Below are 72089 nucleotides of genomic sequence, written 5' to 3' on the forward strand. Positions count from 1 at the left end.
TGGAGGTCAGCAGTGTGCGTGCAGGCGTACCCAGTTCTTCCTGTCCCATGCCCGCCTGTCCTTTGCTTTTATGTCTCACAGCCTCACCCAAATCTGCTGTGTCCTGGGTTTGAGCCAATATGTATCTGTCTCCTGTGCATATCAATAAGTGCCTTGTTTTGTGCTTGGATAGCTCCGTCGGTAGAGCATCAGACTTTTAATCTGAGGGTCCAGGGTACAAGTCCCTGTTCGGATGCAGTTATTTACACTGGTTGGCACGTGTTGAATGTTGCTCTGTTTCAAGTCTTGATACATTTGTTTCACGTGTGAAAAGTATCACATACTTGTGAAATGGAAAGAGATGGTGGAATATGTGTGATTTAAAGCCTGTGTGTGCAAACCTGTTGTATTCATGCATAGCGTGCTTTCTGAGGTTGCTGCAAGCGCCTACATAAAAAGAGACTACACTGACCTCAACGTGATTTGAACACGCAACCTTCTGATCTGGAGTCAGACGTCCTGCCGTTGCACCACAAAGCCAAGCTGGTTATGAGAAATGGCTTACTCATGCCAGGTTAGCAACTGTGCTGTGGAAAATATCACTGATACTAATGCTTTTTAAAAAATCTGTCCAAATATGGATCTGAATCCTGACCCTCTGAATCATTGCCACGTTCCGGTGCATCAGTTGGTCGACCATCGGACTTTTAATCTGTGTGTCCAGTCCCTTTCAAGTCCCTGTTCAAGTGTGATGATTTGCATTGTTTGACCGACACTAAATGTTGTGAACTGGCTGTGTTTTAAATTTTGAAGCTCTAGTTTCACGTGAGAAAAGTCACGGAATAATTGCAGGGCTGCTGACCCCTGTTCCCAGAGATCTACAGGTTTTCACTCCAACCCAAACAAAGCACACCTCATTCAATGAATTAGCAGCTCAATGGGATTTTTTCGCTGTTGAATGAAATGTGCTTTGTTAGGGTTGGAGTGAAAACAGCGCTAGATCTCCAGGAAGCCCTGGATTACGGATTTCTTATCTATCTATGGAAATCACTCCTCAACGTTTCACATATTTGTCGAACAGCATATTACTATTAGTAACTGCACAGTGCCAAATACCACAGACTATGAATGTTTCATACGTTTCCTTATATGGATCCTTCTTCAGATGCACTATATCGAGCTGTTCCTTAGAGCCCGGATAGCTCAGTCGGTAGAGCATCAGACTTTTAATCTGAGGGTCCAGGGTTCAAGTCCCTGTTCGGGCGTGTGCCTTTTCATGGTTTGAATGTTGTGAAGCTGCTGTCCTTTACATATCGAAGCTTTAGTTTCATGTGTGAAAAGTCACAGATGTGACCATGGCTCCCCAACCCTCTTCCTGTCGATGCAATAATGACGATAACAGGCCATTCAGCCCAGCAATGCTTGCCTCTTTCCGAACTAAATTGTACCAAGTGCTCTGATTACCAACGGACTAGATTGTATCAAACACTGTATCAAGCCTGGTCTTGAAAATCCTCAGAGTTTCTGCCTGTACTGCATGACCTGACAGGTTATTCTACACTTTGACGACTCTCTGCCTGAAACATTGCTTCATAATGTCTGTGCAGAATTTTTCTTTTACTGATTTCCATATATGTCCCCTTGTTCCACTAACCGAACTCAACCTGAAGAATCTCTTGTATTTCACTTTGTTAATCCCTTCATGAATTTTAAAGAATCAGTCAAATTGCCCTGAAGTCTCCTTTTACCAAGCTTGAAGAGGTTAAACATGTTTACTCACAGCTTTTGTCTTTCATACCAGGAATCAGTTTGGTTGCCCTTCTTTTGTCTTATCCTGTAGCCTGTTATAAACTCACTCTGACATACATTCTGTAATACAGTCTTCATTTTGTTAATTGTGGTGCCTTATCAAATGCTTTTTGGTAATCTAAGTGTATAATATCAAAAGTCTTGTTATAGTCAGAACACTTAAGGCAGTCTGAGTACTGAATTTGCCTTCCTGTCTATTCGTAACCTCCTCTTTAGTAAAACTCCCGACAAAGTAACTATTTAAGGTATCAGCAATATCATTATTCTTATAAAGCAATGCTCCTTCTATATTCCTCTACTTGACATCTTCCATAACTTTCCTTTTCCTGCTACAGTATTTTGCATCTTGAGTAATTTGTCTTTCAAAAAACCTCCTAGTTACCCTTAATCAGCATAAGCAGCCTTTTTGATGCACAAGTTTTCAAGATACTCTTTGGCTGGATTCACACCAGATCAGATTGCCACAGGGTTGTGCGGCAAAAACGGCAGTCTTCCCATTCATTTGAATGAGGGGAGTGCGTTTAGGCTGCGGCAGTGGTTGACCGCATGGGGTGCCGAAAAAAAACGCAGCGGCCTGCGGCAAGAAAGTTGAACCAGAATCAACTTTTGCCGGAACGCAACCCGACGTCACGCTACAGTGGCCAATCACGTAAGTTGTTTAAATGACCATGTAGCAGTCCGCTGTTTACCGAGGCACTGTCAGATGAATTACTGATGCGATTCATTTCCTAAGATTTGATTTTATCATTGTCATCGTGATTTGACAGTACCGGGTAATGGGACGAGTACCGAAACAACAATTAAGCTACTAGCTAAATATCAATTCCGAACGTCGAAATTAAGCTGTATAAAAGATTAGCTATTTAGCAGTTCTTGCATGTTAGTTTATTGTACCTAGCACTATGGAGTTCATGGACCAAATGATGATACTCTCCCAGTTGTGTCCTCGCTTGGTTTAGTTTGTGTACCCGGCTTCGACGTCTGCGTCTGACTGGCAGTCTACGCTGCAAAATAACGATAGCAAAAAGCTTCCTTCGGTTTGCGTTTTTGTCCATTTTTTTTTTTTTTGAGTTAGAGGACAGGAAATGGAGGGGGGGGGCTGTTAAAGTTCACAACACGACGTCACACGAATAGGCCACGTAGTGACACGCCCACACCGCCACGGCAAGGTGCTGCATTGCCTGATTTGGTGTGAATGCAGCCTTAATCGCAGAAATTCGTTTCACCAGCGCAACTGCAGCTCTGAAATTCTTTGCTGTCAAAAAACACAACCACTGACCTCAACATGATTTGAGCACGCAACCATCTGAGCTGGAGTCAGACGCGCTACCGTTGCGCCACGAGGTCTGACAGCAGATGTTGTCTGGGTGACTGACATCAGGTCTCCATATTTCTATGTAGAAGTAACTGTTTGGTGCCTGATATCACAGACTTTGAATGCTCTATTACATGTACTCTTATCGATCTAACTCCTCTCAATCGAGAACCCTTGCCGGGCCTGGATACCTCAGTCGGTAGAGAATCAGCCTGCTAATTTTAAGGGTCCAGGGTTCAAGTGTGTGTGCATGTGTGTCTACCTGTGGTGGGGTTCAGCATCTGCTGATGTCGTTTCAGTTGGGTCATGATGGTTTCTCTGTGTTCAGGATCCTCCACTCCTGCCTCCTTTAGATCCCCCTCTGTCACATACAGCAGGCCCTGTGGAGGTGGACACGCACACACAGAGTGCATTAGAGGTGTTATAGCATTGACCCGTTAACCTGCACTCTCCTCTGTACTGAACATATGCCTGGTCTGCAGCCTGTAAAACGTTCTCCTGAAGGGGGGACAGACAGGCAGACAGACAGACGGGAGAAAGATGGAGAGACAGACAGGCAAACACAGAGACACTGACAGAGTGGGAGACTGATGAATTTTCCATACTTCTCATGTGTAATGCATGTGCTGGCAGTGCTGTTTTGCTCGTCTGACCAGTAAAGAACCATTGAACTGAGCTGACTGCCAGAAATACAAAGACAGAAGGACAGGCAGACAGGCAGACAGACAGGCAGACAGACAGGCAGGCAGGTAGACATGCAAAAGGACAGGCAAACAGGCAGTCAGACAGGAAGACAGGCAGACATACAGAAGGACAGGCAGACAGACAGACAGACCTCCAGTCCATAGTACTGTCCCTCCAGGGTCTTGGTGTACTGAGGGAGGCCGATCTGCCGCAGCCACCAGGCTATGGAACGGTTGTTCATCACTGAGGGGTCCTGAGTCCGCCCTGGCACGGGTCAAACCTAGGTCAAACCCAGGCCAGACCTGGGCTAGGTTCTGGAAAGGAGCAAAAAGACAAAGATCATCCTTATAAACTGGTTTAAACACTAAACTTCCTCTGTGTGTGTGTGCGAGTGAGCATGTGCGTATTATGTGTTTGCGTGCGTGACTGTGTATGCACGTGCAGAAACGTGTGTACACACCTGTGCATGTAGTTGTGAGCGCTCATGCGTGCATTTGTATGTGCATGTCTGTGTGCATGCACAAGCATGTATCTGTGTGTTCAAATGCATGTATGTGTACGTGTGTCTGCATGCTCGTGTGTATTCATGTGTGAGAGTGTGTCACCTTGTTTCAGAGCACGCTTGTGTTTACATGCTTGAGAGTAATTTTTTTAATGAAGGATTTGTTTGTGAAAGACAAATGCTTAGAAAATTGTCAGTAACCTTTGTTTTACACACACATACTTTTGTTTAACACCCAGCTGGTTTGCTGAATGCTGAGAGAGTATGCAGACTGACAGGTAGGGTCCTGCTCTCTACATACCAACAGCGCAGACAGCTTTATGGACGTCTATAATAATTACGAACGCTCTCGTTTTCCAGCTGGTTTTGTGTTAACAGTAGAGTGCACACATATTCTCTGCTGCTGTCTCTCTCTCTATCTCTCTCTCTCTCTCTCTCTCCCTCTCTCTCATTCACACACACACACACACACACACACACGCCCTGGCCCCATGCACCCGTATGCACACATACGTATGCAAACACACACGCACACACACACACACACACACACACACACATCCCACTTGTGTTGAGTGGTGAAAGAGGTATGTGGCACCTACCTGTGTGTGTGAGGAGTGGGGGGGAGGCCTATGCCCCAACTCCCTGTAAGTCTCACTCTCGCTCAGCTTCTCTCTGTCTTTGAGTCTTTGCTTTTCTCTCTTCTCTCTGTTTCTTTAATAACCCGGGTCAACTCCTGTCTTTCTTTCTCTTTCTATCTCTCTCTCTTTCTCTGTCTCTCTTTCTCTCTTTCTCTCTCTCGCTCTCTCTCTCTCTCTCTCTCTCTCTATCTTGAATTTCCAGTGTGTGAGTTCCAGAAGCCCGCGGTTGCTCAAACATGCACATTTGCTCTCCTGGCCAATCAGCGTTCAGGGAATGCCCCTGGGGTCCCTGGTCTAGCCAATCAGAGAGTGAGGACTCTTTGGGCATACTAAAGAGGCTAAATGTTACAAGCTGGGGCAGATTCACACATACTTGAGATTCAGGATAGGAGAGGAGGGAGAGAGAGAGAGAGAGAGAGAGCGAAGGAGAGAGAGGAAAACAGAAGATGATGGAGGGAGCAATAAGGAAGAGAAAAAACAGGAAGTTTCAGTCTCTGAAGGAAACATGTTCTGACAGAGAGCGCTGTCCATCTGCGTGTCTGTCTGTCTGTTGCTGCTGAGCTGTGCATTTGCTCAGATAGACAGGAGAAAATGAAAGCATTAAACGATAGCCAGCGGAGTGTTCAGCCGTGGAAAAAGCAATGGATCTGGTGAAAACACACCTTTCTTTATAAATAAGAAGCGGGTTCATTTGCATTTGTCTGGGAAGTTGCTTTGGTGGCAGCAGACCTACTCCTATGTACCTGCGCTAGCTACATTACCATCCTCTGGGTTGCCACACCTCGTTATTGCCTAGGGTTGCCAGATTCAGAATTAGTTCAATCTGGACAACATGCACAAGCTTTTTGGTGGGGGCTAAGAGAACCGATGGCAGGGGGGAATTATCAATTATTGGAATGGATGGCAGACTGGGGGTGGCTGGGGTGCACATTCATTACAAACTAACAGTAAATTATTTCAATCAATTACTCAGACCGAACTTTATATTGTCCAGTTGGGACCACAAACTGGACCTGTAAAAATCATTTGAAAGCCGAACATTCTGGCAAAAATCCAGCATCTGGCAACCCAATCGTCATCTTATGCTCTTATGCCATAATTTCTGCTGGATATATCTACCTTCCCGCTGTATCTCATTGTCATGATGACAGCATTTGGTGGTTAGAATTGTCTCTTTGGAAAAAGGATCTGTTAATATACAACACACTGTCTGTGTGTTTCCACTTTTGTGTTACTTTCAAAACATTTTGTGTCATGGTGACTACTTTTGTGTTACAAATATACAATTTACATGTTACAAAAAGGGAGACTTTTGTAACACAAACTGTGTTGAAAGTAATAGAAAATGTGTAGTCCTCATCTAGGCATAGAGTGGCCACAAATAAAACAGGATTACACGTTGTTTTCAAGGATTATATTTTATTTATTTGCACACACACACACACACACACACATTTATATATATATATATATATATATATATATATATATATATATATATACACACACACACTTCACCAGGTGAACCAACGGGGGGCACTCAAACGATCCATAAAAGGTTTATTAAGAGGTTTCTGCTTTTGGCTCCATTGTATTAATGCAGTGAATATACAGTACAAAGGAAATACTATTCAATATATAACACAATGTTTATTTTCTAAAGCATACAGTGTAGCAATCCAGGTAGGTAGCTTGGCTTGTAAATTCTATTGGTTGTAATTCTATTCACAGTTGGGACACTGCTGTTGTACCCCAGAGCAAGCTACTTAACCCTAATTGCCTCATTAAACATGCACCTGTTTAAATGGATTGCATACTTCTGCTCAGTACCTGAATGTATGAATGTAATCTCATTTGTGTGGTGAAATATTACCCTTTTTACAGGTGCTGAACAAAAGCACGAGGCCCAGGTTGCACAGCACAGGAAATTAAGATATTAATATTGATTTGGTGGACACCAAAAAACAGTGAAGAAGAGAATCATGGCTGTTGTAATTAATCGTAATAAATGTCATATCAGTTCCTGACTTGAGAAAGAACAAGATAGTAATCTCTCATTGAGAGCTGTCTCTCCAGAAAGAGACCTGATCTCCCCTGAAAGAGATCTGCTCTCCCCTGAAAGAAACCTGATTTCCCCTGAAAGAGATCTGCTCTCCCCTGAAAGAAACCTGATTTCCCCTGAAAGAGATCTGGTGTCCCCTGAAATAGACCTGATCTTGCCTAAAAGACGCCCGATCTCCTGTAAAAAAAGAGACCTGATCTCCCCTGAATCAAACCTGATCTCCCCTGAAAGAGATCTGCTCTCCCCTGAAAGAAACCTGATTTCCCCTGAAAGAGACCTGCTCTCCCCTGAAAGAAGCCTGAGTTCCCTTGAAAGAGATCTGCTCTCCCCTGAAGGAAACCTGATTTCCCCTAAAAGAGACCTGCTCTCCCCTGAAAGAAGCCTGATTTCCCCTGAAAGAGATCTGCTCTCCCCTGAAAGAAACCTGCTCTCCCCTGAAAGAGATCTGCTCTCCCCTGAAAGAGACCTGATCTCTCCTGAATCAAACCTGATCTCCCCTGAAGGGACCTGATCTCGCCTGAATCAAACCTGATCTCCCCTGAAGAGACCTGATCTCTCCTGAAAGAGACCTGATCTCCTGTAAAAAAAAAGGACCTGATCTCCCCTAAAAGACCCCCAATCTGCGCTCGCAATCCCTCTTAGCCAGACGCCCCTCCCGAACCAAGTCTACTTTAAAAGTGATTGTTGAAATTCACCACCCACATTCTTAGTGACCACATAGCAGGTCTGCTGAACCCCAAAGTAACAAAGCACACCTCCAACCTCCCTCACTCAAAAAAAACAAACTAATAAATCAGTTATAGTTCCTGTAACATGTCTGTTTCAAAACAGCCAATTTCAATTTTTGTTCTTTATAAACCCTTTCTACCATTGTTCATCTTCCAATGATATTTTTGTTGTTATCGTTGTTATTTTTTAGAGCAATAATAATAGAAATATTCATTTTGTTATTTATTTTTGGTTGTTAGCTTGCTCTCTGAGCCATTGTAAAATAACTATATGAATGATACACTATCGATGTATTTTAAATTCAATGCATCAGTATTACCATCAGCTCCTCTCTTGCCGATTTTTAATTTGAGGGGCTGCAGTACTAAAATAGTACACTAGAGAGAAACAGAACCGCACTGACAAAAGCACTTTGCCAACGTTTAAATTTGCTATAAAACTACGACCCCGACATGCTGTCTGATTTGTATACACAGACACAAAATTATGGCTTTTCCATACACACACACATACATACATGCACGCACACATGCATAGACAACACACACACGCACCCATGCACCCATGCACACACGCACACACACAAATACACATACATGCACAATGCTCTACTGATCCGACTGCAGTTTTATTTCTGGGAAAACTTAAATAGCTTTACATATATCTGTTAGTCATATATATATATATATATATATATATATATATATATATATATATATTAGTCATAGATGTACCCCTGAATCAGCAGTGTGTTAAAATAGCTTTCTCTTTCCCCTACATCTGTATCAACGAAACTACTGACTTGTGTTGGGCCATTAAAGGAGTTGAATTTGATCCAGGAGACGGTCTTCAACCACAGGCGGTGTCATAAAATTCACACAAAATTCACAGTTACAGATCTGGGCTCCATACTCACATTGTTAGTGTAACCTTTGTTATACTTTACTGACCCTTAACTTGGTGGATGGCACACCTTCAAAACCAAGCTTCCATCTCACAACACAATGATCAGTAATGAATGTCTTAATTATCTCAACAATGTAATGATGTCTTTGTAATGCTATTTGGTTTTGATTTGATAGGCTACAATTAATTTGTAGGGCTGCCATGATCCCTCCACAACTTTTTAACCAAAGATTTATGAAAATCAACGTGATTAAATTCCCATCATGGCGATGCTGGGTTTCTTGAAACTGTACACTATTTTCAGTTTCATTCTGCATAAATTGTGGTTATTAAAAAGCGTGTGCATTTCAGTTATAGAATGAGGAAGAACTGTAAGGCACACATCATCAGTCTAAGCATCATTTCCTAGAACCCCTCCCAGCACTCTCTTCCACATACACCTCTATAACATTCTAGACAGCAGTTGTCAGGGGCATTTCTAGGGATTCTGGGCCCCCTGATAGAATACTGATCTATAGAACACATTGAATTGATTCTTTCATTCTACTGGCATTTCTGCGGGTCCTCTCGAGCTGTTCCACCCCCCTCCCCAGGTTGTGGGCCCCTAGAATCTTCATGAACCTTCACCCCACTAGCGCTGAAAGTTGTAGTCACTATATGGCCGTGCCATATTGGCCAGTCTAATTTTGACCCACAGTGCCACCTTTGGTTCACAATCACCCCCACACCCCCACACCCCAACTCCCCCCCACCCTGATAAAAAGGCCTAATTATCTTCATTTATTAGTTTTATGCGATTAAAATGATCTAAGTTCATTCATTTTACAAAGGTTGTAGGCAGAAAATGTGTCTGAATTTTGATTTCCATCACTGTTTTCTGTAGTGTTATGTTTAAAAAAATTAAAGGCTGCTTCCTTTAGCAAGAGCAGAAGTGTACAGTGTTCTTATAATATCAAGGGTGTTATGTTGATTTTACTTCTCCTATTACACGGTGGATCAATCTCACCCATTTTCAGCTTTTTAATGTGCTGCCTGTAATGCATGGAAAAGTCTCATTCTCAGAACTTTTATGACTTTTACTCCTTTGGGGTCCTGGACTTATATGGAGTTGTAATGTCTACAGGAAGTGTTGTAACACCAGTGTGCCACCTGCTGGTTACTGTTATTATGCAGGAAGTCAGTAGAGTATGACCCATGCCCTGTATATGCACTGGTAAAGAACACCTCATTTGAATTGGTTGTCCGTTGGTTTCTTAGGTTATACACATCAGAAACATCACAGGACTGTTGTCATGCACAGCTGTGCGTGAAAAATATCTGTGCACATGCTGGGCCTGATTTATTGAGACCTTGAGCAATAAGATGACCAATGATTGGTCATGGTATTTGTTTGCACCAGTAATGGGTTGTGCAATTAGTTTTGTGCGTGCTGAAAAAAGTTTAGCTTATTCTAAAGCTATTAGTTAATCCAACCCTTCATGAACGAATTGGGGACCAGTTTGGGTCAATAATGATTTATCGTTAGTTTTTGTGAAATGCAAAAATGTTCTTGTATTTGTTTGTTGTGAATGGAAATATTAAACTAAAAGTTTTCACTGTTTAAGGTTATATATTAGTCATTATGACTATATTGACTAGATTTACACTGTGTGGGTCAATTTGACCTGCAACATAAGAGATGTAACTATTTTCCAAACGTAATACAATAAAATAATTAGTTGTTATCATTTTCATTGCCAATGTATTGCCAAGTGTTGCATCATCTTTATAATAAATCTTATTTTAAATATATTAAATTTCTGTAAGGAAAAGCAATTTGCACTTCCACAGATACAATCTGTATAATCCCACCATTGTCATAAATATCACATAAAATGGCATCTCTGTACCCACATATCTCTGTTACCCACATTACTGGTAACGTCTAATGTTGTAACTATGATGTAATCTCTCTGTAAGTTCACAGATGAAATGAGATTGCTTTAATCTCCCGGGCAGAAATGTCATTTGCCTTCTCACTGGTGTAGAGTAGTCTTTGTAACTGTTTCACAAAAAGAGTTACAAAGCAGCCAGAATGTTCTTATCGAGGTGACGTAAGCCATTCGATGTCTCTGCACTCTGACCAATGAAATGAAACATGCCCTTTTGATTGTAGGTCTAGTGCTTGAACGCTGACGCGCTTTACCTTGCGTGTCGTGCTAGGCAGAGTGTGAAAGTCACTGAAGTGCACTGCACTGCTGATACACCCGTGTTTACTGTGTCAGGTTTGCCACCTCCAGAGCGCTGGTATGGCTGACAGTGCCGTGTGAAATCTGCACTGTGAGATCCAGCCCCACAGCGCCCTGCAACTCCTACACTCACTGCAGACTTCCTGCTGCTGCTGTGGTAAATGCAACACACACACATGCACACACACACGCACGCACGCACCCACACACACACAGACACACGTATTCGCACACACACGGACTCACACGCATGCACACACGCACACATGCACGTGCATACACACGCACGCACGCACACACGCAGACACACACACACGCAGACACACACACACAATGCCAGACGCACACACACACAAGCGCAGACGCACACACACACAAGCGCAGATGCACACACACAATGCCAGACGCACACACACACAATGCCAGACGCACACACACACAAGCGCAGACGCACACACACGCACACGCAGACGCGCACACTCACACAGCTTTCTGAGGTAACCGCTCTGAGCAGAACTTTGTGTGGTGGCAGAAAGAGGAAGTTGAGCTTTGCAGTTAAAATATTTCACTGAGTGAGACAGAGAGAGAGAGAGAGAGAGAGAGAGAGAGAGAGAGAGAGAGTGTTCAGAGAGATAAGAAGAAAGATTGAGACAGAGAGAGACGAGATTAGCAAAAGAGCTTGTGGAGCGGAGTCAGCTAGCGGGGCACAGTGGTGTGGATCTGGTGCTGGTTCTGGTTCTGGTTCTGGTTCTGCTGAGGTATGGAGCTATGGCGCCAGTGTGCAGCCTGGCTGATCCGGTGCCGGGTGCTGCCAGAGAACCACCGCGTCACCTGGGACTCGGCACAGGTGTGCGACCTGGCTCACGCGCTGCGGGACGGTGTGCTGCTCTGCCAGCTCCTCAACAACCTGCTGCCCCAGTCCATCAACCTGAAGGACATCAACCTGCGGCCACAGATGTCTCAGGTGACTCACCTACACCTGCGCGGCTAACGGCTAACTCTGCTACAGGCACACAGGCACACGCACTCACTCACACACACACACACACACATACACATACACACTCATGCTTATACACACATACACATACCCACTCACGCACACACACACACACACACACACACACGCATTAACATGGACCCACACAGACACACTTTCACACACTCACACACACGCAGACCCACACACACATACACACACACACACGTGCCCATCTTCACACCTTCACATTCCAACATACACCTCAGTATTTAGCTATGTTATTGTGTAGCCTCTGTGTGTTATTTTGCATGGTACGGTAAAGGAAGTGAACACCAGCTACACTGCAGCTCCACTCACCCTTAACGCTGTTGACAGCTACCCCATTTCACACGGAATTTAACACTTCAAAATGCCGGCACCTCGTCATGCGCCATTTTATGTTTTCACAAACATAGCCTGTTTGTTTTGCCCGAGTCAACAGGTTGCAGTTTGTGTTGTGTAGATGGTAAAACTGTAGTGATATTAATGAGCTTTGGCAATCCTGTGTGTGTACGCGTGTGTGTGTGTGCGTGTGCGTGTGTGCGTGTGTGCGTGTGTGTCAGTGTTTCTCTCATTATGTCTCGGTGCTTTTCTCTGAGTTTCTCAGTGCTTCTCTCAGAGATTCTCAGTGTTTCTCTAAGAGTGTCTCAGTGTTTCTCTCAGAGTGTCTCAGCTTTTCTCTAAGTCTCAGTGTTTCTCTCAGAGTGTCTCAGTGCTTCTCTCAGAGTGTCTCTGTGTTTCTGTCAGTGTCTCAGTGTTCCAGAATGTCTCAGTATTTCAGAGTTTCTCAGTTTTTATCTCAGAGTGCCTCAGCTTTTTGTCTAAGTCTCAGTGTTTCTCTCAGAGTGTCTCAGTGCTTCTCTCAGACTGTCTCAGTGCTTCTCTCAGAGTGTCTCAGTGTTTCTGTCAGTGTCTCAGTGCTTCTCTCAGTGTCTCAGTGTTTCTGTCAGTGTCTCAGTGCTTCTCTCAGTGTCTCAGTGTTTCTGTTAGTGTCTCAGTGTTTCTCTCAGAGTGTCTCAGTGTTTCTGTCAGTGTCTCAGTGCTTCTCTCAGAGTGTCTCAGTGTTTCTGTCAGTGTCTCAGTGCTTCTCTCAGAGTGTCTCAGTGTTTCTGTCAGTGTCTCAGTGCTTCTCTCAGAGTGTCTCAGTGTTTCTGTCAGTGTCTCAGTGCTTCTCTCAGAGTGTCTCAGTGTTTCTGTCAGTGTCTCAGTGCTTCTCTCAGAGTGTCTCAGTGTTTCTGTCAGTGTCTCAGTGCTTCTCTCAGAGTGTCTCAGTGTTTCTGTCAGTGTCTCAGTGCTTCTCTCAGAGTGTCTCAGTGTTTCTGTCAGTGTCTCAGTGCTTCTCTCAGAGTGTCTCAGTGTTTCTGTCAGTGTCTCAGTGCTTCTCTCAGAGTGTCTCAGTGTTTCTGTCAGTGTCTCAGTGCTTCTCTCAGAGTGTCTCAGTGTTTCTGTCAGTGTCTCAGTGCTTCTCTCAGAGTGTCTCAGTGTTTCTGTCAGTGTCTCAGTGCTTCTCTCAGAGTGTCTCAGTGTTTCTGTCAGTGTCTCAGTGCTTCTCTCAGAGTGTCTCAGTGTTTCTGTTAGTGTCTCAGTGCTTCTCTCAGAGTGTCTCAGTGTTTCAGTTAGTGTCTTAGTGTTTCAGAGTGTCTGGGTGCACCTTTAGCAGCGGAGCTCCATGCCCGTCGTGTCTCTGGCCCCTTTGTCCCGGCGTGCCGGGCATCACGTACAGATGCAAAGCTTCCACAGAGATTTCCGACAAGATAGACAGATCTCAGATAAGAAAATGAAGCCATTCCCCTCATGCAACATGGTGTAGGACTGTGTTGTTTTTTTTAGATTGGCAACCCTGTCTGCATAATGGTGTGGTCTCAAATCACAATGTGTAGGAAACACATATATATTTCTACAGTATATTTTATGCATAAAAAGGCTGTAATTGTTTCATGTTTGACCTGGTATGGATGTAAATTCCTTCAAATTTAAGCTGATAGTTTACACTTCAACCTCATATTCAATATTTAATTTCAAATAATACAAAGTAAAATACAATGTGCTGAAGTAAAGGCTCATTTGACAAATGCAAAAGACTCTGATTGCATTTGACACTTGACTCTCTCAGTCTACTTTATATAGTTGACTGAGAGAGTCAAATGTCAAATGCAACCAGAGTGAGAGAAAAAGAGATACAGAGAGGGAGTGAGAGAGAGAGAGAGAGAGAGAGTATAATGGTCACGGCACTGATATTCTAATTGTGTGTGAAACAGGTTGTGTGAAGGGAGATCCTGCAGTTGAGTAAAGCCATTTTGTAAGATGCAGGAAAAACTCACTCATGGCGTCATTTCAGTTCGTCAGGCCCACGTGAATCAGCGGCTGTCCGGCAGTGACATAAGACTTCCCAGACTGCTGTCCGGTAGTCACATCAAACAACGTGAGAAATTTCGTCAAATTACCACCTTGAGAAATCGAGCTCCGGACATCCTTCATGCCTTGTGGTTCAGTGTGAACCAGCCACAAAGACCTGAGGGGTGATTTCTCTGACCATATTTTTACAGTACACATTGATACAACAATGGAAATTGATTCCGAGAAGGTGAAAACATGCTGTTTTTTTTACAAGAAGTTTTAATTCTTGCAATGCTCCTGATAGAGTGGAGTTCATTCAAAATGACGCTGCATAAAAATAAAGCAGAAGAAAAATGAGCTGACATCTCCCCTGTCCTTTTATACCCTACATTAGTGACGTGTGTCTTTTACAATCAATTTTTAAATTCTTTTACTTGTTGTACAATTATTTATCAGAATATCTTGTCCAGAGTATATTCAATAGTATACATTTAAATGCAAATAACAATTTTATTTGTATTTACATATAAATGCTAGATTTCATTATTCTTCATTAGCTAGAGGTCCACATACCTAGTTTCTATGCCATAAATTGACTGCTGATTGAAAGGAAACAACAAACACAAGCAGACCCTGTGGCCCTCCAGTACTGGAATTAAACCTGCAGACACTGCGGCCCTCCAGGACTGGAGTTAAACCTGCAGACACCGTCGTCCATCAGGCCTGGAGTTAAATCAGCCTCCCTGGTCTAGAGTTTGGGAGACGTGCGAGTTTGTCTGATTCATAGCGTGCCTTGCCTGTACATATAGAGGTGTGCACAGGTACGCACATCTGGGTACCTGGCCCACATTCAGAAGGCACCTCCGAGTGGGAGGACTGATCTGAGGTCAGTTTTGAGTTACAGTGTAAAATGTTGGTGATATAGAAGGGGGACACCTGATCTTACATCAGCGCTCCCGACTTCATGAAAATCAGCCCAGTTCTCCATCAGTCTTCCAGTCAGAGGTGCGGCCAGTTCCTGTTCAGTTCAGACTCAGGCTATAACGTAATCCCAGAGGGCAAATGATGTACAAGATCAAATGCAGTACAAAACATAAAAGAACCAACCGACAGTATGATATAAAACACTCAGAAAAAACACACAAACCCGTACTTCATGCAAATAGATTAGTGGCTACTGGGGTGTCCTTAGTCAGCTCCAGGCTGAACTGAAATTCAATGCATGAACTGAAAAACCCCCATAGAACATTGCGGACATTTTTAAAAATTGATTTCTTATGTTTCACTTTTATTTCTTGGATTGACTGAATTGACGTGGAATTGACCCCGGCTCTGGTACTAACTTCAGTAGAACTCAGATCACATTTTTTTTTGGAGTTTACTTAGCTTCAGAGCTGGAACTGAACAGGGAGCACTACCAGGATAGCACACCGTCAACTGAACACAACAGGGAAAAGTACCGTCAGGCTTGACTTCCTCTCAAAGAGGAAGTGGGGACAACAGTGCCTGCGCCGTGTTCTGCATGAACTGTTTATTTAGGCTCATGGTGTGTGCCAAAAACACAGACGACCCAATTGTGCAAGGGTGTGAGAATGTACCTTTGTGCCTGTGCGTGTGAGTGTGCTTGTGTGTGTATGTGTGTGCGTGTATGCGTGTGTGTAGTTGTGTGTGTGTGAGTGTGTCTTTGCGCATGTGTGTGTATGCCTTTTTGTGTGTTTGTGTGCGTGTATGTGTGCGTGTGTGCGTGTGTGCGTGTGTTCGTGCATGCATGTATGTGTGTGTGTGTGTGTGCCTGTGTGTGTATGTGCCTGTGTGCGTGTGTGTGTGTGGTGTGTGTGTGTGTGTGTGTGGTGTGTGTGTGTGTGTGTGTGTGTGTGTGTGTGTGTGTGTGTGTGTGTGTGGTGTGTGTGTGTATATGCCTGTGTGTGTGTGGTGTGTTTGTGTGTGTGTGTGGTGTGTGTGTGTGTGTGTGTGTGTGTGTGTGTGGTGTGTGTGTGTGTAGGGGACATGTTGTCTGGATAACAGACAGTTTAGCGCACTGACTGTTTAGCTTACTGACTCCCATAATTCTGAGATTGAGGTGCAAAGTAACATTTCCTCAGTGTAAGACTTATCCCACCCGGCTGTGCTCTGATGACCTGCTTATTCTGTGAGAGAGCACCACCGCACAGCCAAACAGCCTTTAAAGGGGTTGCCCAAACTATTTTCAGGTTTACCCTCCAAATGAGCTCAATTGAGGTTTTTTTTTTTTGCCTGGTCTCTGCAAAACATCTGTTGTGAAGTTTTGTGAGACACAGTGTTTGTAAATGGCGATGTACAACTGTATAAATTCACCCAATTGATTAATAGATGTTTGATTGATTGATGGATTGTGCCTGAGTCTGCTGTTGCAGTACTGTAAGAAATGGACCTGGCAGTACCTCAGACAGATAGAATTATCCCCATGTGCACAGTTTAGATGGAGTAGCACCAGAACATGAGGAAGTCACGGCGTGACGATGTGTCACCTGTTTCCTCTTTGACAAACCTATCTGGAAGGATTGGGGGTTCTTGCCATGGTAACATACACACGCTATATCTGCAGCATTTCAATATGCCTGGCACAAATTACATGTATTTTGGTATATATATTTAGCCGTTGGCTTTGATTCAGGGCTGTTGTAATTAGACCCGTCCTTATGGGGACACTAAACAAAATTTCATCCCCCCCCTTTGTATGGCTATCATCCCAGGAGCCTTAAGCATTGCAGACTGGCTAGTCGTTGTCATTGCGGACTCGGGGGGGGGGGGGGGGGGGGGGGGGGACAAGAAAGTCCATAAGACACTCAAGTCCTCTCTTGGACCCTATCCAATAACAGGGCCTGATTAGTCCACACACACCTTCAGCTTTTTGTTTTGCTCAGTTTGGGCATGTAACAGCCTTTGTTTCTCTGTTTCTGTGTACGGCATGCCTGGTTCGTTCAGGAGAATTTTTTTCTCCAAGTCTCAGAGCAAGCATATAGAGGAACACACTGCATGGATTTGCCTTCTAAATTTCGTTCAGTTCCATACTTGTGGAAAACTTTTTCAGAACTGGAGAATGCGCCAAAAGATCCACCTAGGCGCTCAGTTTTACAAGGTTGTCTAAGGTCGGTTGCAAATGAACCGTGGCCTGCTTTTCAGAGTACAACAGTAATCAGCACCCAAAATAAGATGGCGGCTGCATCCACAAAGGACAACTGTGATTCGGCAACTGTCCAAACTCGATGACTTGCCCTCCAAACAGGTTAGCGCACATGCACAACACTGACAACACAAAACCAGTGTTATGCAAACGCATTCACGTTCAGCAGAATTTCTTTACAAATCTAGACTAGTAAAAAAAACTGGAATGACAAGCGCACTGTTTCAGTCTCTATCGAGTGAAACAGACATGAATGAACCCTTAGGGGAGAACTCTTTGGTATTGTGTGTGATAATATTGGGTTTGACCCGTGGTGGAAGCCGTACCATTTGCCAGTGAGTGGGTCCGGGTTTCCGTTGTGAGAAATCTGTGGCCGTTTGATTGACCTACAATGGGACTGCGTTTGAGGAGCTGGAGAGAGAGAGAGGGCTAAAAGAGACAATCAAAGGTATACAATTATCCAAGTGAATTTTGGAATGGAGAGGGGTATTTAAGAAGCTCTCTACCACCAGAGCTTAATGGGCCTTGCAGGAGGAAGTGCCCCCTCCCCCAAACTCCAGGAAGGGGAATCCGTGCGGGTGGGGGGGGAGGGAGGTGGTGAGACTAGAATCAGGATCAGCCTTGCCAGAGTACACCTGAGGGAACTGCTGTGACTCACGGGTCATTTGCATACGAAATGGAGTCCAAAAAACAGGTCACGTGCTGAGAGCAATAAATAATAATAATAATAACAATAATAATAATAGAAGTAGTAGTAACATAATTGAGCTGGCATCTGTGTCATAAAGCTGGGCCCTGTTTCACAAAGCAGGATCATTTGACTTAGCTGGATAACTGAGCTGAGAAAAACCCGGAATCCGAAAAAAATCTGGAACATGGACTGAAGTAAAAAGAGCTGTTCCGGGTTTTAGTGCAGTGCAGCAGCTATCCAGCTAACTCAGTAATCCCGCTTTGAGAGTCAGGCCCCAGGCCTTGTAACTCCAGGGTTGGAGGTTTGATTCCCTGCCATTGTACCCTTCAGTAAGGTACTTAAGCAGAACTGCATCAGTAAAATATCAAAAGGAGAGTAAGATTTGTAAGTTGCTGTGGTTAACAGCATCTGTCCAATACAGAAATACAACTGTTTGTGGGATGGTTGTGTAATGGTTGTGCAGGAATCTCTGGCTCAGTAGATTAACAGCATTACGTTTTTATGTAGCCAGTAATTTATGTCTTATAAGTAACTCATGACTTGTATCAGGCCACCCCATTACAGCGATGTTCCTCTTTTAAATTTAACCTTCCCCTTTTTAATTGCTGGAATATGTCACTTTAGCAAAAAATGTTGTCTTGGGAGAGGAGAAACACGCACACACACACACGCACACACGCACACACGCACACACGCACACACGCACGCGCGCACACACACACACACACACACACACACACTTAACATTCCATCTTATCCTGCTTTCTCCTCTCTGACTGCTCAGCATAGCATGTTTGCTAGTTTGCTAGTTTGGCTTGGCATAAGTTCAGAGGTAGAACTGTGTTCTATAAATAGCTGTACGAAATGAGTATTGTACCTTACTGAACCTGTGTTTTGTAGTTGTCCAATGACAATAATATGCACTGTACGTCGCTTTTGATAAATGCGTCAGCTAGATAAATGTAATGTAATGTAAGCATGTTTGGTAGCCATTATTAATTAAATATTTCTGCCTTTCTCAATAGAATAGGCTGTGGTCAGTGCACTTGTGCTCAGTCAGGTATACATACTGTAAAAGCTTTTGTTTTTTTTATGGCTTCAATGGTAACATTTTTCCCACATTCGTGTTTATTTCATAACATACAGTTTGTTATAAGTTGCGGTGGTTTGTTAGCACATCTGTTCCTAAGAATGAAATTTTACAATGGTGTTCTGCATCATGTGTGCATCTATACCTTTCTAAGGTAAGCGCTGCCAATCCAGAAGTTTTCAGATAGTAGCGTAGCAACACACGACTGACAGCAACATAGCATATTTAAAATAGAGATTGTGATTGCAGGCTTCCCCCCATCAAACGTAAAGGGGAACCTGGTTCTCATTGTCCTGCCATGTTTAAATAAAGGTGTCACCAAGGTCATCAACCGCTGATCTGTATTGATACGGATTGTAACCTGGCTTGCGGAGTTTGAGTTTGACGTGTGCTTTAGATGCATTGGCAGCTAAAATGAGCTGTATCCCTTGTTTGCTTGTTATCCATGGAAATCAACCATATAAAGCATTAAAATTTTTCCTTGGAGTGTGAGGAGATTGGGAGTGAGCTGCCAGGCGACGGCGGGGCGCTTGTGCGCAAACCGAGGCAGAAACACGGCGAGTAAGAAACGAAATGAGGCCGCAAGCGAGCAGCGGGGAAAACCACGGGGAGGTTGTGAGCAAACCGAGGAACGAAATGAAGAACATTGTGACACACCCTTAGCCGTGAGGAGGCCGTGAGGAGGATCTGAGGCAGCTGCTCTGAGCAACTGAGATGTTGCCTGAGAAGTAAAACTTCTCTACTGCTAACGCAGAAAGAATGCCGTTTTAAGCAGACCCTACTCTGGCTAAGCTCCACATTGAGAAGTGGTCTGGTTAGCACCTTTTCGAACACGATACGCTCCCAAATTAACTATGTGGCTTCATTTGCTGACACGAGAGCGCCGGAGGCCGGTGACTATAATTACTGGTCTATCGATATTTCTATTTCTTAAAAAAGCAGCACTCGCGAGACAGAAAGACTCTTGTATGAACGCCCCTAAGGTTCCTAAACCTTCTGAACTCACGGTCTGACCCGATGGATGGGAGAACACCTTTGCCATGACCTCTTGTTCATACAAATAACTATTATAATTCTTTTTACAAGTATCAGTCATGTGCTCCATAGATCCAACATTGTGATGTGACTTGGGAGCTTAAGACAGACACCCTCCCCCCATCCCCTCCCACTCCCCACTGGAATTAAAAAAATAAAAATAAATAAACAAATAAATAAAAAAAACTACTATTGCGCTACTGCATTGCATGCCCCAGGGTGCAGAGTTTCATTTGACAAAGTTTGTGGTAAAATACATTATACAGTTTGCACGTGTGTCCTGCATGTGTCCCTTCTCAACTTCTCTTATAAACCCACCAGCGAAACCTACAGTGTAGAAATCTATGGTTTCTAATTAAATTAAATCAAATTCAATTCAGTTAAATTAAATTAAATTCATTTAAATTAAATTCAATTGAATTAAGCTCAATTTTATTTGTACAGCTTCTTCTTACAGAGACTCTGTCACAAAGACGCTTTTCAGAGGAAACAGAAAGAAAAATGATATAAAACCAGGTCTGAACCCCAAAAAATTGAACAACTGAAATACAAAAATCGCCCCAGTGGGAAGAAAACCACTCAAATAGTGGCAAAAAACTCCCTGATGAGAAGTAATCTCAGGAGGAATCTGTCCTCCACTGCCTGGCTCGATGTAAAGTACAGGTAGAATGCATTGATAGAAATGCAATGAGGGATCTCTCAAAGCAAATAATTAAATGGGTTGGGCTGGTTACAGTCAGAGGTATTGAACTTGCTGCCAAAAGCCAGCCAGCCGAAGCAAAGAAATGTCCATTAATATGCTCTTCAGAGGGGCGGTGCATAAGGACCTTAGGTTCCATCTGAGACAGAAATAATCAAGGTCGATCAGCTCCTCATAAATTCATTCTGGTGAATTTCAAACTGTAATAGTTGAGTGTAGGTGCTGTTTCATTGCAATTATAAAGCACAACCCCCCTTTCCTGTAAAAAAGCAACCAATGCCACCTCTGTGTTTCTCCACTTATCTCTCCCTTCATTGCTAACAAGAACACTTTTAGCACATTTTCAGGTAATTCACTTTTCAAAATTTGCCTTTCGGTAATCCGCAAATTTTGTTGAGAGAGAGAGAGAGAAAATTAACGTACACGTACTTGAACATGTTATGTATAAGGGCACATGTTTATTTTGGGAAAATAGACAAAAATGCAAAAATATATTACTATAAAAAAGCCATTTCAATGCAGTTTCCAGGATTATCCACTGCTGTCCACGCACAGAGCGTATATCTGTCTCATGGTGCACTGCATCCGTCTGCATCCAGATATAACATTATATGCAGAGCACACAGAGAGAGAGAGAGAGAGGAAAGGGTTTAGCAGACTTGCAGTGATATGATGCACAGGAAGTTGTGCAAAATGTATGTGTGCATGTGTGTGTCTATGTGTGCTGACATATTTCTATAATTTCACATTTCAATTTGTCTCATATAAAGAATGTATGTGTCTACATGCTTGTCACTGCGCAAGCGAGTGTGTACATGTGCATGAGTATATGTATGATTGTGTTCATATGTGTGAGAGTGTGTCTACATGTTTGTCACAGTATTTGTCTGTCTGTGTGTGGGTGTACGTGTGTGTGTGGGTGTCATCTGTGTATGTGTAATATTCTCTGTCTGTTTGTCTGTCTGTGTGTATGTGTGTGTCTGTCCGTGTGTGTGTGTCTGTCCATGTATGTGTGTGTGTGTGTGTGTGTGTTTGTGTGTGCATGTTGGTTTGTGTGTGTGTGTGTGTGTGTGTGTTTGTGTGTGCATGTTGGTTTGTGTGTGTGTGTTTGTGTGTGCATGTTGGTTTGTGTGTGTGTGTGTTTGTGTGTTTGTGTGTGCATGTTGGTTTGTGTGTGTGTGTTTGTGTGTTTGTGTGTGCATGTTGGTTTGTGTGTGTGTGTGTGTGTGTTTGTGTGTGCATGTTGGTTTGTGTGTGTGTGTGTGTGTGATTGTGTGTTTGTGTGTGCATGTTGGTTTGTGTGTGTGTCTGTCCGTGTTTGTGTGTGTGTGTCTGTTTGTGTATGTGTGTGTGTGTGTGTTTGTGTGTGCATGTTGGTTTGTCTGTCTGTGTGTATGTGTGTGTCTGTCCGTGTATGTGTGTGTGTGTGTGTTTGTGTGTGCATGTTGGTTTGTGTGTGTGTGTGTGTGTGTGATTGTGTGTTTGTGTGTGCATGTTGGTTTGTGTGTGTGTGTGTGTGTGTGTGTGTGCGTATTCACACGCCTTTCTGACTTCACCCAAGTGACCTTTACGAGAAACAGAGCGTGTTTAAGAACAGATTCTCTTCTGAGGCCCAGAGCTGCAAGGTTTGCAGAAATGTGTGTTTTTTTTTTTTACAAAGCCCCCCCATCTCCCCTGTGATGTGGGAGCAGATTGAGAACTGTGTGGTTTATTTTACTGCGCGAGGGTCTGACTATAACCTGTCGCTTTTACAATAACACCCCAGTAACTTCAGTTTACAAAAAGGAACTGAGAACGTTCAGACTGCGTCCCTCACCGCCAAACATGCTAACTAAATGCTAACATGCTAACTAAATGCTAATGTTCTAATTTTCATTCCTGTTGAAGCTGCTGCTTCTGCAGCCTAATATAGCTCTTGCCACAAAAGGTGCACCTGAAATTCGTGCCAACTTCTGCTCTTATTATTTCATTTCTCCAAAATATAGCGTGATAGATAGATTTAAATAAAATCCAGAAGTTGGCGGAAACCTGGCGAATGAAATTTAATATAGCCAAATGTAAAGTTCTGCATGTGGGTAAAAAAATAATATTAGGTAGGATTACTTTATGGGAAGAACAACATTGGAATGTACTCAGTTTGAAGAAGACTTGTGAATAATGGTTGATCAAAGCGTTTCTGGTTCTAGGCACTGTGCTGTAGCAGTAAAAAGGCCAACAGGATGCTGGGATACATAGCCAAAAGTATTGAGTATAAATCCAAAGAAGTTATGCTTATCTTATACAATACATTTGTTAGACCACACTTAGAGTATTGTGTGCAGTTCTGGGGATTGTACTACAAGAAAGATATAGAGGCTCCGGAAAAAGTTCAAAAAGCAACAAAATTGATTCCTGGTATGAAAGATAAAAGCTATGAGGAAAGACTTAAGATGCTTAACATCTTCAAACTTAGTAAAAGGAGATGCAGGGGTGATTTGATTCAGGCTTTTAAATTTATAAGGGGGATCAACAAAGTGAACTGCAAGATATTCTACAGGCTGAGTTCTGTTAGTAGAACAAGAGGACATAAATGGAAATTAACAAAAGGGTAGATTCCATACAGACATTAGGAGAATAATTTTTTCACACAGAGAGTAGTCAATGTGTGGAATAGCCTAGGTCACGTAGTAGAGGCAGAAACTCAGGGGATTTTCAAGACTAGGCTCGATACAGTGTTATATACTATCTAATCTGTAGGTAATCAGAGCACTAGTTTAGTTAGGAAAATGGCGAACATTGTTGGGCTGAATGGCCTGTTCTCGTCATTATATTATGTTATGTTATATAAATTTTCAGCTTCGTTTTAGAATTTACTGATAAGCTCGCGAATGAAAGACCAAGACTATTATTGGGTCGATAACATTTTACTTTTGTCTAATCTAAGAATGAACTGGGCATTGGTTTAATGCTAATTAGCTAATTAAGACAGGATTAATTGGTAAAGGCTAAAACCTGTGTACGCTGGCATTTCAGGAATGGAGTCGCCCTTCCTTGGTCTAATAAGCTGTTTGCTGCATTGTAGCCTGTAATTCAGTGCGTGTGCTTATTTTGTTACAACCAATTACCATGGTTTTGTTTTCTAAAAACAAGAGCTGATTTATTACCATAGATCAGATCACAATAAAATGTCTTCTGCAAGCATGAAACTGCTGAATGTTTTATAAAATCAGATCAAGTAAACGACTGAAGCAATCAAATTATTTAGAGCAGGGGTTGGAAAGAAATCCTGAAATGGATTTGCCCCTGTTGTTAAGATGGGTGGGGGAATCCTATTCCTGGGGTGTCTGATATTTCCCCACAACCCCCCTCCTCCCCACCTCCTCTCCATGGCAACACCACATTATGCTGCTCCTCTTTCTCTTCCTCTACTTCTGCTGCTCTCAATCTCTCTATCTCTCTCTCTGTCTCCCCTTTACACCTTTTTCTTTCTCTTCCTCTCGTGTACTTGTTCTTTGTCATCCTGTCTCTCTCACTGTTTACCCCCATTTATATTTTTCTATCAATTCCCTCTTTTTTAATGTAGGAGAACCTCTTTCCACCTCATCTGTCTCAAATTTACTACACAGCCTTCGCACTACTATGACTGTTTATAATGGCCTTTCTTATTATCCCGACTGTGGGAACTGAGCCTGACTGTTCATAATGGCCCTTCTCATTGGCCAGGCTGTGGTCATCGGGCCTGTATTTGGTCAGGATCTGTCTTTGTATCTCTGACGGTGGTGAGATAGTCTGCCAATATGTGATCATGTTATAGGGCCTATCAATTTGCTAATTTGCTTTCCATTTTGGCAAGGTTTTCGCTATGTTTCATGATATGGTTCATTCTTGGTTGTCATAGACCATTAGCAAAGCTGGTCTGAACCAGTTTTAAATGACATTTGGTTTGTAAGCTTCAAGGTCATTTGACTCATGGTACTTTTCAGAGGAGTTTGTCTCTTGTCTCTTTTAATGCTGTTAATTGTATCTGAAATCTTGATGGCCTTCTCTCTCATCTTTCTCTTCCTCTCTCTATCTCCCTCTCCATCCTTTTCTCTTTCTTTCTTTTGGTCTCCTTCCCTCTACTTATTCTCATTTATTCATCTCTGTTCCCATCTGTCTCTCTCACTTCACTCGCTTCATACTTCTTGCTCTGTCTCTATGGCAACAGCAAACCCAGCCCCCCTGTGTAAGCGCTTCCTGTAAGCCTGGTGGCAGGTTTCCCCCGGCGACTGGTTTCCCCACTTCAGGTTATCGCGGCGATGCGATTCGATGCGCTGCACGCCCATGCAGGGTGTAGACATCCTGCAGGATCAGGGCTGCACGGGTCCCCTCTACCAATCGTCTTCCTGTCACCATAGCGATGCAGTCACTGTCTGTAACTGTGGACTCATGCCTGTGTGTGAGGGAAATGTATGGGCACTGGTACTGAATTAGACAAGGTCTAAGACATCCCTGACATTTTAAATAACCGGGGCCTTTTCCTGAGAGCTTAACCGCGCTATCAAATAAAGAATAAGTGTCACTGCCAGCAAAGCAGGCCACCATCTGGCTAGAAAATTAGAAGTGAGCTCAGCAGTCAACCACCTGGTAGACCTCAAACGACCTCAAGACCATAATAGTTGAGGTATGTCTGTCACTGGAACTGGCTCACTTGTCTTCATTAATGATGAATATTGTTGACTGCTGACAGCAGCAGCAGTGATAAATTCAGAAATTTACAGAAACATCTTATCGGCTCAGACCCAATCAAATGCTTCAAAACTTGGACGGTGCTTCATCTTGAAGCAGCATAATGATTCCAAACACAGTGCTAAAGCAACCAAGGAGTTTTTTAAAGGGACAAAAAGGTGGAATGTTCTTTACTGGCTAAGTCAATCACTCATCATGAATCCAATTGAACATGCGTTTCACTTTCTGACTATAAGTTGCAGACTTCAGGCAGCCATCCAATGCAGAAGATTTGCAACCACATACTACACATGATGACTTATTTTCAGATTATGTAAATTTGTCCCATTATTTTCACTCCCATCAAATGGAAGGACGATGTTTTTGTGCTGTGGGGTGGAGTTTTTGTGATTTGCTTGTGTGGTTTTGTTCTGATGGGAATGCACTTGTCTGTGTGTCCTGCAGTTCCTCTGTCTGAAGAACATCAGAACCTTCTTGTCCACCTGCCAGGGCCGCTTCAGGATGAAGAAGAGCGAACTATTTGAGGCCTTTGACCTCTTCGATGTGAGGGACTTTGGCAAGGTAAGAAACTCCCCTTACCAATGATCGCCAAGCTTGGTTCGTAACTCCTGCAGCAGTAGCCAACTGTGTCACAGCGACGTCCTCACAATGTCATGACTGTGTCAGAGCAATGTACTCACAATGTCATGACTGTGTCACAGTAATGTTCTCATAATGTCATGCCTGTGCCACAGCAGTGTCCTCATAATGTCGTGACTAGGTCACAGTAATGTCTGTAACTGTAACATCACCCACAACAGGTTGCAAACAATATGAATGAAATGTACAGTAGCTCAAGTTGAGAAGCTGACACATGAACCACTGTTTCTCCTGTGGAGCAAGCTCCTGCAGGCACTATTGTAATGCATAAGATGGATAAACTGTTGAAAAGCCAGGGTAGTCCAGAAGTAACACATTCACATTTGAAATTCGACTGATCATGATCTAAGCAGCTACATTCACTGGAAATTTATCGAAAAGCATGTGAGCATTTTGTCCTCAAGTGGTCTTCAAACAATTTGCATATTTTTGTGAAACTATTTTTGGCTACATTGTTGTTTACTTTTTTTTGTTCAAGAAATTAATCAATTTGGCACCCGGTGCAGAACTAAGCATATCCAATTTCTTCCCAATTTGAAATGGCCAATCATCTACAACTGCTACTGGATTGATGTGCGAATCCAACTGCCAATTCGGGAGTGTGTAGAAATACATTTTTCTCCTCAAGTGGCATTGATAACAAATAGAGTGCCTAGCTGCTTCTTTCCCACTGCAGACTATAGCTTAGTCCACACAGAGCAGAGTGGGAGGAAGACCTTTCATATGTGGCTTTGACTGCAATCTATGGATGTGTGATTGACCAGCAGAGGTCGCTTGATAGCAATGCACACTGATCCTTATCCAACTGAAGTGTACTGTTCCCTGAGTGATACAATCGGCAATTTAATTTTGTCCCATGCAGCTACTAGTCACAGTTGGCGCTGGCACAGTCTATATTTCATTTGAAGCCATGAGGCTCATCCATGTACTAAGGTGTGGTGCCCCAGCTGCTCCCCCCTCCCCACCCTATTACATTCATTATTAAGTATGAATTAGCCACGGGAAGCCTGCAGTCTTTACTTCCCGTAACGCTGCACATGCAGAATTTACGTATGCGGGCATTTGAAGGCTTTTTCAATGTTCTTAAAAGTTCCTTTTCCTTCCATCCGCCAGACTTTCTCTTCCTCTTGTTTCAGGTTTCTGCACTCTGCGGTTCTGATCACTCTTACTAACAGGGTTGTCCCTCGGTGCCTCCCGGTCCGCAGATGGCCGCTTTTTTCCGCAGCATTGCTAACGGTCGGCCAGTCAGCCGCCATCTCTGTGCCTCAAGCTCACACTAAAAAGGGGGTGGAGTCAGGGTGGGCGGGGTTTTCGCAGGCAGCTTTTCATCGAGATACAGAAAATGGCCGCCGTATTTGTGTGACATTCACACAAAGGAGGCTGTGTACTGGAAGGGTTTAGGGGGACACGGGCACATCCAAGGCCTGACAGTAAACGAACAATCATGCTAAGCTGTCTTCAGCATGAGGCTGTATGTATGAGCTCTTTTAGCTCGACTCGGCTGAAAACTGTGGCGATAAGGCTATTGACACTAGCAGGACGACATGCTCATCAAACGGGAAGTGTTCCCATGTGCCCCAGAGGGCTCTGGGTAATCTACTGTGGCAGATCTGTTTTATGATAGCCCAAGAGCACATGAAATAGAGGAAATCTCGAGGCTTGAAAATTATTCTTCCCTTTGTGCAGGATAAGTGATTAATGCCTTTGTCTGTTTCCCCATAGTACACAGCGGCTGTGTTTTTTTCTGGGAATCCCCGGTCACGATTGTATCTACTGTATACTTTCCTGTTGGCAGGTTGTGGTCCCTAAGTCTGCACTTTTGTTTGAGTTTTTCTTTAACCCTTATGGTGGGAAATCACAAATATGTGATTAGAATGTTCTTTACTGAACATTCCAATGCTGATGTAACAATCGCTACTGGTGATTGAAAGCAATGGGGTTCTAGAACACTGATTTCGAAGCAGTTCTGAGAGTAGATGTGTTAGTACACCACGTACGTGGGGAACCAATCATGTGCATGCTGTGGGGGGAAGGGGGATGTTTCTGTATGAACGCTCTTACCAGGAAGTAAATGGGAGCAGACCACACAACCACGATACAGCCCGGTATTTACATTACAATAACCTTACATTACGACAAATTTATTTATCAGGTACTCTTATCCAGTGTGATTTACATATTGTAGAGAATGTAGAAATGTATTGAAACATATTTTTAGTTTATTTCTGCATTTTACTTTGGAAAAAGATGAGATAGATTTCCAAAATAGCATATGACACATTTTGACGTAAAACAAGGAAGAAGAGGTGATAGATCAAAAAAGTTAGTTGTCAAAACAAAGTCCTTGTGCTTAGATGGAGATTTGAGCATGTTGAGTTAGTGAGGATTTTGCATGTCCTTCTCTTTCAGTCAAAAATAAAAGTAAGCAGTCTCGAAACATGAATTTAAATTAAGTTCATTTAACATTAGCTCATATCCATTTGATAAATTTTTATATACACATAATGTCATTTTGCAGCTGGAAATTTACTGAAGAAAAGTTAAGGGTTGAGTTGTAGTGATCTATCAGGGAATTAATTGAACCAGCAGACTGCAAAGGCCCGATTTTCAGACCGTCATATCATGCCGTCCTCCTTGGTGTCTGTTTCATTTTGTTCTTTTTGAACAGGCTCAGTGGGAGTCTTTGCCTGAACTGTGCAGATAAAACTGTTATGTCGGGTCAGACCCTAAATTACAGTAGCCTTGTAGTTTGTCCCCATGGACTGGCAAATCCGTTGAATTTACTTCATTTGGTCTGATGTAACAGAGCTCTTTCACATTGTTTCCTGTTTCGGTCTTAAAAAGTAAAAGTGGGCCAGCTACTTCCCTACGATGCCGTTTTTTAAAATTTTTTATCGAAAATGGTCACAATCAGGCATGTTGACAGGCTCGGGTTAAACCTATATTGTGACATAGGCATGGGCAATTCCCCCCTGACTACTAACCGGGGCTAAGTGCTAATCAGGGCCTGTCAATGGGGTAATTACAACTGTACTGTACCTTAATAGATTCATTTATACGGGAGGTTCCCAAATCTTTTCATTACTTCTGCATATTTATCACATATATTTACATATATTTCAATATAATTATATAGTAATATATTGAAGTATATACACAGTGAGTGTTAATCATTTCATAAATATATTTAAATATATATTTACATATATCTTGTTAATTTATGCATTTCATACATTTAAATAGATTTTGAATATATTTAATTACATTAGTTTGTTGTTTGGGACTATAGGCTGAAAATGAGCTACGATTGAAGACACTAGCACGTGGAAGCATGTCTAAATTGAGATGTCATCTTATCTTTGATCTGTGTGAACAGCAGTATTGTACAGTATAATACAGCCATCGAGTACAAAATTAATATTCAATATTTACATTGATCACAATATTAGCAAGGGTATGTAAGCATGGACAAGATTTATTTTAATCTAAAAGTCTAAAACGTGTTCATTTTTTAAAAAAGTGCTTGTTTTTAAGACGAAACATATTTCTTCCAGTTTGCTGACGACCATCTCTGAGACTCCTCTGTCAGGGCCCAGTTTGGGAAGCCCTCAATGTAATCTGTTAAGAAACTCTTTTAAACTCACGCCATGGAGGTGAAATACCCCAGAACTTTTGCCCTTTCACAAGACTGGAAAGGGAAGTTAGACCTCTGAAACTGCAATAACAGCGCAAATCAGCATCGGTTTAGGCCTGGCCACAGATATTTATGGCACAGTTTTCACAGTGTGCTGCATTTTCTAAAAATGTGTATGTAGACGCTGTAAGATTACAGTACTCGGAGTTTGTGTAAAATTTTGCTGTGGTTCTTCACTATAAGTTTTAAAAAATTAAAGAAAATGTCCATATTTTCAAAATGTGCCTCTGCCAAAGCCGCCCTTATTTGGAGCTGAACTCTTCTGAAAGGGGCAGGGCATCTGAGTCAGCGCAGACGGAAAACAGGAAGTAGAATTATCACAGTCTAAGTAAGGCTGATTAATGCAATGAGGATAACTGGAAAACTAAATTGTTCAACAAGGACAAGCCGTTCTGACACCCCATTCAAATCTGCGTTCCTCACAGAATGACATGTTGCTTGTTTGTGGCTTAATGTTTGTTTTTCTGAGGCTGAAAAAAGAATTAAACACCTTTTCCTGAGGATGCAAAATAAAAACAAAAATAACTACAAAATTTAAAAAAAAATCATTAATGATAAATAATTTTGGGATGAACCGCTAGGGAGTCCATACCATTCAGTTAATTTGGAACAATGCTAATGTTCAACTTGTTTGAACTGTGATGTCACAGGAAATAGCGCTCTGAAGGGCTCAATTACAAAGATAAAGGAAGCAGAAAGCAATGAATGAAAAAGAGCATGTGCACAGGACGTATTGACACTTGATGAATTCATTATTTAATTTATTAATCACTTTGATTTCATTTTACCTTTATGAAATGATAGATGAATTTAACTTTTCATAAAGTGACAAATGAATCTGTTTTGATGGACTTATTTGAGCTTGTGGCATGCATTTTTTATTTTGAGCATTACATCATTTTGCTAGTGAAAAGTGTGTTCAGAGGATTCCGTTATCTGTTCTTAAAAAGTGACTTCTGTTTTAAAAAATTATTGTAACAGAAACATATCAGTCAATCAATCACATTTATTTATATAGTGTATTTCACAGCAATTATCGCAATATGTTTCACAGACAACCCTGGCCTAAACCCCGACAGGAGCAAGCCTAAAGCAACACAAATACTGTAAAGGGGATCAATAAGGATCTTTATGTTTTCCTTAATGCTTATTCCAGGGGGAGAATCATTAAGCAAAACAATAAAGATTAAGGAAAACAAAGTTTAAATAAAGATTCAATAAGCGGTTCAGTAAGGACATGGGAAACAGGAAATGCAATTCAGTTGGGTTCAGTACATATAAGAGGGAAACAGGAAGTACAGTTCTGGCGGGTAGAGCAAAGGATGGAGGTTCAATTTTGTTGGTTTGAGTGAGGGATATAGTTGATGTGTTTGTATCTTGGCAGACTGGACAGTGAGAGTAATTTAATCAAATAATTAATTTTCCCACATGCAATATAATACATGGGCCATTATGAATAAAGGACTGAAACAGTAAGGACAATAAAAAAAATAAAAATAGCAGTAATATTAGCTTTGCTGTTAAGGCATTTTGACCTTTGATGCTGTTTAATGTTGAATCTTTTTTCTCAGAAGGAAACAGCTGAAATTCTAAGAAAAAAAAAAAATACCCACGAAGGCGGAGGGTGTGATTGAATCCATGACGACAATTAAACCGCGGAGAGAAAAGAGAGCGTTTCTCTAGAAGTAATGCTTCTGTCCTTTTTCAGGTGATTGAAACGCTGTCATCCCTGTCCTACACATCGATTGCAACAGAGCGGGGAATCCAGTAAGTACCTGGCCACCCTGTATTAGCAGCAGTTCAGTTCAGATCAAGTTCGTTTTGTATAGAGCTTTTTACAAAGGGCATTGTCACAAAGCAGCTTTACAGAGATCTGGGCCTGAACCGTACCTCAAGCATTATACTACGGAAGGGGTTCAAACACTGTCAAGACCCCCAAGACCCCTCTGTTTGATGGCTTCTGTTACAGCCAGCATCTTAATCAAGGTTGCTGAAAGCACACACATAAATTCTTTCATTTTTTCCCCTTACATATTTCCTTTACTTACATGTTGGCACAATATAGGGTTGGCTCCTTGCAATGTGTTTTGTCTTCAACGTGACTCACGCTTTCGGCAATATCAGTTGTCAGAATATAATTTAATCCAGCCTTTTGTGATCCAGGGACCTCAAGCCAAGCTCAAAGACATCCGGGGGGACCTGCATCATAAGTTAAAAAGGGTCCTCTTCTGAAAGGGATTTATATTTAGAAAATTTTTCCAAAGTCTATATATATATAGTCATTACATTTACATATCTAGTCTGGCCAGGGACCTCGTGCAGTACCTGCAAGGACCTCCAGGGGTCTGTGGATCCCCTGTTGAAAAGACTGGATCTAATCAATTGCAAAAGTGACCCCGTTGTAACACAGAACAGACAGAAAATGAAAGCACTGGTAAACGTACTCATTGAAGGTCCAGGGATGTGAATAAGGGACGTTTATTCACGGTGTACATAGCTATTCGTTATGTGGCTTTAAGAGGGGAAATCTCTCCACAAACAGAGATCAGGTGTATCTTATCGAGAGCGATTGATGACTCATTTACGGATTGTGCTTGTGGTCGGAATGAAAACCGCAGGGGTCCCTTAAAGGGGCGTGCTGAAAACCCTGTAGTGTAGGCTGTGCAGGTGGAGTACTGGTGAGTGCTGCCTGATCTGGCTCTTAGCATGTTCATTTCATTGGCTATGGATATTTCAGTATGACCGGTGAGGTTTCTATGTCTTTTACTGATTATTATTGCACTGTCATCAGTGTGAGAGATTGCTGTGGTCAGAATGATCATATTTGATTGATGTTTATCGCAGTGAGTTAATGTCAGTATGGCTTGTGTGATACGTGTACGCTTAATTGATCTATGATTTTAGTGTGGTTAATGTGTGTTTAATTACGGGGTGGGATTAGTATGGTTATTACTGCATGATTGGTTGTGATCAGTGTTATTGGTGCGGTCAGTATGGTGAGTGCGTGTTTGTGGTTTACTTTAGTCACAGTGGTCAGTATGGTGAGTGCGTGTTTGTGGTTTACTTTAGTCACAGTGGTCAGTATGGTGAGTGCGTGTTTGTGGTTTACTTTAGTCACAGTGGTCAGTATGGTGAGTGTGTTTTTGTGGTTTAATTTGGTCAGTGCAGTCAGTATAGTGAATGTGTGTTTATGGTTTACTTTGGTCAGTACGGGTAGGATAGTGAGTGTGTGTTTATGGTTTATTTGGTCAATGCAGTCAGTTGTTCTTGTCCCTGAGTGGTCGTTCTGTTTCTACAGGCCATTTCCATTAGAGGGCAGTGTTCCCGATGAAGAAATCTACAATGGCCTGTCCGACCAGATAGAGTAAGTTTTTGTGTGTGTGTGTGTGTGTGTGTTTGTGTATAGGTGTGTGTGTTTGTATGTGTACGTGTGTGTGGGTATGTGTATGTGTGTGTGTGTGTTTGTATTTTTATGTGTGTGTGTGTGTGTGTGTGTGTTTGTATTTTTATGTGTGTGTGTATGTGCGGTGTGTGTGTGTGTGTGCATGTGTGTGTGTTCGTATTTTTATGTGTGTGTGTATGTGTGTGTATGTGCGGTGTGTGAGTGTGTGTGTGTGCATGTGTGTATGTGCAGTGTGTGTGTGTGCTTAACTCTGTGACAGTGGCTGTATGACGGGTGTCTCTCTTTGTACAGTGACACAGCAGATGAGGATGATGATCTGTATGACTGTGTGGAAGACGAGGTTGATGAAGGAGACGAGATCTATGAGGACCTGATGAGGGCAGATGCCCAGGAGGTGGGTCGAGTCAGGGGTGATATGGAGAGAGCTCTAGTGAGGTTACCTCAGCTGAGGGATAAGGAGAGACCAAATTTAAATATTACCCTGTGCTGAGAAAGAGATAAAATTCAATTTTACCTGAGTTAGCGAGATCAACAGTAATTCAACCTGAATGTCAGATCCTCTGTAATGTTACCTGGGCTGAGAGATATACTGTAATGTTACCTGAAAGGTAAGATATTTTCTGTGATATTATTACCTGAATAGTAAGACGTCTACTGTAATGTTACCTGAAAGGTAAGAGGTCTACTGTAATGTTACCTGAAAAGTAAGAGGTCTTCTGTAATGTTACTGAAAGGTAAGAGGTCTACTATGATGTTACTTGAAAGGTAAGATATTTTCTGTGATATTACCTGAATAGTAAGAGGTCTACTGTAATGTTACCTAAAAAGGTAAGAGGTCTACTGTAATGTTACTGAAAGGTAAGATATTTACTGTAATGTTATCTGATAGTTAAGAAATCTACTGTACTGTTACCCGAAAGTTAAGAAATCTACTGTAATGTTACCTGAAAGGTAAGAGGTTCACGGCAATGTTACCTGAAAGGTAAGAGGTCTGTTGTAATGTATCTGCAGCAGAAGATGCCAGAGGTGGACAAGAGGAACTGCTGCCTGCAGGAGATCAGACAGACAGAGGAGAAGTACACTGACACCCTGGAGTCCATATTAAAGGTGCCACTAAAACTACACAAGTACACATGTAGGCATATATATATATATATATATATATATATACAGAAGCATACACACATAAAGAGACATATACACCGTATATCCAGCTGTATAAATGATATATAAATGCCATATTTTTAAAAAGTTGTATAAGTACACACACGCACACACACTCTCTCACCACTCGCCCTCACACACTCACACACACACACACGCTCACGCACACACTCTCACCTCTCACACTCACACACACACACACACACACACACGCGCACACACACACGCTCACGCACACACTCTCACCACTCACACTCACACACACACACACACTCACAACTCACACGCACAGTCACACACACACACACTCACACACTCACACTCACTCACACACACACACACACACACTCACACTCACTCACACACACACACACACACACTCACACACTCACACTCACACACACACACACACACACACTCACACACTCACACTCACTCACACACACACACACACACTCACACACTCACACTCACTCACACACACACACACACACTCACACACTCACACTCACTCACACACACACACACACACACACTCACACACTCACACTCACTCACACACACACACACACAAACACACACACACACTCACTCACTCACACACACACACACACACACACACACTCACACACTCACACTCACTCACACACACACACACACAAACACACACACACACTCACTCACTCACACACACACACACACACACACACAGTCTCACTCCCGTTCTGTCTCTGTCTCCTGCAGCACTTCATGAAGCCTCTCCAGCGGTTTCTGCAGCCTCAGGACGTTGAGAACATTTTCATCAACATCAAGGTTTGTCTATTTCTCCATCTCTCTATTACTCTCTCTATCTCTCCATCTCTCTATCACTCTGTCTCTCCATCTCTTTATCACTCCCTTTATCTCTCCATCTCTATTACTCCCTTCATCTCTCCATCTTTATCTCCACATTATGTGGCAAATAGCCCTGTTATTATTTAGCTGGACAGTTTGACCTGTTTTTAGCATGGGGCGGGATGTAGCCCCTCCTGCACCCCTGTGAGTGTGTAAATGTTACATGTAAATCAATCTGACTGGGCAGGAGCTGGCCTCTACACACCGCAGCCTCCTGGAGGAGATCCGCACCTCCATTCTCTCCTGTGGGGCGGAGAACCTGTACCAGGTCTTCATCAGTTACAAGGAGAGGTACCACACTGCTCACCTGAACACTGCCTACCTGGACACTATTCACCTGTACACTGCTCACCTGAACACTGTTCATCTGCACACTGCTCACCTAAACACTGCTCACCTGGACACTGCTACCTGCACACTGCTCACCTGGACACTGCACACCCTGCACACTGCTCACCTGCACACTGCTCACTTGGATACTGCTCCCTGAACACTGCTCACCTGGATACTATTACCTGCACACTGCTCACCTGCACACTGCACACTGCTCACCTGAACACTGTTCACCTGGACACTGGTCACCTGTACTCTGCTCACTTGTACACTTCTCACCTGGCTAAGCTAAATGCCAGGCCTTCTCCCAGCATTCTCAGTCTGACGAGCATTCTGTCTCCAGGTTACTGCCCTACGGCCGCTACTGCAGCCAGGTGGAGTCGGCCACCAAACACCTGGACAAGATCGCCAGCACTAAAGAGGATGTGCGCATGAAGCTGGAGGTGTGAATCAATGCCCCGCCCACACTGTCAATCAGTGCCCCGCCCACCCTGTCAGTCAGAGCTCCGCCCACCCTGTCAGTCAGAGCCCCGCCCACCCTGTCAGACAGAGCTCCGCCCACACTATCAATCAGAGCCCCGCCCACCCTGTCAGACAGAGCTCCACCCACACTGTCAGTCAGAGCCCTGTCCACACTGTCAGCCAGAGCTCCGCCCACACTGTCTGTCAGAGTCCTTCTTTTGCCATGCTAATGTATTTTTTCCTTCATTCATCCATCTTCTCCTCTCGCGCTCTCTGCCTTTCCCCACGGTTCAGGAATGCTCCAAACGAGCAAACAGCGGCAGATTTTCCCTGCGAGATCTCCTCATGGTCCCCATGCAGAGGGTCCTTAAATATCACCTACTTTTACAGGTACGTCTGCACCTACTAAATACACAAACTACTTTCAGAGGAACATGATCGTGTGTGTGTGTTTGTGTGTGCGTGCGTGTGTTTGTGGATGTGTGTGTATGCGTGTGTGAGTTGCTGTGGCTCAGTGTGTTTCTCTCTCTGGTCTCAGGAGCTGGTGAAACACACCACTAATCCTGCAGAGAAAGAGAATCTGCGCACAGCCTTGGATGCCATGCGGGTGAGTCCTGTACTACACACCCTCTCACCCTGTACTACACACCCTCTCACCCTGTACTATACACCCTCTCACCCTGTACTATACACCCTCTCACCCTGTACTACACACCCTCTCACCCTGTACTACACACCCTCTCACCCTGTACTACACACCCTCTCACCCTGTACTATACACCCTCTCACCCTGTACTATACACCCTCTCACCCTCTCACCCTGTACTACACACCCTCTCACCCTGTACTATACACCCTCTCACCCTCTCACCCTGTACTATACACCCTCTCACCCTGTACTACACACCCTCTCACCCTGTACTATACACCCTCTCACCCTGTACTATACACCCTCTCACCCTCTCACCCTGTACTACACACCCTCTCACCCTGTACTACACACCCTCTCACCCTGTACTATACACCCTCTCACCCTGTACTATACACCCTCTCACCCTCTCACCCTGTACTACACACCCTCTCACCCTGTACTATACACCCTCTCACCCTGTACTACACACCCTCTCACCCTGTACTACACACCCTCTCACCCTGTACTACACACCCACTCATCCTGTACTATACACCCTCTCACCCTGTACTATACACCCTCTCACCCTGTACTATACACCCACTCACCCTGTACTATACACCCTCTCACCCTGTACTATACACCCTCTCACCCTGTACTATACACCCACTCATCCTGTACTATACACCCTTTCACCCTGTACTACACACCCTCTCACCCTGTACTACACACCCTCTCACCCTGTACTATACACCCTCTCACCCTCTACTATACACCCTCTCACCCTCTCACCCTGTACTATACACCCTCTCACCCTGTACTACACACCCTCTCACCCTGTACTATACACCCTCTCACCCTGTACTATACACCCTCTCACCCTGTACTATACACCTTCTCACCCTCTACTATACACCCTCTCACCCTGTACTACACACCCTCTCACCCTCTCACCCTGTACTACACACCCTCTCACCCTGTACTACACACCCTCTCACCCTGTACTATACACCCTCTCACCCTATACTACACACCTTCTCACCCTCTACTATACACCCTCTCACCCTGTACTACACACCCCTCACCCTCTCACCCTGTACTACACACCTCTCACCCTCTCACCCTGTACTATACACCCTCTCACCCTGTACTACACACCCTCTCACCTTGTATACACCCCTCACCCTCTCACCCTGTATACACCCCTCACCCTCTCACCCTGTATACACCCTCTCACCCACTCATCCTGTACTATACACCCTCTCACCCTGTACTACACACCCTCTCACCCTGTACTATACACCCTCTCATCCTGTACTAATATACACCCCTCACCCTCTCACCCAATATACACCCTCTCATTCTGTACTACACACCCTCTCACCCTGTACTATACACCCTCTCACCCTGTACTACACACCCTCTCACCCTATACTACACACCCCTCACCCTCTCACCCTGTACTACACACCCTCTTACCCTCTCACCCTGTACTACACACCTCTCACCCTCTCACCCTGTACTACACACCCTCTCACCTTGTATACACCCCTCACCCTCTCACCCTGTATACACCCCTCACCCTCTCACCCTGTACTACACACCCTCTTACCCTCTCACCCTGTACTACACACCTCTCACCCTCTCACCCTGTACTACACACCCTCTCACCTTGTATACACCCCTCACCCTCTCACCCTGTATACACCCCTCACCCTCTCACTCTGTACTACACACCCTCTCACCTTCTCACCCTGTACTACACACCCTTTCACCCTGTACACACCCTTCACCCTCTCACCCTGTACTACACACCCTCTCACCCTGTACACACCCCTCACCCTCTTACTCTGTACTACACACCCTTTCACCCTGTACACACCCCTCACCCTCTTACTCTGTACTACACACCCTCTCACCCTGTACACACCCCTCACCCTCTCATCCTGTACTACACACCCTCTCACCCTGTACACACCCCTCTCTCTGCTACACACCATCTCATCCTCTCCCCTGTCGCCCTGTCGCTTTGTAACCCTTTGTGCTGCCACCTGTTATTGTACCTGTTGTACCTGTTGTTGGTGAAGCACAACCCAGCAGTTTTCTGAGGCAGACAGATGAAGTGATGAACCGTAATGGTTAAGGGGTGAACAGTGAGGCGGAGAGAGAATAAATGTTGAGCAGAGCAGCAGTCCTTAAAGTGAAATGGTGAATAGTGGGCGTGTCTCTTTCTTTTTCTATCTCAGGACTTGGCGCAGTGTGTGAACGAAGTCAAACGAGACAACGAGATCCTCCGGCAGATCACCACCTTCCAGCTGTCCATCGAGAACATGGTGGGGACCTGCTGCAGGGAATTACCACTCTTTCATGTATTACATCAGTACAGCTACAGGGAATTAACACTCTTTCCTGTATTACATCAGTACAGCTACAGGGAATTAACACTCTTTCCTGTATTACATCAGTACAGCTGCAGGGAATTAACACTCTTTCCTGTACTTCATCAGTACAGCTACAGGGAATTAACACTCTTTCCTGTATTACATCAGTGCAGCTACAGGGAATTACTACTCTTTCCTGTACTTCATCAGTACAGCTACAGGGAATTAACACTCTTTCCTGTATTACATCAGTACAGCTGCAGGGAATTACTACTCTTTCCTGTACTTCATCAGTACAGCTACAGGGAATTAACACTCTTTCCTGTATTACATCAGTACAGCTACAGGGAATTAACACTCTTTCCTGTACTTCATCAGTACAGCTACAGGGAATTAACACTCTTTCCTGTATTACATCAGTACAGCTGCAGGGAATTAACACTCTTTCCTGTACTTCATCAGTACAGCTACAGGGAATTAACACTCTTTCCTGTATTACATCAGTACAGCTACAGGGAATTAACACTCTTTCCTGTACTCCATCAGTACAGCTACAGGGAATTAACACTCTTTCCTGTATTACATCAGTACAGCTACAGGGAATTAACACTCTTTCCTGTAATCCATCAGTACAGCTACAGGGAATTAACACTCTTTCCTGTATTACATCAGTACAGCTGTAGGGAATTAACACTCTTTCCTGTATTACATCAGTACAGCTACAGGGAATTAACACAGTAAGTATTGTTTCTGTCCGTGATGAAGAGTCAGCATGTTGTCTTTATCCAGTAAGGTTCTTCTCTTCCTCAGACCCAGTCTCTCGCTCTGTATGGCCGTCCCAAAATTGACGGAGAACTGAAGATTTGCAGTTCAGAGAAGAGATCCAAACAGGACAGGTATGAGGGGCGCAGGATGGGGAGGGGCACAGCTTGTAGGTGTGACTGGAGTGGTGTGACTTTGGACTGTAACTACGGGGAGGGGCCATGGCCTGGGGGTTTGGCTGTTGTGGGGTGTGGCTGTGAGTTGTGCTTCCGTAGGGGGCGGAGCTGGTGGCTGACGCAGGTGTGTCTGTGCAGGTACGCCTTCCTGTTCGACAAGGCCATGCTGGTTTGTAAGAGGAAGAGTGGAGACAACCTGGAGCTGAAAAAGCTGATCGAACTGCAGAACTATCAGGTCCTGGATGATCCGGGAGGAGAACGGGACAATAAGAAGGTCTTTCCCTCCCTCTTTTCACTCTCTCTCCCTCTCTCTCTCTCTCTCTCTCTCTCTCACCCTTCTTATCTCCTCCTCTCCTCCTCTTTCAGGCATCACTTATTATCTCCCTCTTTGCCCTCTTTTTTCCTCTTCTTACCTCTCTCACTCTGGAGTATGGAGGTTGAAAGGCCTTTTGGTGTGAATCTATGAATAAATAAAACAAGCTTGATATTTTCTTTTTACCCTGAATTTCACAGCTTGGAACAAATGCATTCAAGATGATAAATTACAAATCATGAAATATGAATTTAAATGAATGACAGATTCAGATTCATCAAAGCAGACAGGGTAATATTAAATTGAGAATGTTAAACTCATACGGGGCACTGGCGTTGTTCTGCAGTGGTCCAGTGCGTTCTATCTAATAGACTCCTACGATGACAGCAGCTACGATCTCTACTTCAAAACCAAGGAGCTGAAGAGGAAATGGCTGGAGCAGTTTCAAATGGCTCAGTGAGCGAAACCACCACCCAACGCACCTTAACACTGCACCCTAAGGGACCTTAACACTGCACACTGATGTGCTTTAACACTGCAACCTAACGCACCTTAACACTCCATAACACACTGTAATACTGTACCACAACACACCTTCACGCAGTGCTCTCATGTGTTTATAGGTTCTCTGAGATTTGGCAGTGTGTGTATGTGTGTGCTTGCGTGTATGTGTATACATGTGTGTTAACTCTGCATTGATTTGCATTCACTGCCACTGCCACCAGGTCGAACATGTTCCCTGATAACCACACAGCCAACAACCATGACTTCCAGATGCACTGCTTTGAGGAGACCACGTCCTGCAAGGCCTGCTGCATGCTGCTCAGGTGGGTTCAGCATACACACACACACGCACACGCACGCGCACGCGCACGCGCACGCGCACGCGCACGCACACGCACACACACACGCACGCACGCACACACGCGCACGCGCACGCGCACGCGCACGCGCACGCACACGCACACGCACACGCACACGCACACACACACACACACACACACACACACACAGAACATTATAGAAATAAGTAACACATTAAAGACAGAAATAGCCTATACAAAATATAGACCCAGAAGTAACACCCCCTCCCCCTCCCTCTCCCTATCTCTTCCTCTCTCTCTCTCTCTCTCTCCCCTTTCTCTCTCTCTCTCTCTCTCTCTCAGAGGGATATTCTTCCAGGGTTACCGCTGCACACGCTGTAAGGTAGCAGCTCATAAAGAATGCCTGGGCAGAGTCCCTGCCTGCGGACGGAACTCAGGTACGCTGTGCTGGCACCACTCCCCTTCCAACCCTAAACCCTAATCCTTTCCCCCAAATCCCCTGTCCCCACCTCTCCCCCTTGCTTTCCCTCAAATCCCCTGTCCCCACCTCTCCCCCTCCATTTCCCCCAAATCCCTGTCTGTACACAGCCCCCATTACACTTTCCTTGCCAGTGATTTGGCATTATTGACCTCACCTGTGCATTATCCGGTTCAGAAAGATTAAGATGCACTTTTTGTACGTCGCTTTGGATAAAAGCCAAATAAATGTAATGTAATGTAATGTAATATAATATATGATTTCTGTGCAGGCTGAGGTCAACACTGTGATTAACACTGATGGTGTGATAAGATTGTTTTCCTGTGCAGTGGTGTGAGAACAGTTTTGTGTGTTTGTTTTTCAGACACCTCTGGCACCATGAAAAAGGTACCGCCCTCCTGTTCCCTTCTGCGTTGGGCCAGCCCCTTGGGCATGGGCATGAATTTGGGGGGTTTGAGTGTTGCCATGAGTGTTTAAGAAATAATACATTTTTGTCTTTCAGAACAAGAACCAGCGGTCCGGAGGCAGCAGGCCACCTGATTCAGGTAAGAGTAAGAGGAATAGTTTCACAGTGTCTGACATTTTTAATGCTGATGCAGTCGTAAGTGTTTAATAGTGCCTGTATGTGTCTCATCCACCCCTGAACCTGAAGCATTTGCCTGTGTTTCTCTAATCCTCCACTCATAAGCATTTAATAATGCCTGTGTTTCTCTAATTCTCCAGTCATAAGTATTTAATAATGCCTGTATTTCTCTAATTCTCCAGTCATAAGCGCTTAATAATGCCGTATTTCTCTACTCCTCCAGTCTTAAGCGTTTAATAATGCCTGTGTTTTTCTCTCATCTTTCATTACATTACATTACAGGCATTTAGCAGACGCTCTTATCCAGAGCGACTTACACAACTTTTACATAGCATTTTTACATTGTATCCATTTATACAGCTGGATATATACTGAAGCAATTTCGGTTAAGTACCTTGCTCAAGGGTACAACGGCAGTGTCCTACCCGGGAATCGAACCTGCGACCTCTCGGTTACAAGCCCAGTTCCTTAATTTCAGGATTGAGCATTTAATAATGCCTGTTTATTTCTCATTGTGTAGCAAAGCCCATATATGTCACGTTCTCCTTTAATAATGTTGTGTCTGACCCCTCCAGTCTTGCCAAAGATGGAGGTCTGTCAGGAGTATTTTGGATTGCCTCCACCCCCCGTTGCATTCGGCCAACCGCTGCACCTCTCCATGGGTGATGTCATCGAGCTGATGCGGGCAGAGGTGGATCTGCAGTGGTGGGAGGTGAGAAGACGAGGAGGGGGCCCGGGCTTGCAGGAAGGGGTGGGGCTTGCAGATCAACAGGGTTTGAGTTGTGTACAGCTCGTTATCAAGAGGCATATTCTACATTCTCAAATATGTATTGATTTTTTTTTTCATTTTTAATCCTTCATACCCTTAAAGCATGTGTGTGTGTGTGTGTGAGTGTGTGTGTGTGCGTACAAAACTGAGATCTGTTCCAGGTGACCAAGTGGCTGTTACAGAAAACCTGCTCTGCTGTACCAGTTGGTTCTGGACAGATGTAGTCTGGAACTGTATTTCATGATCCTATAAGCCAGTTGTTGCCAAGCTTCCTCTTACTGCTCAACCAATCAAAGAGCAGGGACATCTGGCTTGGGGGGGCTATTTGAATATATTTAAAGTAAACATTATGACAGTTTATGTTAATCTTTCACTGTCTCTTACAAATACTTGGCAGCTAATTAAAAAAATTAGCAATCAAAGAAAATTTTCGGGGCTTGTACATATGTACATTCTCATATACAAACATCAGCAGATGGACAGGCTCATATTTAAAATTCTACAGCTATTTTATGAATCTTAATTGATTCTAAAACTCACTGTCAAACAGATGCCTACTAAATGAGAAAATGGCCCTCTCACCTCTTTACCTCCCCTTCTCCTGAAGCTTTACACGTTCCATGTGCAGAGCGTGAAGTTTGGACAGATCTTGCTGTGAGCGCGGTTTGCCTGTATCACATGACCATACAAGGAGATGAAATAGAATAGAACTTCATTGTCTAACATAGGCTGGAAACTTGTCTCGGGTCTCAAACCGGAAATAGAAATCCATATGTGGAAACAAAATACAATAAAATCACACAGAAGTCACCAAAGAATAATAAATAATAACTTTTTTTTTGGTTTTGTTTAATTGGTTGACTGCATTTGGGGCCAAGGGTCTCATATAAATGCATGCGTCCATAGCCACTTTTAAATTTTTTAATTGAATCCAGTTACTTTAGTTCTATGTGCTCTACAACACATTGGAAACAAGCGAGGGCTGTTAAGAAAAAAGAAAAAAACAATCTTACAACTTGCTTATTTATGGAAATAAAGTTACTTTTTTAACTGGCAGTAGCAGCAGATGTGATCTGAGTGAAACGATAAACTCTCCTTACACAGGACATGGGGGATGAGTCTGTGGTTCCTGTCAAGTACAGTCGTACAGTGACTGAATTAGCATGTCTGCTTACTTGAGTAGCTTCTGATCAGTCACTCCTGGGTGCAGTACTATCAGCAATCAATACCAACTATGATCATGATGAGATCAAGGGACTCTCTGATGAGCAGACATACTGACGCTGGTGTCCCTAAGACTTATCTTCTGGCGCATCTTCTCCAGAGTGTCCTTCTAAATTTAAGTTGGTGGATGGTGATTAGAAATCGCATGTCATGAGGTCCTGGTCATCACTGTCAGGTTAATTACAAATCCCTGTGTAAAATACTTTATGTGGCTTCTTCTCCACCTCCCTCTGGTTCTGGTCCAAAATGGCTGCCGTGCATCAGAGTTCAGAATTACCCCTGGCAGGGACTGGGTGGGCCCGTGTGCAGTATACTGTACATAAGAAATTAATCTTGTTTATTTGGTGTTTCAGAGTGAGGTTCACGCATAAGCCCTTTTGGACTTCTAACCTCACTTTTTACACTATTGTTTTGTTTTATGTATTGTAACATTGTTTGTGTGTGTTTTTTTCTTTTATTTAATGTCTTCAAAAAATAAACTTAAACTAAAACTTGATAGGGGCACATGCACATTAGATATTATTCACACACATTAGACATTAGATGTACAGTACTCATAGAGTAGCATTGTAGCACTGGGACTAATTGCCCCTCGAAGAGAATAAAGGAAATCTTGAATCTTGTGTGTGTTTTGGAGGTGATGATGGTTGATGTGTGTGTTTTGGAGGTGATGGTGGTTGGTGTGTGTGTTTTGCAGGTGATCATAGTTGATATGTGTGTTTTGGAAGTGCTCATGGTTGATGTGTGTGTTTTGGAGGTGATGGTGGTTGATGTGTGTGTTTTGGAGGTAACGGTGAAAGAGAGTCTGTGTGTTTTTGGGAGTTACTGTGGCTCAGGGACTGGGGTGCTGAATACACCCTAAGTCTGTCTCCCACTGACACTCACATGGCACGTCTTGGTTGCACGCATCACTGCAGAACAGTGAGTCTGTTTCCTGTGGCAGCAGGGAGGAGCCTACACAGGACGACCTCAGCAATAACTTTCAAAATGAAAGAGCATGAACAGCTCTTTCGTTTTCTCTCTCACCCAATTCCTCTCTCAATTTCATAATAGTGACAAGTGAACACAGGCTGCAAAAGTACATATACACAGATAAATCTGAATTAAATATAAAAATAAAAAAAACACACACTACAGAATTATTAGTGCTCCCCACCACCAAAGCACACTGAAAGAACAACTGGATCATAACATGAACCTTCCTCCATGCTGTTGAATTTACTAGGTAAAATGCTTCCCCTGTTGGTGATAGTAGAGTATTACTGGCCAAGGACAATAAAACAGCAGTTGTTGTGAGTGCTGTGCTGTAGATGTGTGGGCTCCTGGGAGCAAAGTTCAAAGGTCAAAGAAGGGTCACTGATTTTTTTTTTTTCTCTTCTCTTCCAGGGCCGGAATATGGCGGTGGGAGAAACGGGCTGGTTTCCTTCTTCTAAAGTGCGACCCTTCATCCCAGTGAGTGTCATGTGGGGTCATTGGGGGTCATGAGGGGTTCATGTAGAGGTCATGAGGAGTCATCAAGGGGGAGTCATGATAGGGTTATCTAGAGGTCATGAGTGGTCATTTGGGGGGGCGTCATCTGAAGGCCATGAAAAGTCATCTGAGAGTAACTCAGGTGTTTATTTTTAGCTGAAGGGGGGCTGTTGTCTCTGTTTAATACATCAGCACTGACAATAGCCACAGTCTAAACGGGCAAACAGTAATGAATGATTTATCACTATGTGGCAGAGTAGTATAGTGGTGAGGAGACTGGGCTGGTTCATTCCCGGATGTAGCAGGGTCATTGATAGGGAAAATGCAAGCTGTGGAAGTTGCTCTGGATCTTTGCTAAATGCCATGTGTCTATGTGGCCTCAAATTTCTCTCCCTGTCCACAGAGAGCCACTCCAGATTTGACGGGGTTCCCCTGGTGCGTAAAGTCTTAATAAGCCTTCTGCTATATCTGTACCATTATGTGCATGTCAGCAATTCACAGCACTGACTCACTGTTCATTATAAGAGCAGTGACTCACTGTTATGTGTCTTATTCATTATAAGAGCACTGACTCACTGCTCTACCCGAGTCTTATTAATTATAAGAGCACTGACTCACTGCTCTACCTGAGTCTTATTAATTATAAGAGCACTGACTCACTGCTCTACCTGAGTCTTATTCATTATAAGAGCACTGACTCTCTGTTCTGTCTCTTATTCATTATAGGAGCACTGATTCACTGCTCTACCTGAGTCTTATTCTGGACACTGACTCACTGCTCTACCTGAGTTATTCATTATGAGAGCACTGACTCACTGCTCTACCTGAGTCTTATTCATTGTAAGACCACTGAATCACTGTTCTGTGTCTTATGCATTATAAGAGCACTGACTCACTGCTCTACCTGAGTCTTATTCATTATAAGAGCACTGACTCTCTGTTCTGTCTCTTATTCATTATAGGAGCACTGATTCACTGCTCTACCTGAGTCTTATTCATTATAAGAGCACTGACTCACTGCTCTACCTGAGTCTTATTCTGGGCACTGACTCACTGCTCTACCTGAGTTATTCATTATGAGAGCACTGACTCACTGCTCTACCTGAGTCTTATTCATTGTAAGACCACTGAATCACTGTTCTGTGTCTTATGCATTATAAGAGCACTGACTCATTGCTCTACCTGAGTCTTATTCATTATGAGAGCACTGACTCACTGCTCTACCTGAGTCTTATTCATTCTGACAGCACGGCCTTACTGCTCTACCTGAGTCTTATTCATTATGACAACATTGACCCACTGCTCTACCTAAGTCTTATTCATTATGAGAGCACTGACTCACTGCTCTACCCTACAGGTTTGCAGGGAACTTGGACCGAGCAGCTGCCAAAAACCTGCTGCAGACGCGCTCGGACGGAACGTACCTGGTCAGGCAGAAGGATGCCGGCGAGTTTGCGGTCAGCATCAAGTGAGTTTCAGTGAGGTGATGCTGTGCTGATACCTGCGGATGTTACACATGTAGAACCACAAACACTCATACTTCTGAATGATCCATCTGTGAGTCCTGCAATTTCCATCATACAAGTGCACTCTCTCTTTCTCTCTCTCTTTCTCACATACACACACGTACATATGCACATGTAAATACATAAGTTTTGGACATAAGTCAGGTGGTTATCTTTTTACCATTTAGATTGACAGGTGTCACTCAGATTCTTCCCTGTTTTCCAGGTTCAAGTTGGACACCAAACACATAAAGATTACATCTGCAGAGGGGCTTTTTCGCATCAACGAGAAGAAGGCCTTCAAAGGGTTAATTGTATGTAACAAACTTCCTGCCAGACTCGTATTAATGGATACAGACTAAAGCATATAATTTCATCTTGTCTACAACTTAACACCTTAGTGGGTATGGATCTTCAGCACCATGGGAAATGTAGTACATAACACACTTCTGCTGTTGTGGATAATACTGACACTGTTGACTTGGGTAATGTAGTACAGTCACTCACATCCCCTCAGCTATTGTCTGTAATGAAGCACAGTTAACTTCACGGCTGCTGCATTATGGGTAATGTAGTATAGTTAGTCCAGCCCACTTGGCAATGAGAACTCTGTTCATTGGCTCTCACAGGACCTGGTGGAGTTCTATCAAAAAAACACCCTGAAGGAGTACTTCAAAGACCTGGACACACCCCTACAGTTCCCCTTTAAAGAGCCAGAGCACAGTGCCAGCCCACCTGCTCCTAGTAAGTTCCCCCGCATTTAAATATAACATCACACCAGAAACTCCCATTACATACCAGTTCTTTCTGTAGCTAAGAAGGAGAGAGGATGGAAAAACTGCAGGAGCTGAATATCTGGTTGGCCTAAAGAATCTGTTGCACTTTCCTTTAGGTCAGGTGACACCTGTGACATCAGCAGCAGTAAACAGCTAAAGAACAGCTTGACTGGTGGGTCAACATTTTATCTGTGATTATGTAAATGCTTTGTATCCTCCCATCCAGCAGGGGGCATCACGCGATACTTTGGCACAGCCAGGGCGCGTTACGACTTCTCGGCTCGAGACCGCACCGAGCTGTCCCTGCGTGAGGGGGACACGGTGAAGATCATCTCCAAAAAGTCTTCCAACGGCTGGTGGAAGGGGGAGGTTTATGGCAGGGTGAGGGACTCGGAATGCTGACACTCCTCCCTCTGTCTCTGTCTCTGTCTCTGTCTCTCGCTCTCTCTCTCTCTCTTTTGGGTTAGGTCTCTCTCTGTGGTGTCCTTTCCTGTCTCTGCCTTTCCATGTCTCTCCCTCTCTCATGTGTCCTTTCCATCTCTCTTCTCCATCTTTCTTTCTTTCTCTTGTATGTCTATGGCTCGTCCATTGCATTACATTACATTACAGGCATGTACAGATGCTCTTATCCAGAGTAACTGGACCATTGTATAAGTCAGCATTCATACATCTGGATGTATTACAGAAGCAGTGAGGTTAAGTACCTTGCTCAAGGGTACAACGGTAGTGCCCTTACCTGGGAATCAAACCTGCAACCTTCAGTTCCCTAACGGTTATACTATGCCCCCCCCCCCCCCCCCCCCCCCTCCAGGTGGGACTGTTCCCAGCCAACTATGTAGAGGAGGATTACTCAGACTACTGCTGACCACATGAGACCAGAGCTCCGCCCCCCTGAGGCCAGCACCATCCTATCCCAGCACAGAAGGGGTCCAGTCCTCCCATCCTGGAGCCGGACCCTGGCCCCCACTTTTCAGTGCTGTGAACTTGCGGTGTCCCAGACAGAGAGTTACGCTGCACCTGCAGGGGGACCCCAGCGGATATCATCAGTGTGGCTGATTCTGATCCAACACACAGCCCTCCTGCTATCCTGTATGTGCATGTGCATGTGCGTGTGTGTGCGTGTATGCGTGTGTCTGTGTGTGTCTGTGTTTGCGTGTGCATGTGTATGTGTGTGTGTGTACATGTGTGTGTGTGCATGAGTATGTGTGTGTGTGTGTGTGTGTATCTGTGTGCGCCTTTCCTCTGCCTGTACCTCACCCTGTCGGTGCCATGCCCCTAACTGTGACCCTGTCTTCACCCCATTCCTGACAGACAGGCCTGGGAGACCTCACTGTGCTGTAGTTACATTTTGTTTATTAGTCATGTTTCAGTGTGCTGAATTCTCTACGTAAATAAATATGTTTATATTAATTTAATAGGGACCAAAGTACTCTATCCGAGTTGATTCCACATAGAAAATGCACCATAATTATCTTCATCCTGTACAAAAATCTCTACAATTCACCCTGTGCTGCACAGGCATCCGTACTGATCCCCCTGTCCTGCACAGACATCTCTTCTATTCATCCTGTGCTGCCGACATTTCTACTGTTCCCCCTGTGCTGCACAGACAGCACTACTGTTCCCCCTGTGCAGCACAGACATTACTACTTTTCACCCTGTGCTGCATAGACATCTCTACTATTCACCCTGTGCTGCACAGGCATCTGTACTGATCCCCCTGTCCTGCACAGACATCTCTTCTATTCACCCTGTGCTACCGACATCTCTACTGTTCCTCCTGTGCTGCACAGACAGCACTACTGTTCCCCCTGTGCTGCACAGACATCACTACTTTTCACCCTGTGCTGCACAGACATCACTACTTTTCACCCTGTGCTGCACGGACATCACTACTGTTCACCCTGTGCTGCACAGACATATCTACTGTTCATCCTGTGCAGCACAGACACCCTGTCCTGCACAGACATTTTTTATCGAGAAAGAAAATGATTGTCACCAGACAACCATTCCTGCCAAGCCCCACATGCCCCCCCCCCCCAAAAAAAATAAAAATAAAAATAAATAATTATAATAATAGATAAAACTAAATAAAATGACCTGGGAGAGAGGCTGATGGGGAAACTGCAGTGGGAGTGGCTAGCGAGCAGCACTGAAAACTCATCTCCACCCAACATAAGGATTGTGACTCCTGATGCGCCTCAATGTTCATTAGCATTAGTGAGATAGGCCACAGTGTGTGAAGTGGTTAAGAGCCTATTTAAATGACTGATAAAGATCAGTTTCATGACTTGATTTATACTAGTCTAGAGTCATGCCAAGTGTTTCTCACTTTCAGACTAAAAAATGTTTAAAGTGGAACGAGAGCCCTGCAATGGCATGTTAATCCGAAGTCATCACTATTGCTAAGATCCCCCTTTAAAAAAAGAGATGCGATAAAGAATAGATAATTTGCCCTCCTTTTAAATTTGTATGGTTATTAGCCTGTATGCTTTTATGCAAGGGGCTTAATGCCAGGATTCATATCGGCAATAAAATAGAAGCTGACTTCGGCTGAATGCTGTTCAGAGGTTCAGTTTTATGTGTTTTCCTCTAGGGGGCAGTGGTGAAATGTGCAGAAATTATAATTGACTTCAGTTGTCCAGATGAGGGGGGGGGGGGGGGGGGGGGGAATATATGTGTACAGGTATGTATACTTTGAATGTTTTATTTAAAAAGAAAAATGTTGCATCAAAATACGGTCACCATACTGAACTACTGACAGTCCTAGCTTCAGGATGGGCTAGTGCAGACCAACAACTCATGGGTCACTGGGATTGGCTCACTCTTGATCGACCTCCCTCTCTCCAGCCCTTCTGCCTAGGCTCTGTACATCTGACAGTCAAAATATTTAATCCTCATCCTATTCACGTTTTTATAGAAAGGGAAAGGGAACTTTAATATGCAGATGAGGGGCAGATCGTATCGAGCTCACTACAATGAAAATCAAACAGCACAGAGGAGATGGATCTGTATAGGGGTCCCTTTTTTCTTCATTATGCTTCAATCGAACTAGAATATAAACACCCTCCAGGTAGCAGTAGCAGCGTACTGCATGTGCGACTAAACTTGAATATCATCCACACCAAATGGCAGCAGAATGTTCGTGTGGCCACTCAAATTCAAATGAACTTTACTGGCATGGTAAGCAGTGTGTTGAATTTACAATGTCTGTCGGCAATGAAACCATTAATGGAAAAAGTATAGCCCCTCATAAAAGCAGCCGTGTGAGAATATTATAAACATTAGATGGTTTTTAAGTAACGACTGTGTCTGAATATATTTCTTCTGCTGTCTAAAAAGAGTCTACTAATACCGTGTTCTTTTTTTGAGACATTTGTGGTGCCCTAGTTTCATACCTATGAGTCAGATTGCATAGCCAGAGTGATAAGAAGTGGTTATAACTGAAATTTATTCTCTGACTCCCACGCAGCAAGTCTGGTGTAATAAGATATGAAGATCCTGTAATATTTCAGGTTTTATGATAAGTTAATCTGCACAATTATAATTTAGTACTGGGTTTAAACTGAAAAAACAAATTTCTTCTAAATGTTGCACTCACTTCCAAATCAGTTCCTGCTGAAAAATGTATTGGTATTTCAGCACTCAACCTGATTTAAAAAACAGTAATATTGTCAAGACAATGACCTTTTTGTTTTAGTCAACTGGAAAACTATGGAGGGATTAGTAACAACGGTATAAATAATAAAAATGTCAAAGAGTTACATTTATTCAATTACATAGTCTATTCTCCTCACAAAAATGTAATATAAAAATATTCCCCGCCCAACACCACTGAAAACATAAAAAATGTCATACCCCGCAAACGTTAAATCACAGAATCGGAATTCCCACTGGCCTACTGCTGCAGCCTGGTGGCCAGAATATGACATTACACCCGGGCGTTCCGAGAGACCATAGAGCGTACGCTAGAGGTTCAAGCTTCCCTGCACAGGCAGAAAAACATGGCAGACGACGAGAAATTACCATCGGGCTGGGAAAAGCGGATGAGCCGCAGTTCAGGTATCTAGCTTGAAATGAAACCTGATTTGTGCCCCCAGTTGGATCTTTCGCCGTTCTGCGAACTGTGTTGCTGTCAGCTATCAAACCAATCATAGGTTTGATAGCTGCGCTCATCAGTGAACAGCAGTGTTTGTAGCGGTAGCTAGTTTGCTAATTAGCCATCGTGCGTATGAAACGATATGTAGACTGCGTGCTGGCTGTTGATCTAGTTATATAGCTAGCTGTCTTGCATTTCTTGTGCTATCAAATTCTATTTCAATGCGTAACTTACAGTTACCTAGCAACACGACAGAGTACTGGCTATCGATAACTATGGAGCTAGACGGTGCATACTGCTTGCAAGCTAACTTTAGCTAGCTGAGCCGAATGAATGGATCTGGTAAATCAAGCACCAACTAGACCTAACATTCTGTAGCTGCGTAGATTTGTGGAACCGCCCTTTCTTTATTAGCATTTTTATGTTTGGGCCGTTCTGAAATGTGTGCAAAGATAAATAGATTCAGGACAGTGAATTTTTTGGGATACCAGTTTTTCCCAGGCGATATAGCTAGACTATGTCGATTGCGCTCTAACTAGCTCTGACTCGTTAGCTAGCCGGGCCCAAGTTAGCGCATGCTAACTATTACTTTAGCGTATGGTTATAGTTTCTCCCGCGTTAATGCGGTGGATGCTCCCACAACGAAATTTGTTTGGTGTGAGACTAGCTGCGAACCAAATGTGGGTCACGTGATTATATAAAAATTACAGCGTCAGTCAATAAACAATTACATGCGTTATGTCAAACTTATGGAGTTAACATCAGCTACCTTTCTTGGGCGGCGTGTGCTATATATTTTGTGTGCCGAAGTCATGTGTTTATATACGGAACTGCTTCTGATTCAATAGCCAACTAGGTAGCTTCTGCGTTGGTAACGCCATCATTGGTTAGCGAAAGTTAGCTTGGCGCAATTTGTCCCCAGAGTATGCATTTAGCTTGCTTGTTAGATGTTCATTGTGGACATCTTGCGTTGTCATTCCTTCAAGAGCATCAGCACAGCTTTGAGAATGGGCTCTGTGATCAGTTAAAATGAGTAAAGTCATAGCAGGTTGCGGGAAGTTAAGCTCCTGATTGAGCGTGTTTTGCTTTCAGTTGGTTGACAGAAGTCAGCAGCACCTAGGTGTTGTTTGTTTTTCTGTGCGTTTGTGCAATCGACTGGAGCAAAGGAATTTGGTTTGGTTGCATTCAGAGTTAGCAAGGTGTGACTTTGGAGGTTTGTGTTCTTGCCCTTTCCCTCCCTTTGCATGTGATCTTCACCCACGCGTGCAACACTGGTAGTTTGTGAACTCCTCTTGCAAGAGAGGTGGTGCCAGTCGAGAGAGGCGAGTCACTTCGGTCTGGCTCTAACTGCTGATATGATGAGCTCACCATATTCTCAACTTTACGGCCCGAGCGTCCATTGGTAGCAGGAGTTCCCAGTGTTGTATAGCAGCACTGAACATTCCAAGAAGATACTGGGTTTTAATCCTGGTCAGGACCTTTATGTGTGAAGTTTGCATGTTATGTGTTACCTCCCACAGTCCAAAGACATGCAGGTTAGGCTACTTGGTTGGGATTTGCTGTAATAGAGCATGCGTACTGAGTAAGCCTACCCTGTATAAATAAAAGGTTAAGAATTTACTGTATTTACTGTATTGCACCTGGCCACATCTCTAAAGGAATTTTCTGACGGTACATAAAACTTGGAATATATTGAAATGCATTGATGCATGGGAGACAGAACTTTGGTAAATATCCAGAGCTGAACATCTGGTGGTTCTATAAACATAAAACTTGCTTGAATGTTTTGGCTGCATCAGTTCTTGCACGTATATGGAGCACTAAGTATGCAGTGAATCTAGAGAAGCTGTTCTTAATTAAACTTACAGGCCTGTGTTTGCTTTTCCCACATTGATATACAAATAAGTTGCCTTTCCTTTGGACATATGTTCTCAGTGTTCTGTATGGAGGGGGAAAAGGTTGCTGTTTCTTTAAATTTCCCCCTCAGGTCGGGTGTACTACTTTAATCACATCACCAACGCCAGCCAATGGGAGCGGCCGAGCGGGGCGGGGGATGGGAAGGGTGAGCCGGAGAAGGTGCGCTGTTCCCACCTGCTGGTCAAACACAACCAGTCCCGCCGGCCCTCGTCCTGGAGGGAGGAGAACATCACCAGGAGCAAGGAGGAGGCTCTGGAGATGATACAGCGTGAGCCGAACACACGCCCTCTTGTCATAACCACACCCACTGTCCTCATTAACCACCCCCACTGTGCTCATTAACCACCCCCACTGTGCTCATTACCACACCCACTGCCATCAAGACCAAAACCCAGTGCCCTCATTAACCACACCTACTACCCTAATGATCACACCCACTGCCCTCATGACCACACCCACTGCCACCAATTCCAAACCCACTGCCCTCAAAACTACACCCATTCTCTTATTAAACCTACTGGTCCCCCTAACCACACTCACTGTCCTCATGACTACACCCGGTGCTCTCATTAACTATACCTCCTTCCCTCATAAGCACACCCCATCCTCTGTCCTCGTAACCACACCCACTGCTCTCAGAACCACACCCATTCTCTAACCTCACCTGCAGGTGCATTTACCCACACTCACTGCTCTCAGAACCACACCCATTCTCTAACCTCACCTGCAGGTCCATTTACCCACACTCACTGCTCTCAGAACTATTCCAGTTTTCTTATTAACCACACTGGTCCCCCTAACCCCACCCACTGCCCTCATTGACTATATCTCCTTCCCTCATAAGCACACCCATTCCGCTGTCCTCGTAACCACACCCACTGCCCTCATAACCACACCTACTTCTTTCATAACCACACCTCCCGCTCTCAACCACAGCCATTCTCCAATCCCACCCACTGCTCTCCTGACCCTTGTCTCTGTCTCCCTGTAGAGTACATAGAGAAGATCAAGTCTGGTGAAGAGGAGTTTGAGAGCCTGGCCTCCCAGTTCAGTGACTGCAGCTCTGCTAGAAATGGAGGTGACCTGGGCACATTCGGCAGAGGTATGAAACGCATCCTAACATCCAGCCCCTAAACGCCCTACAGGGTCTACACCTGACCCTGTAACCCCTAAAGGTCTGCACCCTACCCCCTTACCCCTAAACTCTCTCCAGGGTCTACAGCTGACCCTGTAACCCCCTAAAGATCTGCACCCTACCCCCTTACCCCTAAACTCTCTCCAGGGTCTACAGCTGACCCTGTAACCCCCTAAAGGTCTGCACCCTACCCCCTTAACCCTAAACTCTCTCCAGGGTCTACAGCTGACCCTGTAACCCCCTAAAGGTCTGCACCCTACCCCCTTACCCCTAAACTCTCTCCAGGGTCTACAGCTGACCCCGTAACCCCCTAAAGATCTGCACCCTACCCCCTTACCCCTAAACTCTCTCCAGGGTCTACAGCTGACCCTGTAACCCCCTAAAGGTCTGCACCCTACCCCCTTACCCCTAAACTCTCTCCAGGGTCTACAGCTGACCCTGTAACCCCCTAAAGGTCTGCACCCTACCCCCTTAACCCTAAACTCTCTCCAGGGTCTACAGCTGACCCTGTAACCCCCTAAAGATCTGCACCCTACCCCCTTACCCCTAAACTCTCTCCAGGGTCTACAGCTGACTCCGTACGTTGGCGTGTCCGACGTTTCAGTCTGTGTCTTAAGTGTATTATTTTTCCGTCCCCATGTTATTGGAATGTCTGTTATGCGTCCAGGACTTAAAATTCATTTTTGGTTTGAGGGAAATTTCTCCCCTTTTGAGCAACATTTTTGTGGGATTTCAAAGGTTTGGGGGGTGAATTTTCAGTGAGGGATGGGTGGTGGCTGAAGCAGTATAAAATGACAGGCAAAATTGCGTAATGTGTCTTCATTAACTTTATCTTTTCTCTTATTTCCATTTAACTTTATGGAGAAGTATGAACGTGTGTGCAAGTGTCTGTACTTGTACTGCCTCTGTAAATATTATCTGAAGAAAAACTGGTTTTCAACGTACAAAAATGCCAAGTTACTTGCACATACAAAGCACTGTCTATAAGTCAATAGTTCAAACTTGATAAATCTAGGCCTGCCTTTGAAAGTGTGGATATCAAAATTTGGCCAAGTTACGATATTACCTATCTTTGGTCACACAAACTAATCAAGCTGTATTCCAGGGCAATGCTACCCAATGTTGATAAATAGTTTTGTGTAACTTGGCGCTGTTGTTTCATGTAACTTGGCCCTGTGCTTTGTGGTGAAGAGGATGTGTGCTCCCTGCTGTGTCCACACAGGTCAAATGCAGAAGCCGTTTGAGGACGCCTCCTTCGCTCTCAAAGTCGGGGACATGAGCGGCCCGGTGTTCACCGACTCTGGAGTCCACGTTATCCTGCGCACGGGATGAGCCCAAAAGCACCCCCTCACCCCAATATCAACACCCATAAAAATAACCCCCACTGCCCTATACTGTCAACAACACCCCAGGAAATAACCACCCCTTCTATCAACAACACCCCAAAAAACACCCATCTCAAGTAGCAGCAACGCCCCAAAAACCTCCTCACATAGCAGCAACACCCCAAAAACCTCCCTGCTCAGATAGCAGCAACACCCCAAAAACCTCCCTCCTCAAGTAGCAGCAACACCCCGAATGCCAACAATGGCCTCAAAGATCAGCCCTCCCCAATATCAGCCCCTTCTCTGTCCCCAAGTCGACATCTCCGATCCCCCATGCTCATACTTGGCTTTCTTAAATAATTTCCCTGAAACCAGCACCCCCACATAAAGGCTTCACAAAACCATGCCCCCTAACTTTCTTCTGATCTTCCTTCAAGAAAATGTCACCCTCTGTCCCCCCCTCCCCCTGCGTCCAACTTTACAGAAGCTTGCCCACTTACCTAAAGTTTCGGACTCCACTTACTTCCTGTGATCTAGTAAATCCAGGAAGACCTCTGTGACATCACTCTAGCCCCTGTCCTAATGATACTCTTCAGCCCAGCCCCCTCTTCTCACTCCACCCTCATTCCTGCCTGCCCCGCCCCCTTAGTGTAAGTGCATGGGTCTGCTGGGCGGGACTGAGAAACAGCTCTGTAGCCACGGTTGCCACGGTGACTGTTGTTGAGACAACGAGTAATATGTAAAAAATAATAAAAAAGCCTCTGATTGGACAGAAAGTGTGACTTTTGCTGTCTGCAGACGGTCACACATTAAAGAGTGATGTTTCCGCTGTATTCGTATGTCTGACGGGTAGCGAGGGTTTATATTTAGGTCCTCAAATGAATATGTGCCTGTTCGTTTCTACACCCCCCAAAAAAAACTTCCATCCCAGCCTGGATGCCAAACTTTTCTTCCTCTTTTCCTTTCTGCTAGTCCCTACAGATAGAGACCAGACTTCACAATTTTGCAGTCTTTCTGCAGTGGCTCTATGTATGAGCAAGCCTTTGATTGGCTGAGACTTAGTGTTCCGTTAAAAAAAAAAAAAAAAAAAAAGAAAAAAACCGCTTTCCTGGACCGTGATTGGTCCTGCCGTCACACGTGTTGCGTCCGTTAGTGCTAGTTTCATGACTTGCAAAGACCGACAGAGAGTGAAGAGGGGGAAGAAAATCACCGGATTAGGCAGGAGGATGGAGAGTAGAATGCAATTTTGAAAGCATGGATGTAGAAATGTAGCTTTGCTCTCTGGGTTAAATGTGTTTTAAAAATTTGGAAACCTCTAATCACGCTTTATAACCGAGTAGAGAAACGTGTCTTTGACTTCTTATTGCTAAAGGCTATAGGTTTTTAAACGGGGGAAGGGACAAAAGCACTGGAGTCCTTTTGAATGTTATTTTTGTTTGTTTCTCCATTCCCTGCTTTGACTGTAATGCCTGGGCCCTAGGACTGTGTTACCGTATGCATGTGGAGGGTGTTTTCACATCGGTGCCAAAACATCATTTGCTGAACGTCACCATTAAAGGAATGTGTTTTTTTTTTGTCCCCGTTTTATTTATTTTGAATAATCATTATTTTTTTTTCCTATTCTTTTTGACTGTGAGTCTCATTTCCGTCAGTTTTTGTGGGGGCTGGTCTGGTTCTGTTTGGCTACTTTTTCTGGTGGAAAAATATTATTGACTTTGTATTTTGACCAAATTGTAGCCATTGACTTGCATTAGAACGAGTGGCCGAAACACTTATGCTGGAGCCAACCGCACTGGCGCTAGTGAACAATGTCTCTCAACAAGACAAGGAAGTGAGCTTCAAAAACGCAGCCCTGTTTTGGCCACTTGGCTTACACTAAACTCTGCCTTTTTGGAGCTAGGTGTCTTTCCCCTTCGGAACTAGACCAGTGCCCTTTGGAGCTGCCCCTATCCAACCAGATTCTGTTCTGCTGCATGTTCAAGCTGAACCTAACTCAGCTTGTTTATATTGCTGCCACAGCTGAATGTGGCTGTGTAGGCAGTGTTCACTACGTTGAAGAGAACCCTAACCCTTCCACACACGTTAATGTTGTTGTCCCAGTGCAGATGTTAAGCATTGCGAGCTTAGGGTGTTTCACACGAATGTGCCTGCATTACCGATTCCTGCAGGGGTGACCTATCTACCCCACCAACATGGGGGCTGGAGCCTGTCCCAGCATGCATTGGGTGAAAGGCAGGAATACACCCTGGACAGGTCGCCAATACATCCATCGCAGGGCGCACACTGTTCTCTTGCACACTCTTACCTTGGGGCAATTTACACTCTCCAGTTAGTCTAACCTGCTTGTCTTTTGACTGTGGAAGGAAGCCCAAGTGGACACGGGGGGAACATGCAAACTCCAAACAGAAGGACTGCGTTTGGGATTTGAACCCAGGACCTTACTGTGAGGTGACAGTGCTATCCACTGTGCCATTGTGCTGTTATTGGGCACACAAAGTCATCATATTTTAATAGCTACACATAAAGAACCAAATAAAACTAATACAATGATATTAAGCCTATTTGAATTGAGATTTTAATTGAGTGCTTCAAAAATTATACTTAAAGCAACAAAATTTGTGTATTGCCCCCTACAGGAGAGTTTAGTGTTGGTCTTTTGGAGACCCATGTTTTTTTAAGAGAACGCAGTGTGGCGATTTACATTGTAATTGATCTGTGGTGCAGATTATGGTTGGCCAGTCAGAATACTGCCAGACATCCAGCTCTCCTGTTTAGAAATCACACACTTCACATTAAAAAAGACATTTTTATATTTTCCTGTTTGCAAGTTATGGTAAATTGAAAGTAGATTTTTATCTTGTGCTTGATGAACACTAAATGTAAGGGGGAAAAGGTTATTTCACTGGAAGTGTTTGTGTTTGTGTTAATGTATCTTCCTGGATTTTCCTCAGTATATGGAGTCTGTCACTTCCTGTGTCCTGTCATGTGACCTTCCCAATCTCTAATAATAATTATAGAATGCATTTATATAGTGGCTTACTTCTCAAAAGATTTTACAGTGAAGGGGAGGACACTCGACTGAGCCCCCACCTGTGTGATACAGGGCAGCCATTTTGTGCCGGAATGCTCACCAAACATCAGATGAGACCAGGAGGTCAATTCATTAAGCCAATTAATTGGTTCTTAATTAAACTGCATTTTAATGATCTCCACTACGCAAAGATTGGACACAGATGAATTTGACACTGCACATTTGTTCAGCCGTCCTTCTGAATGCCTACAGGTATTATGTGCAAATGGCATAAGAAAAAAAACAACTGTATGACCGTCTTTGCACTAACGAGCAAAACGTATCACATTAGCAACACTTTATTGCATTACATATCCATATAAAGACATGATGTATGAAGTATGCTTTTTTATGTGTGAAAACAGGTTTTCTAGGAGTGCATAAAAGAGAAACGCGTTTTTTTTCTAGAAGGTTTGGTTGGAACCCGTGGCCGGTCTCACGTTTGTTGCTGTCGGCCTTCTGTCCTCCAGAAAGCGCCGCAATGCGCGTGCGGATCACGCTCGCCTTCCGGTGATCCTCTAAAACGCGCGTGCCTCTGACGTCTGCGTCTGGCTGGCAGTCTACGCTGCAAAATAACGATGGCAAGAAGCTTCCTTCAGTTTGTGTTTGTGCCCATTTGTTTGAGTAGGAAATGTCACACTAATGGGCCATGTAGTGACAACCCTGCGGCAAGGTGCCGCATTGCCTGATCTGGTGTGAATCCAACCTTACAGTAGGACAGACCGTTTCAGCTTATTAACACTAGACCATACTGTTCAGTCAGGCCTCTTGAGTCAACATTTATGTGATCAAGATATTTTAATTTTTTTATATAACTAATAAAATGTTTTGCAAATGTAAATTTCCACTGGGAAACGAAGGCGTGGAACAACAGATTTAGAGGTTTGAATAAAAATGAAACGGTGCGAAGTGGGTCGAGAAACTATGAAAGGTTTTTCAATTTATCATGCATATTTGATGTTAAATCACTGGAGGAGGTGTTCAGCGTCAATACAAAGATAAAGAACAAGCCAACCAGGCTTGTTTATTTCAATTAAGTTTTTCTCCATTTAATATCGCACACTGGCTTTAGTGAGACGCTCAGTATGGTGGAGACACACTAACACAAATCAGCACATCATTCACTCTAAAACAAGGAGGGGAGAGCAATTAAACAATGACATCTTAATTACGGTTTTAATTGGTTTAAATCACATAATTTGTTAGCTTAGCGGTCACCCCCTGTCTGGGGTAAATGACATAGTTCATAAAGTAATTGCTATTGAGTTCATGTATCAGGGCGTCTGCTGTGTTAGCCAAATTGGTGAAGAAAACTGCAGCGGGGCCTGTCTGAGATTGCAGTCGCAGCTCGTTTGGGCTCCTTTCAATTTCCGCAGCCATTCAGCGGCTCTGCTGCCTGGCAGGGTGGCGCCGGTCTGTCTCCACCGATTAGCGATTCAGAGAACGCAGAGGCGCCCTCGCGCAGCCCCCCCTAACCCGGCATTGATGCCAGGCCGTCTGACTCCGGTCCCCGGAGGCCGCAGGCTGCTGGTTGTCGGTGCGCGTTGAGACGTAAGCGACACATAAGGCCACGAACTGGCCACACGCTCACCTCGCGTTCGAGGCCTAAGTTAAATGACGATGGGAAGGTAAACACAAAAAGCCCTCAGCCATTAACAGCCCTCCAGAACAGGAGATCAGCTTGGTGCTGCCACCTAGTGGTGTGGAGGAATGTAGAAACAAACATTCTCCTTGCTTCTCTGATTTGTGTGTTGGAAGAAAGTGTAGGTTGTTGAGTAAATCTGCTTACTGAACAACAGGGGGGTGAAGTACAGGGTTCATACTTAACACACAGTAATAACTGAACAATGGTTCCCTTTAGCCCACTCATAAGGATTCATAGGTACCCATGACAGCTTAGCTATTCGTTATCTGTTAACTATAGGTGTTTTAAGAAAAAAAAAAGTTATCTGTATGAAAGCCTAAAGAGTTGAAATACTGAAGTAACCTTTGGTTCCTTGATTAGCCTTCCCCTTTTGAGGGTCGAGCAGCTAGCTGGCCTCCGGAGACTGGCAGAGCATCTGGGCTGATGAGCCTGCTGAGGTAGGGCGGGACTCGCCAGATTGGAGGCAGGCGGCAGGAATATTCAGGGCTGCTCTGTATGCAGTGTGGAGTGTGTGAAGAGGCATCAGAAAGAGTGATATGTGAGGTCGGTTTTAATTTAAAAAAAAAAAGTCACAGGCAGCAGCATCTGCAGCATGGCCTAATAGGCGAGGGGAGTAAAATAGTGTTTGGGCTGCCAGACGGAGAGGGTGAGGCATTGCAGTGGTGTGGGGTGCCAGACAGGCTTTTAATGCAAACGGAAGTGCCCTATTTTTATTCATTTATTTTCATTTTTTATTTTTGTCATGATTATAAAATGGAAATGCTACTCTGGGGATAACTTGTGTTCATTTGTACGTGAGTTTATGTGACAAGGGTTGCATATATGACAGACGAGGAGATCTGTGTGCCGTGTGTGTGTGTGTGAGTGAGTGAGTGAGAGAGTGAGAGAGAGAGAGAGAGATAGATAGATATCTATGTGTCTCCGTATCTTCTTTCAGAGGTAAAGAAAATCGATAACATGTCACCTTGCTCACAGAAATGCATAATTTATATTTTAGTATTTTTATGTATTTATGTATTCTTATATCATATTGTGAGTGTGTGTTTGTATGTTAGTGCATATAGCAGACCTGGGTAAAACCTTAAATAGGAATATGTAACTTAATAGTGAAGATATTGTCATGTTTCACATACACACAGCAGGGGGCGATGTTGTTCAATTTTATGCACGTTTGCCTGCACCTTGTTTTCAGGGGAGTACATTTTAAATTCGATCCAGGATGTGAGGTTGAACGTCAATGTTTTAATTTTTTATTATTTTTTTTCAGAAAAATCTGGGGTCTGCTCAACTCAAGTGCACGTCATTTTACTTCATGAGGATTGGATTCATGTTGGATTGAACACTCTAAATTGATGCTTTAATGAAAATAAATTGAAGAAATATCCTGGGGTTTGTGAGGGCCTGGTGAGTTTAGGAATCTCTTCCCTCCGTTCATGTTCCAGCTCTGTCTGCGTCAGATAAAAGTAATCCGACATGACGCTGTCACTCTCACCGCTTCTAATGTGCTATAGCGCACGAGCGCTAGCAGCAGGTGTGTTCTTCCACTGCGGTGCGGGTGGGGCTTTGTGACGTCATCACACCCACGCCCCTCCCATCCAGAACGGCGTCCTCCCAGAATCCCGCGGGGCAGCGACTCATGGATTCCCTTTCAAGCTGCTGCTGTGAAGTGCATTTTTTTCTGGGCAAGACGAGGGGAGTGGGGTGTCTTCACATTCTGCCTTTCATCTATGGGGGAACAGGGAAAAGATCGGGAGCGATTCGGGGGGGGGGGGGAGGGGGCAGAGGGCAGGAAGTGGGACACAAGCAGCCCTCACCCCCCAGTTCCAGGACCACCTTGGGGGGTGGGGGGAGGTTGAAAGTGAGCAAGCTGGGCTTTGGCTGCTGTCCAATGTTTCCGGTCTCTTCTTCTGAGGTCGGGAGTGAGGACTTTCAGGACCTCGGACAGCGGAGGTCCCGCACACCGGCACACACAGCTTAGGGTGATTGGTAATCAGCCCAGGTGCAGCCGGCTGCTGCTCTCAGGCCTGTAGGCCTGGCTCCCTTCCAAGACCTCCTGTGCTGAGGCTGACTTTACATAAATGTCATCCAACCAGCATCTGCCACAGAGCTACTCCGCCTAACATTTCCCTTTTTTCTTTGTCATGAATTTTTTATTTCTCTCTCTCTCTCTCTCTCTCTCTTGCGTCTGCAGCACCTTATCCAATAAACGCCTAGTGCCGTTGCGACATGACCCCATGAAATGTTGCATGATGTTGAAAATCAGCTTGTTTCCGAGATTGCCATCTCACACGGCCATGCCGAGCTGCAAACGTGCACATCTGCACAAATGTTCCTTTCTATTCCGCCTTTGAGTCTGAGTCCTCCAGACAGACTTGCTTCAGCAGCAGTTTGCTCGTTTCTCTGACAAGGAACAACATGATGTATATCTCTGGCAGTGTACGGAACAGTCGCCTTTTAATTATCCTCGGTACAGAAGGAAAGAGGAAGAAGAGATGCATCATGGGTATTTATAAAAAAACAACAACAACAAAAAAAACGCATGTACAGTCATCACCAGGGAGCCCAGACAAATGGCTTTGATTTAACACATTTTCAGAAAACAGTCCAAAAGGAGAAAAAATAAACTCCAAGGCTCTCCCTGCCTGTGAGTTTATAAAAAGGGTTGATAATGTGGTAGCCAATGTAGTTTGGATGGTATTTTGGTCCATATGGTTCCATTGGACTTTCCCCAGGAATAAAATATCAGCTGATTGCTTTTTCTTGAAGCCTTAAATCCAGACAAAATGAGATACAACTTCCAATGTGCCAAAGGATTTTTTTGTTTTCTTTTACTGAAAGTGACATTAGATTAAAGGAGTGCAGCACGGCGGTGAGAAGTACTAAACTTGATCTTTAAAATACTTGGCAGGTACAAGGAATAAAAACAAAAATCTTCATTGCTGTGAAATATATTTGTAATGAAATACATACAAATGCAATGCCCTGAGCTTCAATGCCCTGAGACACATTTGATCCTCTTTGTCCAACTGGGAGAGTGTCCATGAATAGTGTTGAGTCTTGGAGGTGATAATGTGAGTGCAGGTAACCCTTTAAGGTGTGAGACCACAAATATGTGATTAGAATGTTCTTAACTGCACATTCAGATGCTGAAGTAACGCCCACCACTGGTAACTAAAAGCAGTGGAGTTATGTAACACTGACTTAGAATTTTGAAGAAAACAAAAAAACATTCCAAAAAAAAAAAAAAACCTGCTCATCCTGAGGGTTAGTCGTCCAACATCACCCTGGCTGTGCTTATGCTGAGTCAGCATTTTGCGGGCGCAGTGCCTAAGCCATGTTTTGTGGTGTTAACCCGCCCCCTTCTCTCCACCCACCCTAAAAATAAGGCTCTTGTTAATGAAAATAAATCGGGAACTGCAACCTCAGTGGGCACATTTCCTTTACGGTCCGATAAGACAGGTCCTTAACTTTTACGGCCAGGTTTGTACCTGAGTTGGACGAGACGGAGGGTGCTTTCTGTTCCGTGACTCCACCTCCGTCCCGTCTATGCAGACATCTTTCGGATGAATTCCTCAGATCTGTGCCTTAACTCACTTTCCATCCCCGACTCTTGATGTTCTTATCTCTCATAGTTCCCGGGATTTGTAGCTTTTTGCTATTTTCGCGCGATTGCAGACTCAATTTCACGGTGGCTTTTTTGAGCTTGACTTTTTAAAAATGAATATTTATGTTCACATCTCTGCAATGCTTGCTTTGGTTGGGTTCCGCTATTCGGTAAGTTATGTCCCCATGTTTGAACATTTTTCAAAAGGATCTCAGTACAGCAGGGCGCCAAACTGAATTCTCAGGGGTCCACACTGTCTGTGGACTCCTGTGGTTTCCTTTCAATCAGCTGCCAATTAAGGCCTTGAGAACAATGGGTGCATTCCAACCACTTATTCTTTAACCTCCTTGTTCAGCTGTTTGGATTCTTTAGCCACTGAACCACTGGTACTGAGAAACACCCCCAAAAACCTGCAGACACTGCGGCCCTCCAGGACTGGAGTTAAACCTGCAGACGCTGCGACTCTCCAGGACTGGAGTTAAACCTGCAGATGCTGTGGCCCTCCAGGACTGGAGTTAAACCTACAGACACTGTGGACCTCCAGGACTGGAGTTAAACCTGCAGACACTGCGGCCCTCCAGGACTGGAGTTAAACCTGCAGACACTGTGGCCCTCCAGGACTGGAGTTAAACCTGCAGACACTGCAGCCCTCCAGCACTGGAGTTAAACCTGCAGACGCTGCGGCCCTGCTGGACTGGAGTTAAACCTACAGACACTGTGGACCTCCAGGACTGGAGTTAAACCTGCAGACACTGCGGTCCTCCAGGACTGGAGTTAAACCTGCAGACACTGTGGCCCTCCGGTACTGGAGTTAATCCTATAGACACTGCGGCCCTCCAGGACTGGAGTTAAACCTGCAGACGCTGTGGACCTCCAGGACTGGAGTTAAACCTGCAGACGCTGTGGCCCTCCAGGACTGGAGTTAAACCTGCAGACACTGCGGCCCTCCAGGACTGGAGTTAAACCTGCAGACACTGCAGCCCTCCAGCACTGGAGTTAAACCTGCAGACGCTGCAGCCCTGCTGGACTGGAGTTAAACCTACAGACACTGTGGACCTCCAGGACTGGAGTTAAACCTGCAGACACTGCGGCCCTCCAGGACTGGGGTTAAACCTGCAGACACTGTGGCCCTCCAGGACTGGAGTTAAACCTGCAGACACTGTGGTCCTCCAGGACTGGAGTTAAACCTGCAGACACTGCGGCCCTCCAGGACTGGAGTTAAACCTGCAGACACTGCGGCCCTCCAGGACTGGAGTTAAACCTGCAGACACTGCGGTCCTCCAGGACTGGAGTTAAACCTGCAGACGCTGTGACCCTCCAGGACTGGGGTTAAACCTGCAGACACTGCAGCCCTCCAGGACTGGAGTTAAACCTGCAGACGCTGTGACCCTCCAGGACTGGGGTTAAACCTGCAGACGCTGCAGCCCTCCAGGACTGGGGTTAAACCTGCAGACACTGCAGCCCTCCAGGACTGGAGTTAAACCTGCAGACGCTGTGACCCTCCAGGACTGGGGTTAAACCTGCAGACGCTGCAGCCCTCCAGGACTGGAGTTAAACCTGCAGCACCTGTGCTGTAGGGGGTAGGGAGGAGGTACATAGACTTTCCAGCTGAGTTAGACGACTGCAATTGTACATTTTAACAAATATAATTCCTCCATGAATCCCTTCAGGCTAATTAGTAAGTTTATGATTGTATATGGTGAACAATCTAAACCACCCAAACTCATTTAGATTGAATGTAGATTCATTCAGATAATAAGTCATCTAATTTCTGTGCTTTGAGAGTGATAACATGCTAAGTATTTAGTTTCAGTGGTGCACATTCCTGAATTTATTGTCCTAAAAAGAGGCCCAGTGTTTTCCATAACAACTAAAACTTTCATTTTATTATAGTTGTTTTATAGTTCCTCTGGACACTAATGCTCAATGACCATCCCATTTTACGTTCTGGTTATTAAAAAAAAAACAAAAAAACACTGAGATTGCGGAACAACAAATAAACAGTCACAAAAAATTAAACCAAACACTAAGGCCGTCTAGAAAACGATGCGAACCTACAGTACATAAAAAACAATGGCTCCAGAGGTAAGGGGGGGGGGGGCTTTCTAATTTCAGTCTCTCCTAATCGAGCGTGTCTGCGGCCGCGACTGACTCAGCGAAAAGCGCTACAGACGCGCCGCAGCGATGCGAACGGCAAAGCGCTGGCGTGCGACCCAACTCGGCGGGCGTCGGGAGGCACGTGGCGAGCGGAGAGAACGCCGAGCGTCACTGCGCGACTTCCACCTCCGAAATGCTTCCAGACGTTCGTATTTATAAAGTAATCGCAGGAAAAAAATATGCTACAATTAGTTAATGGCGTGTTTTTTTTAAGTTTTTTTTTTACTTGGAATTCTCATAGCCACAACCTTGACTCTAACGGCAGGCTCGTTTATACCACGGCTCGCCTGTCCTCTGGATGTGGGGCGATGGCTTTTAGATATCGCTCTCCGCGCTGTCGGAACTGGTTCCAGATACAAGCTCCGTTTATATTTAATCGATGCTGGTTGTAATGTAGTTTGTTGCCGGCTATAAAAACGGAGATGTATTCTTCCTATGACAGATAAGGCGCTGTTGACCTGTAACCTCATTAAGGCTAGCTGTGTTTCATGGTCATTTTTTATCGCGCTGCGCTGAGCTGTATTTTTTGCTGAAAGCTGAATCCCTCTTCACCAGGGCTCTCTTCGAAAAAGAGACTTGTATCCTGGTGGTAATCACGTGGGTAAATAAAGGACAAATAAATTTAGATAAACAAGTTATATTTAGTAGTGACACCATGTGACCACACACACCGTGGGAATGGGAGTGGGAGGGGATTGACGTGGACTGGCGTTACCGTGGCTACCCGTGCCGACTGCTCCACGTTCCGCTGGCTCTTATTGGGCTCTGCCATTGGTATGCGTGGTCGAAACCCGCGGGTCCAGCGGGAGTGGAAAGGTCAGAGTTTCCATAGCGCCCTCTGGCTCCATGAGGGGGGGCGGGGACGTGAGGTCTGGGGGTGAGTCTACAGTCACGAGAACGGGGCAAGGGGTGCTGGTGGGTGGGGGGGTGGGGGGAGTGGGTTTTGGCAAGGGCACGGAGCTACAGGTATAGAGAAGGGCAGTCTGGGAGTCAGAGGCACCCTGAGGCCAAAAAATAACAATCTGAGAGAGAGAGCGAGAGAGAGAGAGGGGTGAGGGAGGGTGGGGGGTGGAAGAGAGAGTGTGTGAGAGAAAAACAGTGAGAATGAAACAGAGAGCAAGAGAGCATGAGTGAGAAAGAGTGAGGAGGGGGAGAGATAAAGAGAGAGTTGTTCTGTAGGTGCCTGTAGGTTTCCCTCTTTTCATTTAGTTGCATTAATGATGTGTTTTATGTGTTATTGTCCACCGTTTTATTGTTAATTGCTTTGGCAATATTGTTGATATGCAGTCATGCCAAAAAAGCATTACTGAATTGAGGTGAATTCAGTCGAGAGGGAGAGAGTGCGAGAGAGAGAGAAGGGAGAGGAAGGGGGCGGGAGGGAGACAAGAGAAAGAGAACAATCTATGGGACAGATAGAGAGAGGACAGGAATGGTGAAGAGAAAAAGAAGTGAGGCAGAAACAGATGGAGAAGAAGGAGAGAGGGGAAAGGAGAAACAGATAGAGAAACAGACTGAGGACGACCAGGAGAAAAGGAGCAAGAAAGAGAGAGCAATATGGAAAGAGAGGGAGAGGGAGATAAAGGAGTGCTGAGACACTCAGAGAAGGGAGAGGCAGAGGATGGAGGTAAGAGAGATGGAGAGAGAGCAAGAGTGAGGAGAGGAGAGCTAAAGAGATAGATGGAGTGGGGGAGAAAGAGAGGAAGGGAGAGAGAAATGGAGAGGAAGGGAGGGAGGGAGGGAGTGAGACAGAGGGGGGACAGAGGAGAGCGATAGAGAGAGAAAGAGGGGGAAGAGGAGAGAGAGAGAGAGAGGGATGGAGGTCAGCATGCTACAGTCAGTGGAGGAGAAGGCTAAGCGTGTCTCAGTGCTGTAGTTCTGTAGTTACCAAGTTTTCCGGAAGCAGCAGGTGAGATGCCTGTGGGCAAGGCCTTCTGCGGGGGGGGGGGGGGGGGGGGGGGGTATGTGGTAGGCTGGGGCGGGTGGCTTCTCTCCAAACTGTCAGTGGCACTCTGGGTAATGTGTCACTGCGTGGAGCTGTGTTTTAACCTCAGCACCTTCCCCTGTCAAAGCACAAAATGATGGTGAACGCCATGGTAATGAAACACGTGACATGAATACACTTTACCTCCTTAGCCAATCAGAGATCTGGAGGGCCAAACAAGTGCTGGTACGTCTCTTAGGGTACGCAAGCCAGGTTTCTCTCTGGTTTTGGGGCACATGTACATTTGTTTTGCTCTCCTCAGATTTTTGAGTGTTTATTTGCCTTTTTTACTCTCTGATTTGTTGAGTCTTTCCAGTTTGAGATGCATATACACAGTTTGTTTCTGGTTCATGAGTACATATGTTTGAGCTCTACTTGGGTACTTGGTTTGAAGAGCATAATTCTCATGTCCCTCACTCTGACCATCACTACATTAATGATGATGATGATGATGATAATAATAATAATAATCATAATAACAACAACAACAACAATAATAATAATATAATAACAACAACAATTATAGTAATAATAATAATAATAATAATAATAATAAAAGCAAAAACAGATGCTATTAAAAGCAAGTAATATAAAATGGATATGAAAATCAGAGATTTGGGGGTCAAGGCGCCTTAAAGTAGTTTTAGTGTGTACAGGTCTATAGATTAGTGGTGCTGCTGTCTTAAAGAAGCTTTACTGTCTGGAGGTTGTGGATTTTGGGTGGATCACAAACTTTAAGCCATAACCATTAGGAACCGTAACTCATAAGCTGCAAACTGCACACCATTTCTCCAGCTGACTTTTTAGAAGCGAAATTCAGTTCCTGCCTCTCATTAAAACATAAAACAGCTTTACAAGACTAAAAAAGATCAAAAAACACTCTGAATGTCTGATCCACAGCAGAGACCAGTAAAAAAAAAGCAGATTGTGTTTTCTTCCCCCCATAATCCAGGCTGTAGAAATCAGGCAGGTAATATTCTCAGAGGTCTTTGTGATTCACGTATGAGAGACACTGCTTCAACAGAAACGAACCTACCTTGTGAGACTGGTGCGCCCTAGTTTTCGAGACATTTTCAGGACGTTGTCCTGCGATCGCTTCTCCAATTAAACTTCTTTCCCCCCTCGCAAAAAAACAAGTTCGCAAGTTAAATTTAGTGATCTCTGAAATTTGCTAAAGCATGTTTCTGATGAAAGACTTGAGCCATCTGAGAATGAGGTGAAATGGTAACGGATGGTTATTTGCTGGCCTTCTGTTTGGAGCACTCAATACTCAATTCTATGCCAGGCCTACAGACTGACCCATGTGCTACATCATAATAAACAGACACCATCTTTACTTCACCCGACACTATTACAGATTGCTTGCCTCAGTTTTGTATGACCTATGCTCCTTTGCTATTTATTGAGAAAGTTACATCTCTTTCAACTGTAAAGAAAAGCACAAATACTCGCTTTTATTTATGTATTACAGCTAAGCACAAATATTTCCCGAATCCAGACATATACGGTATTGACAAAAATCCTCATTGTTGCATGGACCTAGATACAACAAAGAAAGTTTTTTTGCCATTATGACATTTTTCTCTGGTGGTTTTTTCTTTCTTCTTCTTCTTCTTCTTCTTATTCTTTTGAGGGCGACTGTAGAGTTATTTCTTTTCTAAACAGCCGGTTCTTTCAAAACTACATTAGCAGCCGAAACTCTGGGAGTCCAGATAATTTATGGCTTTGTCTGAGGCGCGAGTGGTTTGTTATTGTGGAGCCGCGCGGCGGGACGGGCGGCGCTTCCCCGCAATTAGCCGCTCCGGCGGCGCGGCGCTCCGGGGCTCATTTCCAGGGCTAATATCCCGTCTCCCCGGCCCGCTCGCGGCCGCCTGTGTAATGCGCTGTCCTCGTTCTTCAGGGGCGCCGCGCTCCAAAATAACAAACAGTTGTTCCTCCGCGTGAAAACGGCGGAAGCTCGGCCGGGAGAGCGGACGGGGGGAGAGGTGTACGCACGCCGCGAGACAGGAGGGGGAAGAAAGGCGCGTAAAGACAGCGCTGGACGCCGGCTCCCTCCCCTTTGCGGAATTATTCCTTCACTCTGGAACTTTATCCACCACTGAGCGTTTTCTTCTTTCCGATTTTAAACATCATTTTCTGCATTTTTGAGTATTCAGACTCAGACTCCTAGTCCCTGATTCTCTAAAGGGTCATTGTGACAGCGTCTCTCTGCATAAAAAGGCACTATACAAGTCAAATTCGATTTCAAATGATTGAATTAGTTACCGCGAGTGTAAGAACGTCTGCATCTTTCCACTTTGCCGGAAACTTATCCGTGATGGTCCGCCCACAGTAATCTAATCGCTCTCCCATCACGAGGAAGGGAGCGTGATCGCTGCCCTGCTAACGCTCTGACACAGCGGCTGAGTGAAAGCTGAATTTCCACCAGCGCCAGCAGAGTTTTAGACCCCACCTACCATTTTCGCCGAGCCAGTTCAACAACCATGCACAGTTAAGGATCCACAGTAAGTCACGCAGCCATCATCCCCTCCCGGCTAGAGGCAGGAGGTCGTGTTTGCGCGAGAGTAGCTCAAATCCTGGAGGGCCTGAGTGTAGAACGCTCCATAATTTTCTCCAACCGATCATTCTGGCTCAATTTTCTCAACAGCTGCACGCGCAACCAGCGGTTATCTCCTGCACCGGCTCCTGCACCGGCGCTGCGCAGTAAAAAGGATGTTTTTTTTTCGGTGCCTAGGACACGGAACGCTCGGCACTCAGCAGTAATCCAGTTTATACGAGTCCAGGAGGGATCAGTGTGCTCTGTCGCCGATGATGTACGGCGCGAGCAGCAGGAAGCCGTAGCTCACGACTTTATTGGAGGTGCGGGATGAAATAAAGGTCGGGCTCATTAAATAATTTAGAGCGGACGCTAAGTTCCTGTGTCAGTTTCACACGGGAAGCCGACAGGCGCGCGGTAATACCTCAGACATCTTTTCTTTCCCTCTTTTAAAGCGGCGGCGGCAGTCACAAGCCCCCAGAGGGCCGGCCAGCCTCCAGGTTTCTTCTGCTTCCCTTTCAACCATTTTAGGCATCAGGG

The 72089-nt window shown here is 44.4% G+C and overlaps 2 protein-coding genes and 2 non-coding genes across 7 annotated transcripts; 3 read left to right on the plus strand and 1 right to left on the minus strand.

Moving 5' to 3' along the window:
• Positions 1-447: 447 nt before the first annotated feature.
• trnaw-cca lies at positions 448-519 on the minus strand. Its single transcript has one exon. It is a non-coding gene; the product is annotated as a tRNA-Trp (tRNA).
• Positions 520-1171: 652 nt separating this feature from the next.
• Positions 1172-1244, plus strand: trnak-uuu. The gene has a single exon. It is a non-coding gene; the product is annotated as a tRNA-Lys (tRNA).
• Positions 1245-11461: 10217 nt separating this feature from the next.
• Positions 11462-49495, plus strand: LOC118221381 (proto-oncogene vav-like). Of its 4 annotated transcripts, none has more exons than XM_035406410.1 (27): positions 11462-11819; positions 26044-26160; positions 31641-31699; positions 33231-33296; positions 33627-33729; positions 34347-34442; positions 35244-35312; positions 35581-35684; positions 36070-36169; positions 36483-36578; positions 36727-36795; positions 39066-39152; positions 40011-40096; positions 40277-40412; positions 40798-40907; positions 41177-41278; positions 41618-41712; positions 42118-42140; positions 42256-42298; positions 42912-43048; positions 45716-45781; positions 46203-46234; positions 47157-47267; positions 47531-47618; positions 47934-48048; positions 48197-48252; positions 48892-49009. In XM_035406410.1, the coding sequence occupies exons 1-26, from the start codon at positions 11616-11618 to the stop codon at positions 48235-48237; spliced, it is 2355 nt and encodes a 784-aa protein (XP_035262301.1). In that variant the 5' UTR covers positions 11462-11615; the 3' UTR covers positions 48238-48252; positions 48892-49009. The 4 variants fall into 4 exon arrangements, with proteins under 4 accessions (XP_035262301.1, XP_035262300.1, XP_035262298.1 ...); XM_035406409.1 differs by lacking the exon at positions 48197-48252 and adding an exon at positions 48310-48461 and having other exon boundaries at positions 11463-11819; positions 48892-49495; XM_035406407.1 differs by lacking the exon at positions 48197-48252 and adding an exon at positions 48307-48461 and having other exon boundaries at positions 11463-11819; positions 34350-34442; positions 48892-49495.
• Positions 49496-51997: 2502 nt separating this feature from the next.
• Positions 51998-58130, plus strand: pin1 (peptidylprolyl cis/trans isomerase, NIMA-interacting 1). Its single transcript, XM_035406888.1, has 4 exons — positions 51998-52142; positions 54167-54364; positions 55088-55198; positions 56454-58130. Exons 1-4 carry the CDS (start codon positions 52085-52087, stop codon positions 56561-56563), a joined length of 477 nt encoding a protein of 158 aa, XP_035262779.1. The 5' UTR covers positions 51998-52084; the 3' UTR covers positions 56564-58130.
• The last annotated feature ends 13959 nt before the right edge of the window (positions 58131-72089 follow it).

The sequence above is a fragment of the Anguilla anguilla genome, chromosome 2 (genome assembly GCF_013347855.1).
Source record: "Anguilla anguilla isolate fAngAng1 chromosome 2, fAngAng1.pri, whole genome shotgun sequence".
NCBI lineage: Eukaryota > Metazoa > Chordata > Actinopteri > Anguilliformes > Anguillidae > Anguilla > Anguilla anguilla.

Bases quoted from the DNA above. Each gene is read 5' to 3' on its own strand.
- LOC118221381 (XM_035406406.1), top strand. From the start codon at position 11,616: ATGGAGCTATGGCGCCAGTGTGCAGCCTGGCTGATCCGGTGCCGGGTG. The intron at 33,297-33,626 runs GTAAGTTTTTGT...CTCTTTGTACAG, and splicing joins GGCCTGTCCGACCAGATAGA to TGACACAGCAGATGAGGATG. The intron at 40,097-40,276 runs GTATGAGGGGCG...GTGTCTGTGCAG, and splicing joins AAGAGATCCAAACAGGACAG to GTACGCCTTCCTGTTCGACA.
- pin1 (XM_035406888.1), top strand. From the start codon at position 52,085: ATGGCAGACGACGAGAAATTACCATCGGGCTGGGAAAAGCGGATGAGC. The intron at 52,143-54,166 runs GTATCTAGCTTG...TTTCCCCCTCAG, and splicing joins GCGGATGAGCCGCAGTTCAG to GTCGGGTGTACTACTTTAAT. The intron at 54,365-55,087 runs GTGAGCCGAACA...GTCTCCCTGTAG, and splicing joins GGCTCTGGAGATGATACAGC to AGTACATAGAGAAGATCAAG.